This window comes from Dromaius novaehollandiae, chromosome 9 (assembly GCF_036370855.1).
Source record: "Dromaius novaehollandiae isolate bDroNov1 chromosome 9, bDroNov1.hap1, whole genome shotgun sequence".
Classification (NCBI taxonomy): Eukaryota; Metazoa; Chordata; class Aves; order Casuariiformes; family Dromaiidae; genus Dromaius; species Dromaius novaehollandiae.
Genome location: NC_088106.1, coordinates 31968972 through 32029919, shown reverse-complemented (window position 1 = coordinate 32029919; position 60948 = coordinate 31968972). Strand labels below are relative to the sequence as shown.

Genomic DNA, 60948 nt, shown 5'->3' with positions numbered 1-60948 from the left:
CTACATCCACGATTTTAGTCAATTATTTCATTAATCTGTCAGTGAAAAGCAAAAGTAAAGTAAAAGACTTGTGTGAATTTCTACTTCAGGTTGTCTCTGTTGGTAAGAAGAATGAAGCTTAGCCTCCTTTATGCAGCTTCCTTTATTTCAGACTGCTTTTGCAGCAAAGGCCAGTGCTGAATCCCACATGATGTGATTTGTGTTTCAGCCTGGGACTTTTCCTATACAGATTCTACGGTCTGGGCTACTCACAAATACTTTGCTGAAATTTGTATGGTTTCTCTGCAAGTTAAGGATATGCTTCTTTTGCATCTATGAATTTCAGCAGCAGACTATCAGAACACCCAGCAGTGATTCAGACATGTTTTGGAAGTGTATCATATACCACATTAATCTATCATTTCTACTTAACAGGGTAACATTAAACACAGTGGGGGATCATCAGACTAGCAAGCATTTCTGGACTTCATAAACACTCAGAAGGATTCAGCAGTAGGAAACACCCAGATGAAGCTCTCCTAGTTGTACGGCTGGGGCAGTACTGGATCCGACATTTGTAGAAAACATGGCTAAATCCCAGATATACCTTGAAAAGAAATTTTACAAACAGCCGAGGAGCAACACAAGTACACCACCTCTGTTCTTCTAAAAAGAAGAAACCACCTTTTGATTGCAAACATTCTTACCCTTAGGAGAAGCTGTGGTTATTTAGGTCAATGTTCTGCTGTCACCTCTTGCTAACTTAACTGGTAGCCCACACCCCAGGAAAACTGCATGGGGTTTAAGCCATGCCCTGAGAAAACCTGAAGGCTTTTTCTTTAATTTAGCTTCTTACTCTACAGTCATGTTACATAATGAAGACATACTCTGTATGACCTGCATCAACATATTGCAGTTGCCTTCTGTACTCTTTGCTGAAAAAAAACTTCCTTTCACATGTGATACAGTTCCACAGCACTCAGTGAGCCAATTTAACAACCTGGTAAAAACTCTTCTCTTGTCCCACATTCTTCCAGCTTAACTGACATTGGCACTAGCAGTCACTGGACTTCTCTATGACCTGCTTTCATTTGTAGAAGGGCAGAAGGCTAAACCAGCAAGAGAAGCTCATGTGGCTCTTATAGCACATGGATCCATCTTTGCATGGATCTGATAGCTACCACAGCAGGTATAATGGTGTGAGGGCAGGAGCAAGAAGGATGCAAGCCCTCTCTTTTGTCAGCAAAAAGCTGTTAGATGAACTCAGCTGCCAGGAACAGCACCACAGATTGTGAAATACTAATTCTACTAAAACCTAAAGTTGCTCACCAGAGGACACATGTTCTTAAGTCTACATTTGTCAAATCCTCTTTAATGAGTCAAAGGAAGCATAAGATCATGACTAACAAAATGTGGTAAAAGAATCAACAGATTCCCCACCACACACAAAGGGGGAAAGGTCCGTTCTACTCAGTGATTCCAGGCTGCTCAGGGAGAATTTACTTCCACGTTAATAATGCAAAATGCAGCAACACAGCCCTAGAACAGAAAGTTGCAACGAACAGAGAACATGAGTAATGATAGAGCTGCAATGGATAAATGACTTAACATGAACACAGCAAAAGTCCTACAGGCTCCACAGGGTGAGATGAAGTTTAAAGGGGAAGATCGAGTTGGACAGGGAGAGGTTATTACTCCTGACTGCTGTTAAACATACCTACTGCTAAAATTCTGTTGTCAGTTCTTACATCTACAGAGTAAAAGGAAACATTGATGAAAACACAGTAGTCATGATCTGCAAAAACTTCTCTTAGCAAAATTATGGCTTACTGATGATGTTGGTTTTCTCTCTGTGCAGCTACAGCAGGTCCAGAACAAGGTTAAGCTGTGGAAATCCTTGCCACAGGATCCTTTGACTGCTATTAAGCTACAGGGCAACCACATAGATTCAAGGGGCCAGGATGGGGGGGCTTGTATGTGCATGGATAATTACCAGACAAAAAAAAGCCTAAGCTACATCTGTTCAAAAGCCAAGAGAACGGTGATAAAGTTGTAGCCTACAGTCTTACTCTATTCTTGCCTTATTTCCTAGGCTTCCATATTTAGTCAATACTGGAGCTATGATACTAGTCTGACCCAATACTCCCTATCTGATATACAGTTTTCACAGATTATGGATGGATGAAGCCCAAGAGTTCAAGTAGGCAAAACAGCACTTTTGAAACTATTCTAAGTGGGAAATTGGTCTGAAAACATTTAAGGTTTTTATTGCCTCCAGCATTTTACTGACATGCAGAGAAACATGTACTTTTTAAAAAGGATTTGTCCGAGAGGAAATAAGAAAAAAAAGCAAGTAGCCTTAGTGTTATTTTGTTGCCTTCTTTAAGTGCGTGGATATCTAAATGAAGTCCTCTCCCACTTCTAAACTCTCCCCACCTTAGTCAGGTGATAAAACATGTTAGAGCTCATAGATCTCAAATGCCACAAGCCTGCACAGCATCATTAAGAGTTTAGTCTTGCTCCAGTATTGCTGAATGATGTTTCTTGCTCCTGCTACTGTACAAGTTACATATGGATGCCTCCAAACACTGGTTACTATACCTGAAGGCACTACCTTTATAAAACAATTGCCAAAATCACAGCAATACAAAGTTAGTTTGTCTAAATTTTATTTCTGGGCTTCGTGCTATGCCTTCTGGAATACTGTGTAAAAAGGTAGTGTTGTAGAACCTTTACAACCCACATTTATACTTGGCAAAGGTAAGTAGGAAAAAAAAACAAATTTATTTTATTTTTTCAACTTTTTGAAAGTGTTTTACACAGGTTTTGATCATCAGAATACCTTGGAATCAGTAGAAAAAACTAACTGAACAGTTTGTTTTTACAATAGAAACCTTTCAGGAGTCAAAATGGAGACTAAAAAAATACATGCAAAACATACTCTTCAAAACACAAATTGAAACAAAGCACCAAACTACACAAATATGCAGAATGAAACAGCATTTAACATCACGGAAAGAGTAGTCTTCATAAAAGGTGTAAAAGTCACCTATTCACTAGGCACTGTTCACTTGTTTTTAAACAGAAGAGACAATAAAAATATTGTCCACAAACTTGCAATTTCAACTCAAAGGCTGCAGCTAGAAATTCCTCTATGTCATGCTTTAATAGCGACCTGAAAGAAAAAAAAAAATATATACCTATTAGACTTCCAAGTACTGACAGATTTTAAAAGTTGTGTATATGAATTCACCGATATACCTCAAATCTGCAACAATAAATTCAAGGGCCTAATGACTTGTCTAGGACAAAATACAACCACCAAGACATCTCATATGCATAGGGCTGATACACTGAAGTGTATAAAGAATTTACATTCTAACTTTCTGCCAATGGCTGAGGTTGGTTTCTGTGTTTATCAGCAAAAGCAGCTGCACTTGTTTTCATTTGAACACACAGAATAAACATGAGAATACAACCTATTCATTATACAAATAGCTTTAAACCATGTAACCATTACAAAGGGAATACATTATGAATGTTGTACTCTGCACTTTATTAACTTTCTGCTATCAAAATACAACTTTATAGTCTATGCAGATAAGCAATTTGGAGGAAAAAAAAAAAAGTACTGTATGGACCTCAGATTAAGTTCACCTCCTCTTTAGCAAGTTAATATTGGGAAATTTACTTCCAGCACTAGACATGCAGAGATTGGCAATTTGGTATTGCTGTCTGTCTTAGACATAAGCAAACTGTCAACATGCTATAATGAAATGCTGTTGTAAATTAGTTTCCAAGAGAGAGCAAGCTTCAAACTTACTACCTAGCTTAGTTTTTGCAAACTTGTTGCTCTGTCCTTAAGGTAGTTATTATAAGGAATTAAAGGAAACTGTTTTTAAAAACACCCCCGCCCACCAAGTCAGAATAGTTTTTAGTGAAGACAAAAAGCTCAAGGAAGAACTTCAGACAAAGAGAAAGTTTACTTTTGATTTGCTAGCTCTAAGACAAGATTACTTACGAGGTGAATAGGACCGAGATCTGGATCGAGATCTGTAGCCCCCTCGGCTGTAGTATGGGGATGGTGACCTTCTCCTGTGAAAGGGGACAAACAATCATTTTCTTTGTTAATGCCTATGGCAGACAAGTGGCAGCAGCTTTATATGGATATCCCTCTCTATCCCAATCCTAGTGTCAAAGAGTACACCTGGGAAAGCTAGCAGAGCATACAAAGAGCTGATTAATATTTCTACTGGATAACAAGGCAAAAACTCGAATTTTCTTAATATTCTTTTCATGAGCAACGAGTCACAGTAATATTACTTTGGACTAGTAAAAGAAATAAGCTCTCTTGTGTTCACAATTTGACTATATGAAGGTTAAAGTCAACCACATCCCAAACAAGCAGAATAAATGAAATCTTAACTTTGAATTTAAATATTTATTCTCAAATGGACAGTTGACCTGAACAGCATTCTCTGCTACATCCAATCCCATCCCAAGCCCTAGGAATCCCATCCCATCTAGGCACTCCAAGTTTTTTTCTTATTTTTTTTCCCTTGTGTATTTCCACTTAAGTTCCCTTAATAGTAATTCAACCTCCCCCCAACCCACCCCCACACATTCAGCATATTAACTTCCTGAGGGACACCCCCCTCCCCAGGTTTTCCTTGTGCAAAGCTGTATTAATCTGTCCCTATACTAACCTCACACCTTCACACAATGATGAGGGAACCCTGAAGTGAATCACACTACTCACTGAAAAGCTGCATATATTCAGCACCCACCCCATTTCTGCTAGTATCTGAAGACATCCTAGACCTGTTTCATTAAATGCTCACAATCACGTACAGAAATACTTCCACTGCCATCCAGATATTGAAACCTTTCCTATCATACCTGTAAAACTGATCCCTGTCTTGGACAGCTCTCCATCCTCCTCCTCCACCTCCTCCACCCCCTCTGTGAAGACAAAAGAATTGCGACTTTTAAGAATTTTCAAAATAAAGTAACAAAAATAATAAAATCATGCAAAAATAAATGCATCATCAAGCATAAGAAAATGATCCAGAGACAAGAAACCATCTAGTTCCTACACTGGACAATGTTGTTACTTTCTCATTACAGTTAGTTTTATATCTTCTTGGAAGAAGTTGGCTTAAACACAGCGTCAAGGAGCAGTTAACGAGAACTCATATTCCAGCTGACCAGTATTGTATTTTACAATATCATACTCTCCAAAGAGCAGCAATCTGAGATTGATACATAGCCTTCACTTCAAAGACTATTTTTGTTCTCAGATGCTTACCCACTCAAGGCAGGCATTTTTATTATTATTATTTTTAAGTAGCAAGGTAAGTTCACTGTCCTGAAGAAACATGAGCATGTAGATTCTGTGGTCGAGGCAGGAAAAACACCCTTATGTTTTAACACTTAGTGATCATGTTTAAACAAGAGCATCTTTAGAACAAGAGTGGTACAACTTATCCTTATATAAAAGCTGTTTAGAACTGAAACAGTTGATTATAACATTTAGCAGTATCCAGCAGCTAATTTGGCACCTCCACATACTAAATTGTCAAGGTGCAGGTCAAGGACTTTGCTCTAAGTCTAAAGAATAAAGAATGGGAACAGCTAGAAAGTACATAAGAGAGTATAAGAAGAATCCCCTCCCTAGATGTTTCATTATACTGCCTGCCTACAACAGTTCAGTGGGTTCTGCTTAGCCATTTGGTTGCTAGACTGCTGTTTGTCTACTTTCCTCTGTTATTTAAACACAACTTACCACAGCACCTACTTCTGGGACACAGGAGGCCATCTGACCACTAACCTAAAAAGTTTCAAGGCTGGGATTCAGAACCTGCCCAGAGTGCCCAAATACTTAAGAAAGCAAGTTGAAGTGATCACTACCCATTCTTGCAGAATTTATTATTTGTTACTGGGAGCTTTTGCAGCCAGTATTACAGGGAGGAGACTGAATTAAAGTTTGGATTACTGAACACAGGTGACTACTACAGCTCTCTCAGGCTGCAATCATATGAAGGAAAAAGTGGACTTGCTGATCAGAAAGGCACTGTGCGTTTCTTGTTTTAGTCTTCTCCTTTAGGAAGATACCCTGTGTGCAAATTTTTTTTTTAAGAGTATCCTGTTTACTGCCACTCTTTTCCAGAAAAGAGTAAACATTCCACAGCAATATGGAGAAATCAAGTTTTAACCTAACAATTCCCATCTGAACTTTTATTTCCCTTAAGGCTTTACTGCACAGAAGGCAAGAAAGGAAAAAATGCAAGTAATTGCTACTATTTTCTAGAGTGGCGGACTAGGATGCAGTGTTCTACTGCATCTTTGAAGATTCCAAATTAATGCATCCCTGAGTCCCTTTCTCCTCCGCGAGGAAGTACTCATGACACATACGACACTATTCGTCCCTTTCCCTCAAAAGACTGCTATCTGTAGGAAGAGCAAGTAGATATCTAAGCTGCACAGACAGCAATATTCTTCAGCAGCCAGATGCAGACTGTTTGTGGCTTACTTTCAGTATCTGCTGTAAGACATTATATAGGTGTTGCAGAAGCTCTAAAAATGCCACCCCCCCACCCCCCAAACACACACCTTCTAAAGTAAGGGAATGGAAAAAATCCTCACTGGACCGGTCCATACTCTTAGTATTTCTATCCTAAAGCCCTAATTCACATAACAAACATAGGATAGGAGAACGTGCAGGAAAGTCAGAACGCTGCCTAGAACCTGACTGTCTGGAAGAGCTGAACCAAAGCATGGCCCTTAATTCTGACACGATACTACGCAAACTGGTACGCTAACTGAAGTAGTGGTTCATCTGCTCACATCACTTCTTACTAGTCTGTTTTTCCTTTTCTAATCCATGCATTCTTCTTTACATCCAGTCACTATCACAGTCTTTACAACTATTCTCACTAGCACAAACACGGAGCTGAAACAATTTCCAGCTTCTGAGAATGTTTTACAAAGATCTGAGTTACGACTCACCATCAGGAAGGACAAAGGTAACATTTAAGTGAAGACTTATGATCACATCATGACTAAAACAAGGAAATTCCTTATACACAGGAATTTCAAAACATTTTAAAAACACAAAAGCAACAACAGATTTCAAGAAGGACAACCAGTACACCCTGACCTACCCACTAGGAAAGAAGGAAATCTCTTCCATGAAGTAGTAACAGAAAAGTGTCTTACCAAACACTGCATAGCCCCAAATCTTTTGCTGGTCCTTATATGCCCTATGTTACAAGACTTCTCAATTTCTAAAGCTTTGACAAACAACTTTAATTTACCCACTAGATGCGAGTTTGTTATCTTTACAACATGAGGCAAGAAGAGGATATGGTGACCTGGAAATGTTGTACTGTGTGCTCTGAAACAAACTGGAAATTTAGTCAGAGAGGTGCTTTTGTGTCACATCTCCCTCTTACTGTCACTATAAAAGCCAACATACAACTGTGGGCAAAATGAAAACCAACACATCTTGGTTCCTGCATATCCAGTATCAACTTAAGATTTTAGCTGTTAAAACTCTCCCAAAGGCCAAAGGTTCAAAGCCATTGATGCAGCAAGACAGACTGACTGGGTAAGAGTACCTTCTCTAAAAGACTGTGTCCCAGAAATGAGTAGGACATTTTTGTCTCCTGTATTCACTGTAATGTATCAGGAGCACCTTCACTCCCACCCTGCAGCACTGGAAGCTTTGTAGAAGTAAGGCACTTAGTTTAACAGACAATGATAAGGTGGGAAAAGCAGATGGGAAGCAATGGCAAGAGCCTGGGAAAGACAAAGACTATAGGTAGCAAGAAACAGAAAAGACAGCTGACATCACATCCTCATAATGACCATATGAGTATCAATAAAACACACAAAAGATATTTTCCTTTGTATCTAGAAAGTAACAGAAAAGTACCCTGAAAGCTGACTAATATCATGGTATTTAGCGTTGATATCATCTCTGAGCTACAACGTGACAATGGAACGTCAATTCATGTGCTTCCCATATCACATTAGGCAACGGTAAATCCACCCAGTGCAGATGTATTATAGCCAAGCAAACAGCTCAGGAAGTACTATACGATTCTGCAATTATTTACACATTTAGTATTACAAATAGAAAAGATTAACCCTGTTACCCTTACACCTAATTGAGTAGTGTCCCAGACAAATGCTGAGGATTTTACAAGGGGCAAGAGCTGCTGGCAGTCTTAATGCTGAACATTCACAGCTCATTTCTTTTCTAAAGTTAACTACTGTGCTGCTGAACACAAGTGTAAATTGAAGACAGACAGGAATAGGTGTGAATTTCCAACAGCATCATACAGGTCAAACCTGACAGAGGATCAAGCAAAAGTCAATCCACAAGACACAGGAATAAGAGATTCAGTACTGCTTTTGTTATGTCTAAGCAGAAAATAGTTTAAATAGAAATGGCTACAGAAAAGCAGAACAATGATAAAGTTAGGTCCTGCCTACTCCAAATAAGAAAAGTTTGAGTAAAATTAAGACAGAAAGTGTTATTTGACGCATTGAAATCTGTTATACTGTAACAGAAGCAGACTGATACGCACTTTCATCTCAGCATTTTTTTAAGACACACTGAATACATACTGAAAAGGGAAGATGAAACTGCATCAGTTTAAGATAAGCATCTCTGTGCACGAAAAGCATAATTTAAACCACCAGATTATGATAGCTTGCGAACACACAAATCACTTCAGGGAACAGTGATTGCTGAACAGCATCAAGAAGGGCTTCCTCATTATCCTGGTCAAGCAGAAAGCTAGATTTTGTGGTCAGATTCAATCACCCCCTTATCATGCTGATAAACGAGCCAAACTATTTTACTCTTGTAAACCTTCCCTGGAAAAATGCCTGCTCCCATTTTAACATTCATGATCGTCCAATAAAAAGGTAGAAGATGTTTAGAAACAATTAGTTATGACCTTCTAGAATGTAAAATACCATCACTTTCCCCCTCCCCCCACCTTTAAATCCGACAGAAGTTTGGCAGGGTGGTTAAGGTCCATTGAACACTGCAGCTTTGTCCTTGTACACTGAAGAGACCTGGACTCTGCCAGATTCTAGGAAATGCTAGCCACAACTCAGAATTAAACTCCGCACATACCTTACAGCAGAATCTGTTAAATCTACTAAGAAGCATGGCTTCAGTTTCTCCTCTAGTTTTTCCATTTAAACTTGTCATTTCCTGCTACTAGCTTGTGCAGGTCTTGTTCATCAGGCATCACAACAAGGAAATCCCAACTGTGGATGCCAAGGAGTTAACTGACACACTGCCCAGTGGAAGGTAATCCCCTTTCCAGCTCCATGCAACATCTAGCTACTTTTGTTCCTGGCCAATTAAGCTTTGTGTGTGGTTTTGTAACACTGTTTACTTTACATACAATTAAATTACTAGTATGTTAAAAAAAAGCCTTTTCACCTAAGTGCCCAGTACAGACCAGTTTAATCTTCCAATTTCTGATTCCTCATTTCTGGCAACAGTTGAGATGCCACTATTATTAATAAGGGATATTGGCAACTACTGATTATCTCCTACTGTCTGCCATCTGACTCTACTCCAAATACAATTTGGTATTATGATACAAATTCAAGCATTAGGTCTGCACCTCTGTTCCCACTACTTTAATGCTAACAGAGATGAACCAATGAAAGTTTAGTATGACAGTATAAAGAATGTACTTTGGTTTCCAAAACTTAATGCAGACTAAAAAAAGCATTATGAATCAACTCAGGCCAAAATTAAATATCCCATTCAAAGTAATTTCTCAATCTCACCAGCACATGGATTTGTATTGAGCAGTCATCTCAATAAAGATTTTGTAGTAAGATTCCAGAACAAGAGTGAGTAAAAGAACATTCTAAAATATATCTCTAAGATAAACTGATGACACTTAGGTAGAAGTGGAGGTGAAAAAGCACAGTTTAAAAAGCAGTCCAGTATTACAAATGTTAGTTCACCTGTATGATCTGCTGTAATAGTCACGATCATCGTATCCTCTGTCGTACCCTCTGTCATAGTAATCTCGTCGTCGTGAGCTGCCACTACAAGCAGTAAAACAATTACATTTAATAAGATACAAAACACTACATGCTGTTCATAGTGCTTCACAGTAGGCATCAAGTCAGAAAGCACACATTATACCAAATAGTATAATCAGCTAAGTGGGAGTGTTCTACTGACTTGCTTAGTATTACCACCACCACCCATCCTCACAGTTGAAGTGACTGCATGAGCACTGCTACTTCCCCATCAGTGCTTAAATCATTGCTTTTTCAAGTGCTTGAACTTTAAAACAACTATCTGCTTTCCTCCTTGGTCTGAAAGCTCTTAACCTTTTGATATTGCAGACACAAGAGGAATTCCATTCTGTGCCAAGCTTTCATTCACTTTTAACTCTCAGCTCCTTTTGGAAGAATTTCCCCATTAAAAATAACTTACAACCTCAGTATTAAATCAGGTACACCATCACCAGTACCATCAGCTGAAAGCTTTTAAACTTGGGAAGACAATTCACATTCTTGGTAACTTTAAGCTGAATGTATACTCTTTAGATAGGGAAAACAGACACAAAGCTGAACAACCAGTATTTGTTATTGTACTCTGTTCTTCCTAAAAACTACAGCTCACAAAGCCATTAATGTTTGAAGACATATGGGTCACCACCCATTAATTGTAAGCAACTTAGTATCATTTAGAAAACATCAGAAATTCTCACTGTAAACTTATTTAAATGTTTAGACAATTCATGTCTAGGCAGCATAAGTAACAAACACAGGTTTCTGCTCCCTGACCCTAGATCAGTTACTGACAAGTACTATATAAATGAACCTCTCCTATCTAAAGGACTGGAAAGATTAAAAAAACCTACATATGCGGACAACCATCAGTAGTAATGCTTGTTTGTTTTTTAGTTTGCAGAACCTCCTTAATCAGTTGAGTTTGTAACTTTGCTAGATAACCACAACAGTGTTAGCACACCCAAGCATGCCTAAGTGACCTAAAGGTCATCTAAGCTTTTTTTTTTTTTCTTTTTTTTTTTTTTTTAAAAAAAACATAATTAGGCATCAACACTGATTTTTGTATTTTAGTTCCCAGTACTGAAATGTCCATATTGGACATTGCAGCATACAATTCAGAAGCAAGGAAAGATATTCATTTTAGGCCTCAATATCAAACTACACATACAGGCTGGCTTTCAGAACAGTGCATTAAAGTAGAAGCCTGTTAAAAAACGAAAAAACGAAAAGCACACATCCCCACTCTTAGAGGGGATGCTGAACAAAATAAATAAAATACAGGACACAGTATGAATTTTATCCCTTACTGTTACAAAAATCAGGTAACTTACTAAGTGGGTCTTCCCATGTAGATACCAGGGGTAGGCGTGTGAGGTCTTTTTGTTATGGAGAAGTCTACCCGAATCCTTCTTCCATCCAGCTCCATTCCATTGGCACGTTCTTTAGCCTACGCAGAATGATAGAATACAATTAGCTGTAGGTTTAAACTCTAATACCAACAAAAGTTTCTAACTACTGTCTCCAATACTAAGAGAAGTCTTAAAATAGCTCAATTAAGATTCAAGTCTAAATTTCACTTATGCCTGGTACCTAACACTGAACCCACGCTTCAAGGACATCTAGGACAACTGGAAATAAGCTTCAGTAAGTGTTTAAAATATGACTTACATATCATGAAACGCCTGAAAGAAACATAATTTAACAGTAATTTTAGTACCTCTGTATCTTACATGATTAAGAGACACCTGTGTATATGCACATGTGGGAAGGTGCAACTACTCCACCATGGAACATGAAGCACATTAAGTTAACAATAGACTAGCGCTGTATGTCAAGTAAGTTTTTTCCTCAAATATATCCTCAAGTTCTACTGTGACCTTGGCTATGATCATATTCAAGTCATAAATAAAACGCACATGAAGAAAAAAGTCATCATTTTTTCTGTCAGGTAGCAGAACCTGCATACAAAGTTTCAACCTAACATGGAGGCCTTCCAGCCAAGTTTGATAAAAGACACTGCAGTTTGTAACAGACTGAATTCATGCAGAATGTAAGGCTGATTACAACCCATCAGCCCAATGCCTTTCAAGAGCAGGCTCAAGTGCAGAATTCTATAGCTGGCAAGTTCCCTTCCCTGTTCATTCTGTACTACTTGTAAACAAAAAATCCCAAAACTCCCTATGCAGTATTGATACTATTAAAGTTCATCTGATGCTTTAGTGTTTCCAAAGATCACTTGCAGGGACCAGGAAGGCACTGAAGTATTCTGCCTGGCCTTTCAGAAAAGATGCCTCCTCTTCCCCCCTAGACTTCTCTGAAGCATCAGAAGTCAGAATGCACGTTAATGCTCCTACGGTGCACTTGAGCATTGGAGAAACTTACGTGCCAGCGTGGTGCACTTTGAACATGCTCAACATTAAAAAGATCACCAAACTTGAGCTTAGGAAGGAACTTTCATCTCACAGTTAAACTGGAGGGAATTTGTGTCTCTATTTTCTTCTTCCTGTTGACATAGTTTGCACTATGGCTAGGTTGAAGTTTGCTTTGGTGAATTATACAACTACTCAGCCTGCATAGGGACCAGTGTCCATGCCCTTACACTCTTTCCTCTGGTACACAGTAGATTTTGATCACTTAAATGAAGATTTTGAAGTTTATGATAAGGTGCTGAAGACATTTTAAGCCCTGAGAAGGCAGAGAAGAGAAAACAGTGGCCTGGAACATGTGATCTTGAACACAGTTTTCAAGATATCCTCTACCACACATTCTACGTATTTGCTTTCCATCCAGATTTAGGAATCCGGAGAAACTGCTGACAAAGGGCACTTTTTTTAATCTCAAAGAATCCCAATTCACAATTTATCCATGTGCACTACCACCACAGTGAAAGCTACCAGTGAAGAGAGGAGTTTTAAGTAAAAGTTGGAAAATAAAAACAGTTTCTGCAACTAATCCCTTTGCACAAGACTACATCTGTTATCAACACACTACTTGAAATAATGCTTAGACAAGCAGGTCCTTCCTTTTCAGGTGACAGAAGTTTGCTTAGCATTAGTTTGCATTATGACTATGTCAAACATTTAGAAGGCATGAATGCAAAAAGATTCCTGTACTATTTCAAAGGTGGAACAGTGAGCTTCCCAGGCTACATCCTGTTACACCCCAGCAACTGAGAACACAGTAAATATGACATTCTTTCTCTACTCCAACCTACTTCCTTAGCATCCTCGACGTTTTCAAAGTACACAAACGCAAATCCTCTTGAACGCCGAGATTGCTGGTCATACACAATGGAAACATCAGCAATTGGACCATACTTGGAGAAAACTTCTCTCAGATCCCTTTCTGTGGTGTACAGGCTCAACCCAAACACACCAAGACAACAATTTGGGTCAGGATTTGCCTAAAGGAAGAAATATCTATTAGAACAAAATTGCTTAATTTGCAATACAAAATATTTCACAAATTTGAGTCCACCAAAAAAAAAAAAAGCCTACACTGCTGCAATTTGTTAGTTTAACTTGCAAGTAGACACATTTATGAAAAGATATACAGATATACAACCTCCTTTCACAAAAACACCTTTCATTTCTTAGCATACTGTAGCAACTACAGCAATAGCACAAAAATGGTAAAAAATGGTACTTTTAAAATATATCTATATATATATATATGCACACACACACACTCCACACACTTTTCCCATACTAGCTGGTGACTGCTGAATATAATGGATGGGTCTGGATCACCTCTTCATTTGTGTCATTTATCACCCTCCCCAACTTTAGAGTGATCCACACTGCTCTCAGTCACCTGAGGCTGTAAGCAGCTAAAAGTAAGCTGGCTTGCATGCCCTCATTTAGTTAAGAACTGTCTTGGTGGTGCCTTCATTAAATGTTTTAATTTTCTAGTCTTTCTAATCAAGAAGAGATAAACATTTCCCCTTCCTTTCTAAAGGCATTTGAAAAACAAAAACAAAACACACCCACACACAAAACAAACGACAATAACAAAAACCACACACACACACACACACACACACACAAAACCCCCAAACACCAAAATACCCCCTCCTCCCCAATCTTAAACTCCAGACATTGCTAATTTATGGAGATCCAAGGTAAATAAAAGTCAAACTGAAAAATCGATCTCAACCGTATCTTTCAAATAGACCTTAATTTTTCTGCTAGAGCTTTCTTAAAGTTTATTGTAGTAAATCATAAAGTTCCATAATTTTGTTTTTCAAGCTATAAAATTAAATCTGATCAAATCAGTACCTGAAGAGTCAAACTTAATACTTATTCTGCTATACCAACAAAGCAGAGGGGATGAAAAGCAGTCAAACCGCATGCAGGTTCTCAAGTTTACAGAAAGATTTTCAGAATAAGGATACAGCTCTTCTGTAATCGCATTTTACTACCATTCACTAGCTTACCAGGAAAGTGGTTTTACTTTGCAATTGGAAGCTGAGACAAATGACTTAATTTCTTAAGAGCAGAATGTTTTTCTGGAAAGCTCTGATGACTGAATTTACCAATTTTAAGATGCATTCAAGACTAGGGATGAGTCACCTACTTCTGTAACAGACCTACCCTGTTTCCAATATGACGTCTGCGAGTAGACATGGGTGAATGGCTGTGACTGTGTCGTCGCCGATAATCCCGACTGTAAGACCTACTTCTGGATCTCCTATGAGAACGGGAACGAGAGCGTGATCTTGTGTAGTGTCTACGAGAACTCCTCCTCGATCTAGATCTGCAAGAAGGATTTACAATAAATAAAGCTACAGTTTTTCAAACCTTTCAAAAAGCAAAAAATAGTCAGATATTCAAAAACAAAAGCCCAAACCATTTTCTAAGAACTTGCAGTACCACATGATTAAGTTGTATTCCAGAAGACAAAGGTAACCAATTTTTATCAGTCACCTTTACAATTAGATTACTGCAGATGCTCTCAGAGCATTTCTATTAATGAAAAAAAGGGGGGGGGGGGAAGCAACCTCAACTTTCATTACAACTAGCTTTTAGCTTTCAACTCCCTAATAGTTTCTAGTTTTCTCTAATAAGGTTATCTTGGTTTGAAACAGTATATGCTTAGAATAATCACAGCATTTACAGTAGCATTTAATTAAAAACAAAATAGACTGCAGTGGCTGTCTTAAAGCCCTAAGAGAGAAAGGGAAGAGGAATAAACTGTGTCTTCATATAGAAGATCCCCAATTGCAGAGGTGCTTATTCTAGCACTCAGAATAACACAGCTCTTAATGAAACTAAAGGGCAAATATACTTTTTACACAGGACAATCAAAAGCACAGAAGCTTGTGAAATACGTCCAAAACAGAGTTCAACAGGATTCAAGAGATTAAGCCTTTATAACAAAGTGGTAGTAGGTTTATCCACATTCTAGTATTTTAACAGTTACTTAACATCAGCTGCATGTGTAAGCTAGTTTTACACGTTCAAACTTGTAGTGTATTCAGGCAAAGGTGCAACTGCTCACTAATTTCTGCCCACTTCTCTTCTGAAAGGTTCCAGAAATGTTTTCCGACTGCACTAGGTCTGCAGACATGAGGTCATAAAACACTTCAATTAGCTCCACTAAGCCTTCAGCCCTTCAAAATACAGTTGATCCTTAGTTTAGAAGCTGAGCAGGTAGAACACTTAGAATGTAATAACATTCCTGAGCTTTGCCTGCTGCTCACACTCACTGAACAACTTGCATGCTACACAACATTTACAAAGAAAAGTACTGCAAGGCTAGGAAGTGCATTTAACAATGTAATATTTTGGGGGCGGGAACACAGGACGCTCTTAGTCACAAACTGCTAGCCTTCAGACTCACTGGTGCCTCAAAAAGCCTCCACAAAGTAGAAGGATGACAAGGGAAGAAATATTACTGAGATTAGAAGCAGAATCATGTTTCAGAGTAACCAACTGCTACACTGGCATGATGGAAGTCCTTAACCTGGACCAGTTTTTACTCTCCTGAGCATTTAACAGCTCCCATTGCCAGAATTTCTCACTAGGTGTCCACCAGACAGCCAAACTGCATGACATTCTTCAAGTTACGAGCCTCCTTAAAAAAAAAGTATTTCCAACCCTTTCAGGACTGAGCCACCTAGTCCCATATTTTCCTCAACTTGAAACATATACATGTGTTTTAGGGAAACAGACTAACTCCTGTTCAACTCATCCCATTACAACACTTACCTATAACAGTGTATTTAGAAAGAAAAAGCCTTATGTTTTTTTTTGGCAACAGAAAGGAGAAGAAAGTGACTGAACTCCCAAATGAGGCAAGAAAGGCAGTACAGAAAGACAATGAAATGCCAAACAAATACGAAGCTCAGCACCTGTGTACGGCCACATTTTATCCTTTGACATTGAAAAAGCTCATGTGAAGACAAACACAGAACTTATGTTCCAGGTTTTAAAATGTATCCATCACAAAGAACAAGAACTGAACGCTTCTAAGCTAGACAAACTGCTATCTGAAAGAACAACACTTATTTTGAATAGGTATTGCTTACATACAGTGCCTTAAATGCTAAGTGCTACTGCTGTTACTCTCCTTTGCTGCAAAACCACCACAGGTGAAAACCCTATTCCTCTGTTGAGGAGTGTTTAGACTTTAAGAACATACAGAACCAGCCAAAAAAAAATTAATAATAAAAAAATGCTTGCAGAGGGTTTCCCCTATACTACTGAGGAAGCTTCAATAAAAAGCAGCTTTGAATTTCTTAATCAAATATGCCCAAGCTCCAACTGATAAATATAAAAGGATACAGATTTGCTCCCAGATCAAAATTTATAATACCAGTGATTCAGAAAATGCATTTGCAACAGAAACCACCAATAAATATGAAAATTCTCACAAAATTACTTCTCCGGTCAGAACCAAGATTGACACGACCTGCTCACGATCACATCCAAATGCGTGACAGCACTGAAAACAGACCTAAGTATGTTGATTCTAAATGTGTGCCTTGACACAAGACTACAATTCTAACAAATCCATTCCAACTCTGCAATACACTTCTAGTATTTTCAGCCATAGACATTTTCAGGATGGCTGTTAGATGCTCAGGAAACCATGGCAGTCATAAGCTTTTCCTGATGTTCAAGAAAACCACTGAACCTGCAGCTGCAAGGATATTATTGAAAGGGCAATTTCTCGTAAGAGCTACCAGTTTGCCCAGTTTGTTTAAAAAAATACATTACAGTGCCAGGACTTTGGATTTCCAGATCTTGTGTCTGCTTCTTTCAGCATTGTATACAACCTGTGTCTGCATTCTTACATAATATCCTGGGTATTTTGCAAGTGAAATACAAGGCTTTAAAAGAAGAGCAATAAAACTCTACGGATTATGGATTAAGGTGCCTAGAACACGCCGGGCTAGGCCCTGACATGCTTGTGGTTTTAGAAGGTAAAAGGCTGCCCAAAGAGGTCGTGTATGTCTCCATCCTTAGAGATTTTCAGAAGCTGGCTGCATAAAGCAACATGGTCTGAGCCCATAGCTGACTGCTTCAAGCAAGGTTTTGGTCCTCTTGAATTATCCTACGAATCTCTCACTACTAGCAGTTCCCCATGTCACTCTAGTTTCATACTAAGTAAAGCATTATTTATTATAAAATATTTAAGTTATAATCATTCAATATATTATTTTAAATTATAATTTTTAAAATACAAATACCAAGTATTTAGTTTGACATTTTCATTCTTCTACTATAGGAATTGTCAAGTGCATAATTTGACCATTACGACTGGGCCTGAAGTACAGAGAAAAAACATGCCCATTCCTCTGTCAAAATTCCCAAGTATTTACCTTCTCATAAAAAGGCCTTCATACTATACACAATTATGTTTAACTTTATTAGCTCCCCAAACTGCAGCACTGCTGTACTCTGAGCCTGCAATACTGACTGCAGGATCAACTGGAATATCTTGCAGCTGTCTCCCTGCCACTGCACCACCCAGTTTCCACCTAAAGGAAAACCAGGTGTTCAGAGGTGGCCAGCAAAGGTGAGATAATCTGTATCAGCTCTCATCTCAACATGCAGTCAGGCTACACTTGCGATATACTCCTTGGCTCCTGCTAGATCAATTCTGCTCTTATGAGCAGAGCTAAACACAGTACTTGATAGTATTTTCTATCATGGGTTATTGCTAATGGAATGTCTTTCAAAACTGTCATCTTTCCCCCACCCTGACCCTAGCCTTCTTATTTTGGCAAGCCTACTTCAGTGTTTATGCACAAAAACATATTGTGAACAGCTTAACAGGAAAACCCACTACTGAAATCTGATTTTTTTTTCCTCTGAATGCTTACAAATAAGCAAAAGAACACTCATTTCCTTGCTTAGTCAGCACTGAATTATTTAAGCTCTTAATACAAATGACATCATTCACCCACTTACAAGTTTTGTTGCCTTTCCATTCATTCTTTTTAAATAGATATTGAGCATGCACCTTTTAGAGGACATATCTAGTAAATTGAATGTTAAGTGGCTAGCACAATGACATCTGTGGATTATCTTATTTTTAGACTATGAGCATAGTTTATCACTCAGTGAGAAGTTCCTTAACAGTTTCAAGAGGAATTCTGTATGTACAGCTTATTTGGCAGATAAATAAAAGGATTCTTAATACAGTCATAATGCACCTTCACAGTGTCCACTTCTGTTGCCATGCAACAAATGCAAAAAGCTACTTTCTCCACAACTTTTGAGAGCTAGGAAACACACTAAATTTTACAGTTTTTCAGCCTATTAATTTTCAGATGAATATGTATTTTGAAGGTAAGAAAGAGAGCTGTTGCAATTCACATTTATGTCTACTGCTTCTTTTTTTTGGCAGAAACATACCAGCTACTAGTTTGAAAACATTATCGCTTGCAGTAAAAAAACCCGTAACATTACTGTGGCCTGTAAAAGAAAAATCTGTAGATGCATTCATTTCTCTTAAAGCACAAAGATATAGAGCACCTAACACTTCACACCAAAGAAACCAGCCATTATTTTAAGGCTTAAACTTAAAAGGCAGGTCTCCTACAAACTACATCAGTAAAGATGCAAGCCTATGTAGCACACAACTTCTCAAAAAAAGGTCCTCAAAAAGAAGACCTAACTTGATTCGGCTTTTCAAAACGGAAACCACACATGCCCCTTTGTATTCAGTGTTCATAGATCACCAGTTACCTTTGGCAACAGAATGCGCTAAATTAGACTTCAGTTCATCTCTGCCATAACAATCCAAAGACATCTGACTTGCGAAGAGGAGGAAGAGGTAAAAGAAGTAAACTCACCTGGATTCAGACCTGGATCTAGATTTTGACCTGGAACGCCTTGAGTCCTCCTTAGATCGAGATCTTGCAGGAGTGTGCCTCCCCGACTTGCCAGACCCATGAGCACTTCCGCTTCTGGAAGCAGAACGGGATTCCTGCACGCAGATATTGAAAGCCTAATTTGTACACAATTTCTGGTTTACCTAAAGTCTGTAAACAAGCTCCAGTGAAATAAATGGTAAAAATTCATATCTATGTGTCCGGGCAGTTGGAATTAGAACTGCCTAGATTTTTAAGAAGTCTTTCCCTGGTAGACACTTCTTTACCCTGCATATAGTTTTGCTATTAAACAGATAATGCATGCATGTTTAGCAAAATATACAGGGACACATAAACAGACTAGTAATTACTTAGCGTAGTGCTTTCAGATTCCAGATTACTTCTTATCTTAACTTCATTTTTATTCCTTTTCTTCATTCTTCCGTTTCAAATTCTGACTTCTTTCATCTTCCCCACTTCACACAAATTGCTCAATATTCTATAAGTGGGACTTCTGGTCTGATAATTAGCATGCATTCACTTTCTTTTTTTTCAAATTTCAGCTTCACTTATTCCTGAGCTTCAAATAATTCTCATTTATAAAACTTGTCAAATGGCGACTTCCGCATTTTCCTTCTTCAACATTAACCTTAATAGAAAAAGAACAGGATGAAGAATATTTAAAAACTCCAGGATAAAATCTAGTGCCAAAACTGAAACTAGAAAAAAAAAAAGATTTTGTGGACTTTGACTATATATGCAGTTCAAGAATTGAATCTACTGACTTTCCTAATATTTTATAAACAGATTCAGTCAATTCAATTTAACTTAGTACTAAGTAACTGAATTCACTATTTATGCCTACATTTAATATCAAGTGTACAATGGACCAACTAAAGACTTACTCATCAATTCTGGCATTAAGAAATTCAAGTATTTTGCAATTCATCAGCCACATACTTGAGACAAAATCAGCAAGAAATGACTTCAGTAAAAATAAGTCCCTACTATGGTCAGAGGCTAACTGATGTGCTTTTTGAATGCAGAAAGCAGAGTAGCTTTCATTCATTGACTTACGATTGTGTTACTGTTTTGCGACGTTCTCACAGTTTAGAAGGCCTAGTTTTAAAACTCACATCTACTTTGCCCGCACGAGTGTGATTACACATGCAGGGTTCACACTTCCAAGTAAAATATGATTTTCCACAGACTGAAAATACAGTTCTGTGCAAAACCAAAGTAATGCTCTGGAAAAGCATCCCATCTCCTTTATTGTTTCCTTGTAATCTACTTTGGTAATGATATAACCTAATTATCCTTTTCAATTTTTCTATTTTTAATCAACGCAATGCTAAATTCAGTCACAATGGCTTCAACTTTTAGTTTGAACACACCAGAAGGTATTATTTACTTCAAGGTATTAGAGGAAATTTAAAATTCAGCAGAAATCTCATCTATTTGGCCACATCTTTTTAGAAAGAGACTAAGTTCTAAATCATGGGTCAAGTCTTGACAATGACTAAAGAGAGACACAGAATTTGTTCAAAACTATTTGTTTTATCTAGGTAATGTTTCTTAAAATTTGAACACAACTTCTTTTGAAATTCTCAGTAATAGAAATAGTACCAATAGTACCACTAATAGAAAAAAGTACCAAACATTTAAAAATCCATTTGCTAAATCAGATTTTAGTTTTGCTTAAACCACTTCTATACCACTCAGAATGAAGTCTAGCTATGTACAATTGCCCACCATATACCACTGGGGGAGGAGGAGGCACTTGCAGGATGAAGCAGATTTTCAACACTGAGAGCCACAGAAATAAAACGAAGTTGGTCACAGCCATATTCTTTGTCAAAACGTGTGATCAGCTCCATTAAACTATAAACACCTCATTTACTACACCTGCAAAGGTTAGTGCAAGTACTGAGAACTTCTTTGTCACAAATACTAAATTTATCCTAAAGCTCATTACGTCATAAAAATCCTGAGATGAGTTCTGAAGTCTCGTGTATTAATTTAATCACAAGTAGTTTTCAAACTTTTCTTAAACTTTATAAAAAACAAGATCTGAAGGAGTGATAAAACCAAAACTATTTGAGAAAAATACTTAATTTCCAAAACATTACACTCTTGACAAATTCAGTCTAAACAGAAGGGGTAAGGTCCAGAGAGAGAGTATCTAATAGTGAAGAAAACAGAAGAAACGTATGATGCTTTGGGAGCAGGAAGAAAGCAGCAGGGAGAAAGATCTTGCCCAGAAACATACTCCAAAGCTATCCCCCCACCCCGACCCTAGTTTTTAGAGACACTAGGTTTTGAAGAAATCATCATAGAATTGGCACTAGAATAAGCAAATGATAAGTCTTCATCTAACTGACACACTTTTAGGATGATCTTTGCTCTTTTATATTGATGGAAACTTACAAAGAATAAAAACCTGAGGACAACTGCATGATAACTACATCTGAAAATTAGGCGGTTGGCTTATTTTCATATGGCTTCTTTGGATTTCACAATTTTGCTGTTTTTAAACCTGCAACTTTTTTTTTCCTGTATCATCCTCTTCCAAACCTTAAACTTAACTCTACTATACAGTATTATGTCACTTTTCTTGTTCCAAGCCTCAGAGGAATTAATTGCAGCTCATTTGTTCAAGGTATTACTATGACTGGCAATAACCTCTAGAATTGAAAAGCTATTACCCCATCTCACCTAAGGGAATCCTCCCTACCTTAAATTAGAGCTTTTCAAACATTGCTAGCCAGCAGAGCTCCAAATTTAGTTTATGCCCTGTTATACCATCTCCTGTCGATAGCCACTCCCCCCCATAGTTCACTTAAATTTGACGGTTTCTACTACCTGCTTTTGTTGTTCTTAATACAACGTTCTCTTTTTCTACCTTTTACTTCATGAGTTTTAACCTTGTTAAATAAGGTGAAGTAAGCTCCTTGCTCATGACACATGTAAGAAGAGAGAGAGAGAGGAAAAAGCTAGCTTGTTCCCCCTACCTATATGTAAGCATTGCAGGTAAGCAGATCAAGGCTGTGTTCACTGTTAAATTTTAAACACTTCCAGATGCCCAAATAATCATTCTAAAATAACCATTTTTCTAACCCTGAATTTCTGAACCGCAGATTTGAAAAGTCACCAGGCCACTTGATCTGTACCTACAAATCCTACCTACTTCCACTTTAATTCCAATAATACATAATGGAAGGGAAGACCTTAAGTTGTGGTTCCTGAATTATCCCTCAAACATACTTCAAGCATAATGAAACAATATGTAATTTTGTTGGGATATACATATATTTTTAAAACACCTCTAAGCACATTCATAAAGATTGTTTGATTCATCTACTCTAAGAGCACGGAATATGACAAGAGCAGATTTATTCTGGAGACAGTAGGTTAAGAAAATTTCCATTGACGGAAGTAGCTATAATGTATGTAAGCTAGGATCACGTGCTTTTTGTACTTCAGAGATCCAGTTTTTCCTTACAGGAATTAACTGAAATCTACTACTCATTATAATTATTTAACAACTTAAAATACAGTCAAACAAAATTTTAGTAGTATTTGTACTAAATCCCTATAAACTTAATGTATTTCCACTTGTTTTCCCAAAGGTGCAGCCTCACATTGTTTCATCAAATCTGACTGCAAATCTATTAAAGGTGTAATTGTGCTAACTGCATGCTCCTTCAACCCCTCTACTGAGGAATCCAACCCAGAAATAACAGCTTCTGCCTCTCTTCCCACATTTGTTTTCCAGTGGCTCAGTGAACTGATCCTGACTCACCCTGAAGCCACTCCATCACCAGATCACTGCTGGGGGCTGGGAATCCCCTACCAAGAGGGAAAGCAGTCTGCAGCAGCTTGCAGAACACACTCAGTTCTAGCATTTTTCTTCCAAGACCTCGTTAAAGCAAATTTATAGAACAATGAAGGTACTAATACGAGGTACATTCAGAGATGTAACATTTTCTTTCCAAGATTCTAACCAAAGCCTAAATATTTCAGTTTAGTTAACAGCTTCCAAACAGCAACCCCTCTCAAAAAAGACAATATGGTTTGAAAAGCTGAGTTCAACAGCACCAAAACCCAGCTTCCTTCCACTTATGTCCGCCATTCACTCTGACCTCAGTTAGCTGACCTCAGCACACTAAGCTAGGAGGAAACTAATCCAACAACAAAAAGCAAATGATTTTCTGACAGATTAGGGTATTGAATCAGCTCACCAAGAGGTCAGAGCAAGTGCCAGACCATGAAGGAGGAAAGAGGAGAATGATCCATACTTCTGGTAGCAGCAAGCTATTAGATTATTTCTGACAATCTCAAACTGCTTCCTTAGAACTTCTTCCATCATTTATTTCTAAGAGATGATATAATATTCTCAAAAAATGCTGACTTAAAAAGCAAAGTGATCTATAATCATTCAAAGTATTTTGACAGTAAAAAGAGAAATCTGGCTATCAGATAAAACATTTTTCTTTCTGATCAGACACATACCGAGTAATCATTGACAGTATTAGCTAACTCACAGGAGACTCACTATTTGGAGGTTCCAAATATTCAGAGGATAAAGGAAGCAAGACTTTTCCTAACCAGCTTTCTTTCCAAGCCTTCTGTGCACAAACTGCACATGGATCTCAAGAGTGAACAAAATTTCCATGAACAAATACAAAACAGAAATGACTTGGAAGAAAGTGGTAATCTGTCTCACTGCATGCTGTTATAAGTCAAATATCTGAAATACCGGTAAGATCACTTATGATTTCTTCAATTTTAAAAAAGTTTTCAAAGTTTAATATCACTATGAAGTGTAAGCTGTACGAAACAATTTGACAAGGAATCAATACTATTATTATTATTAAAGTCATGACATAAACCCAATTTAAGTTTCAGTTGCCACTGAGATAGCAAGTCCCACTACTTCCACCAGCACTTGAGTATTTCTTCTCCACTCATCCTAAGGCTCATGTGGCTATACAATCAGTCAAGTCTGTGAATCAATGCAGCTGCAAATTGAATTAGAAAATAAATTTCAGCTGATTCGGTTCCCAGATCTGACTTGACTACAGCCACTAGCACTGGCAGAAAGGAAGAAGCAGGAACATGATTTCAGGAGCATAATTCTTGTTGGCAGCGTAGGCTTGGAACGGTTTTACAGCCAGTTGTAAAGCCGTATCCTAGATTATTTATCCAAACAGCGTTCCTATTCTGTGGAGACTTCAGAGCCCAGCTTGAAGAAGCAGAAAGCTGCTGTCTGCTAAAACACAAGCTTCAAGTAAGCAAAGAATATCTGTAAGTAACACTGGTATAGCATTAGAAAAGTCACTGCATGATCTAGTTTACAATAGCAGGCTCATTGTACTTTTTATTTTTACAAGCATTTATATCATGTAGGACTTACCTATAAATGAGTCACAAAAGTTCAGTTATACAGAAATAATGTTATTCTTCTGAACAAGCTCTAATGGGATATAACTCCTCTTAAGCCTTGTTCACAGTAGAGATTGCCTTATTTTTTTTTCCAAGTCCAGAAGAGATACAATAAAAAAATGCGCATGGGGAAAAACCACAACAGCACAGCAACTGCTGCGCTACCACACCCTGCACCAATTGTTTCAAAAAGACTTTACAACAATAGTTTTAACACTTCCATTCATGCTAAATAGAGATAGAAGGTAGGTTACCCTGACAAACTGCACTAAAATTAGGCTATCATCTTAAACTGGTTTTCAATCTGACTTGCACTGTAGCAATTAGATCTCATATTTAACTAACATGCAGTAATCCATCTTGAGCAAGTCAGAAGCAATACTCCATTGCAGAAAATCTACTGTCTGTAATAACATGAAAACATTAATGAAAAACAAAGCTGGGGGGAAGGGGCGGAGAGGTCTATTCTTTAGTCCCTGTCTTTCAGGGTTCAAAGTCACCTACCATTTTTAGCTTCCAGGAGACCAGATTTTTCTAACATAACCTGCTTTGAAGAAGTAACATTCACATACTAATAATGCTTGTTAGAGTGAATCTGAATAAGAAAACCCCGTATTAATCAGAGAGAGGCATTGCAAAAATGCGATTTCCTGCCCAGCATTATCAAGTTCTTCTAAAAAGTTTTTTTTTTGAAACTTCCAGGGAAAGTTTACAATCTAAACTACCAAATCATTTAAACAACTCCCTTTGATGTGGCAATAACTTAAGATAGACTTATGTTGAAAATAGAACAAAATACAATACTGATTCCTGTACTGCATTCATCTGTGGCAGCAAAAGACCTCAAAGGAAAACAACACTGTTGCCCTACTCCCCCTCAAAACCCAGCACCCCCGACCAACTATATGTACTCTTGAAGTACAGATTAAACTCCAATGTGAACTGTCACGAGTGATCAGCAACTTTAGTGAAACTCACCCAGCCAGTAATATTTTGCAGTAGCTTGTTTAAGATATCTTCTACCATACTGCAAGTTTCACAATGCAAGCATAGAGAATACTGCCTTAGCACTACTGAGTTCACTGTTTGAGGTTTACTATCCAACTATTGCAGTCACATTTAAATTAAGTTAGAGACCAAGCCACCTGGATGCAAAGCTGCAACTCCATCAGTAAGCAAAATTAATATTTTACAAGCAAACACAAAGAGCAGTAAGTCAGAGTTCAGCTTATGAAGTAATTCACCAGAAATGAATTACAATGCAGTTTTGGAGAGAGTACAGTGTAGGATACAACTACTACCTTTTCGCGTTGTCCCTTTCTAGTCTGTTGTTAAGCTACAAGGCTAGCGGATACAGGACACTGGCTACAAAGACAGCAGAAGTACGGACCGTCACCGCGCCACCAGCCCAGACAGCCGCAGTGCAGGCTGCTTTCACCCCACAGCGAGCTTGGAGGAGTTCCCGACGCCCCCGATCATATGTCCGGAGCCCGCAGACCTAAACCGGGGTAGCGGGAGCGGACGTGGGCCCGCAGCCTGGTGGGAGGCAATTAGGAGCACACGGGAGAGAAAATGAGGGGGAGCAGGCCTCTTTCTCCCCGCTCGCCTGGCGGAGCCGCCTTAAAAATTGGCAGCGGCCGCCCGGCCCCACGACCACGACACGGGAAGCAGCCAAGCGCTCTGCTCCCTCGTGGGCCTCCCGGAGCCCGACTGCGCCCGTGGCACGGCAAAGCTAAGACCGCGTTGCGGACGGGCCATGCAGCCGCGCTAGGCCGAGAGGCAGCCTGGCCTCCGCGCTGCGGGGGGCACAGCCACGGGTCCCGGGACGCGCAACTCGACCGCTCTCGGCCATTTTGTCCCTCTCCCGGAGCGCCTGGTCACCAGCCCAAGATGGCGTCGGGAAGACTCACCATGGAGCGCGCGGCGGGCGGGCAGCTAGAGCGTCCTCGCCCCGCGCCCCCATTTCCTTTCACGACCGGGCCGGCGGCCATTTTCCCGCGCCAAAACCCAGCCCCGCTGGGCCTCCCCGCACGCTCCGCCGAGATTTCCTCGCGCGCCGCGCCGCGGCGGCCCCTCCCTTAGCAGCTCAACTGCCCTCTCCGCCCAGGGCCGCAGAACGGGGAACGGGGAGCGGCCGCACCGACCGAAGAAGGGCGGCGTGAGGCCCGGCTGGGCTGCGCACTCAGGCTCCGTGTATTACCCGCTCGCCGTAGTTCTGCTCCCCGCTGTCGCTCATCGTCCCTCCTCACTGGCTCCCAGCGACCGCTGCCCCGACCCGACCGTCCCCGGCGCGAGCGCTGTCCGCACAGGAAGTGACGCACGCCGCGCGCGCGCGCCAGGCCCCGCCCCTGGCAGCGCGCTGCGACGCACGCGCCGTCGCCCCGCACTCCGCCCAAGTGCGAGGGGGAGGGAGCGGAGCGCGAGGTGTGCGCGTGCCCCCTCAGCCGGGGTGGGGGGGGGGGAAGCGGAGCGGAGCGGGAAACGGCCGCTCGCGGGAGCCGTGAGGGACTCGGCCTCAGTAACGGGCGAGGGGTGGGAGAGGGCGGGTGCCGGGGGAGGCGTCTGGTCGAATCCGGCCGGTTTCGTTCACCGCTTACACCTTCACCTAAAACACCGAGCAGACTTGTGCGGTCGATCCATGGGAAATGCCTGCCATACACTAGCAGCGGGGGCTAAAGCGGGTAAAGATTGGCTGGCAAAATAATTTTCAGTGAGAGAGCATCGCCAAATGGGGGAAAAGTAACGATTTTCATCAGGAACCAGTGTTAGACCCAGTGTTATTTCATAAATAAGTTGTCAGTAAAGGTAGAACTGTTGCTTATAAAGTTGGGTGGTAAACGACAGATGGTGATGGGGACAGGCATGTAGAGCATTCTGGATCATGAGGTAGAGTACTTTCTTTGAAAAATACATTTTATTACAGACAGAAGTAAAACGGGGGTCTTCAGCTTCTCAGAGAAAAATGCAAGAGGAACCAGCAAGGGAAGTTGATGCAATTCAAAATCAAAAGTAAAGCACGTATTTCAGGTACTCTCTGGGCCTGAGGAACAAACCATTCAAGCAAACCATGACTTTTTTCCTTTGTTTCTGTCTTTAAACTAGGAGTTTTCCTAGACTGTATGCTTTAGTCTCACACAGCTCAGTGGTTTGGATTCTGCTTTTCATCTCTTGATTTTTCGGGCCTAATTTTTCATTTTTTTAATGGTAGCATTGGCAGTACGGAGACTAAAACAAACCTTCTGACCTACTCCTAGGGACTCCACCTAAGCATATTGGGTAATAATTTTCTACAAGTGAGGCTGATGTAACTGATGAGGACAGGGTTCATTTAAGAAATGCTTATGAGACTGTGTAATGTCTGTAACTGGTTTTAATGCGTAGCATATTATATATCCAGTGAGGCTGGTTCATTATACTATATTTGGCTTTTCAAGAAGTCCTTCACTGAAGATTCTTGAAGACAATAAATTTGGCAAAGGATCAGAGAGAGTCACTCATTAATTTTTCTGAGTTAATCTTCTGGTGAAAAGATTGGAGACAAACTATGGGAATAAATTAGTATTTTTCCTTAATGGAGATTTTTTTTTCTCCTGTGACCTGTGCTATTCAACATCTTCATCAATGATATGGAAAAAAGATTACTGTGGGGTGATAAAGTTTGCAGGTGGTGGAATATTATTCAAGTTAGTCGAAACTGAAGCTGAGAAACAACAGCAACCATAACCCTGAGAGACTGTGTGATGCAACAGCACGTGAAATACAGTTGGTAACTGGGATGCACTGCATGTAGGCTTCTTTCTTCCAAGTTACACTTGCACGTCTGAAGGGCTCTTAACTAGCCGCTTCTGGTCAGTAGCAATATCTTGGTTACCAGGAATAGTGTTTTGAAAAAGTTTAAAGCTTGTCAAAAAGGCACAATGACCGATAGGAATTGTAGAAAGGGAATAGGACATGAAGCGGAAACCATCATATTGCCATTGTACCCTTATTACAAACACCAGATGCAGTTGTGGTTGCCCCATTTCAAGCAGAAGGAACAAAATTGCAAAGGTGCAGAAAAGGAGACAAAAATGATGCACAGATGCATTCTAGAAGGAAAAAAAGATCTCTTCATTTGGGAGACAAGTGATGGAGGCATAGACATATGTCATGCCTGGGTTTCCCCAGGTATCATCTTTCACTGGAAATTCTTTCTGAGTGTATGGCTATCTGGCAGGCCACTTTAGGAAAAATACCTCCCGGCTGGGTTTTCTGTGCCTGCTCCCTTCTCCTTCCTCGGTCTGCTCGCTTGAGCCACTGGTTGTGGCTTTAGGCTTAAGGAAGAGGCAATTGTTCACTTTGTGACCGGCCTTTTACATTTTTTCTGTTTTGTACCATCATCCCTGCCATGCTATGGAGAATATCAATACATCTGGGTCTGAAATTCCCTGCCAACTATGCAATGTCAGTAAATAAAATGCTGGCTCAGTTTGACTTGGCTGGTGGTGGGGAGAACAGTCCCTGAGTCCTCTCCACGCAGCAGTCTTTCGGCAACTGGTCTCTGTTGGCTCAGAAGTGTGATTCCCAACAGGGCTGTGTTTACAGCCTGGCTAGCAATAGCTGCCAGGAAGGTATTTAACTGCAGGGAGAACTGGTAGTCACATACTTCTGCCTCCAGAATTGGGGAGAGTGACTTAGGCAAAGGCATTGCTAATCTGGTGAGGTGGTGGGACTGAGGGGGGGAGGCATGGGACAGAGCGATTTCATCCCTCACTGAGCCTTCCCTGTCGTTGGTGGTAGAAGGGGTGGCCTGGGGACTGTAGCTGACACAATTTTGTTCCCGTTTACTCACGAGGGTCTTTTTTCAGTGCAGGCAATATTGTGTCCTTACAATGAGAAGTACCCAGTGAGGAGCACAGTCCTGCCAATACTGGGAGTGTGGGAAGATCCAGGAGTGGGAGGAAGTGTTGGGTAAGTGCCTCAAAGTGGCAAGTGACCAAAGCTAAACGTTGTTAGGTCCTTGTTGATGTGGAATAACTGGTATTTTGCTGCTTGCCCACGCTTCTACCAACTGGTTGGGGCCACCTTTTGAGACTCTAGCTGGACCTGGAAATAGTAAGTGACAAGTGATCTTGGTTTCCAGCAATGCTGTTTGAAGGAGCGGGAACTAGATTTTGCCGTCTTCACTTACCCTCAAGGAACAGCTGCAGAAGTAAGTGGCCTGCCTTTGCTGGCTTGCCCTGCTCCTTGTAGCCCTCGCCGCGGAAAGATCTGAGTAGAAATTGGGAATGGTGGCCCCATGCTGCCTTGGTTTTGCTCCTGGAAATAAAAATTGGAGATTTCCACAACTGGCACAAAGTGACATTTGGTTTATTCAATACCTGATTTATTTAATCCCTGATAAAAGCTTTCAGAAGGATGCCTCACACCTTGCCCTCAGACTTGGCTTGTCCAAATTCAATACCTTACTAACCAGTTCCATTAAAGGGATGGTAGAAGGCATTTACTCAGGGAAGGGCTGAAGAAAGCAGAGCAGCTTGGAAGACAGGGGCAGCCCCAGCTTGACTGAAAGCCCAAGCCCTGGCTGCTCCTCTGTCTGGGTAGGGGGAGGCAATGAAGTAGCGCTACCTCAAGAAACTGTGTCCTGATGAGCTTTTTTGTGTCCACACAACTCAGGCTCTGTGGGGTGATCATGTCCACTTCTGCACTTGAAGCCTTTCACTTAAAAAGTCTTCATGTAACAAGTGTGAGGCTTTAAGTGCAGAAGTGGGTGGTGGGGGCAAGGATCCAACTGGAATGTCTGCCAGAGGGGGTGGTGGGGAAGACAAGGCCCAACCAGAGGTTGTTGGACAGGGCCTGACTGCCCCACGGAGCCTAAGTGAGTTGTGTGGGACAAAAAAGCCCCTCTGGATTTTTGCTGTGTGGCGTGAAGGGACAGTACCCCACGATGGGTGCCAGGTACTCGCTGCTGGTCCAGCTCAGCCCTGGCCATGCTGGAACATCCTCTCCCCGTTGGGGCTGGAGGCAGAGAAAGGCCCCAGTGTTCGAGAGCAGTTCTCTCCATGTGCCAAGGGCAGCACATTTGTAGTGAAAACATTTTTGACTACAGCTTTACTGCCATATGCTTTTGACTAGGCATTTAATGAGGCCAGTACCACCTACCCCACTGCGATGTAAAATCCTCCATGACAGAGCAGCCTCACACATGGTCTCTGGGATGAATTCTGCTCCCTCTCTACCTGCTCACAACCCACCTGGTCAGCAGCAGGCCTATTCCTCCCCTTCTGCTTCAGACCAGTCCTCTAGCAAACGACTTCAAAGGCCTGTTGCCCATTGGGGCAGACTGTGTTCCCTGCTCTGCTACAGGTTGCCTGCAAGGCTTTGGGTCCCTTTCCTTGCCTCTCTGCTTTGGCTCCTCACTCACACAGTGACCCCTGATCACAACTGTTTTGGCTAGGTACTTCTGCTTGCAAATCCTCCCAAGCACTGAGCTCCTCACTGCTATAACCACAGGAAGGGAAAGGATGGAAAAAATGCAAAACAAACCAATAAGTGTTTACAAATCCCATTTCTCAGATGGTGCTGTGGAAAAGCAGGTGTTGATACACAGGAGCCACAGCTGGGCCCTCCTAGCCTTGACGTTCCTTCTATTTAACCCTGACCCTGCTGTTCTATTTCCCCACCTAGCAGCCTTAGGTCTACTTCGTGTTTGGTCATTTTTTTTGGATGAGGTCCTTCCTTTGGGCTGCACTAGCTGGTGACCACCTGAGCTTGGAAGACTCTCTGCCCTGTGGGGTCAAATATCTTTGAGAGAGGGCAAGGCAAAGGTGTAGAGCCTGACAAGTGACCTCTTCAGAGCTCCATAATGCTTGCTGTGACCTCAACTGGAGACACGGCTGAGACAGGCCAATGTGTGTGGGAAGGCTCCACTGGTGCAGGCACACAACATTTCTGTAGGACGCCAGCAACAATTCAAAGAGGAGAGAGAAGTCGCATGAGATGCTGATGTAAGACCTTGTTCTTCTTTTAGGCAGTTTCAACAGAGAGCCTGCTGTCTGTTCACTGTGGTGGCAAGACTAAGGGTCACAGAGAGTTGGGCAGAGGTGTCACAGACCTTCATCCCTCATCTTTGATTCATCATGAGAATATGACAAGAACTATGTTGCCCAGACAAACATTTCAGCACTGTGCCTGCTGACCTGCTCATAAGGAAAGATGCCAGGAGCATCAGGGCCGTCATTAAACTCTTGACCAGAGCACAAAACCTGCAAATTACTTAATGCCTTGATTTGCTTTCATGGCCAGAGCCATGAAAATGGCCACTGTTGCTAGAAACAGTTTCACTTATCACTTATACTGTAAGTGATCACTCATCACTTGTATTCAGAGCAACTGATTTGACATCGTTCGAGGGGGGAAGGAGCTCACACCTCTGTCTTCCTCAGCTGTTTTTGCTCAAATTTTTCAGTATCAATCAATGCCAAGTAGAGCAAACAGCTCCTCTTTCCCCTCACCACAGTGTGTCATTCAGAGAGTGGGTGTGGCATTGATTATCACTACCAACATTGCTTTGGCTTCCCTCCCTTGGTTCCTTTAAGGTTTACATTATACTTGCACTGCTTTCTCCATACACCATTCTGTGCACTGTGAGCACTGGGCAGTTGTACTGGGGAACATACTTACCGTAACTGAACAGGTTAGCAAAACACCAAGCCACCGCGTTTACATTTTGGGAATTAGGCGCCATAGGACCACAACGAAGTCTGTGGATGTGCGATGAATGCAGATTGTAGGTGTTTGGCCAATGGGTTTATACAAGATTCTGGTGTTGGGCTGTCTATGTATGCTTGCCTTCAAAAGCCACTCAAAGATTTAAAGGCTACTGAAATTTTTGCAGTCACAGGTGTGAATTAAAAGGTAGCATACAAGAGCACCAAGTCAGCCCTAGGAACACTTCCTGGCAGGCTGGCTGCCTTTAAATTTCTTTTACACACATAGACAGAAACTGTATTTTGTAATGTTCCCACACCAGGAGGAAGAAATGAAAAGCCTGGCGGAGCCAGTATCAGAAGCACCATGACACTGAATAGCATCCATTGGAGGTCCAAGAGATGTGGCAGTCTAAATATGACTGGCAGCTATGCACAAGTGAGGAGCTGCTATTATCTCTGCTTTGCAAGATGACAAATTTTGCCATGGACTGGAGATGGCACTTACTCAGAGTTTGTGAGGCAACCTGCTGTCTTTTTCAGTCAATTAAAGTAAATCCACCTTTCAAAGTTCTAGTTTTACTATGGAAGAGATTAAAAAAAAGAATCACTGTGATTGGTCTGTCTTGGAGCAAATGCGCAAGAATATGAAAGAATTGACTTCATACATGCTGGCATTGAAAATTAGGACATTTCTAAAAAGTCCTCTTGAGGGCAGCATAGCACCATTATTATGTAGTCATCGTTGATCATGTACTGGAATTGTTTCTTCATGAAACGTACCCATGATGAATCTTGCAAATGCACCTCTACAGAGTAACACATGCACCTTTTGGTATTTGGCAAAGAGCAAGGAATTCTGGATCTTTTCTCTTTTCTTTTTTTCTTTAAAGCAACTTATCTTCCTTACACTGCTGATAAAGAAAACATAGGCATTTTGTATGGCATCACTTAACACTTTTATCAGCTCCAGTTCCCATGGCAAATCGAGTGAACTGAAATTACTTAAAAGTACATCCCTCCAATTTAAGCAAAGCATTGATGGATTCAGTACTCTTGAAATCAGAGGAATTGTGCGAGGGTTTAAGTTTTAAGAAAAAAGGGGTCACACCCAGGTGGAAAATACCAGTGCATACCTCAAACACTTTAAACAATGTGAAGATCTGGGAATCAGTACTTGGACATGACTGAGAGGAGTTAAAAAACTTTATTGCTGAACAGAGCACACCAAGATGAGAAGAGCTGTCAGATCAAGGGGACCAGCTTGCAATAAGTATCATAGAAGGCACTACTGTGCTTACTGAATCACCAGAGAACTCAAGCTCAGAAAAAAAAAAAAACCCTGAAGTACATGTGCATGAATGCACACAACCTGGGACACAAGCATGAGGAACTAGATCTCCATGTGGGGTCACAGAACTATGACATATTTGGAATAACTGAGACATGGTGAGCCAGCTTGCACAACTGGAGTGCTGCAGTGAACAAATACACGTTAGGAGAGACAGACAGGTAAGACAAGGAGTTAGGATTGCCCTCTATGTGCAGCAGCAGCTCCGACAAAGGGAGGTCTTCTATGGGACAGATGGCAGGCTGGCAGAGAGCTTGTGGGTCAGGAAAGGAGAAGCCTCTGTATCACAGACCCTGGTTCTCATGGGAAACTTCAGCCTCCCTGATATCTCCTGGAAGGGCAACATGGTGGGACACAAGCAGTCCTGTTGATACAGGTACTGGAGGGGCCAAGCAGGGGTGATGCACAGCTGGATCTACTGTTCACTAACAAGGAAGAACTGGTTCAGGACAAAATAATCAATGGCAGCCTGGGCTTTAGCAACCATGAAACAGTGGGGCTCAAGATTGTGAGGGGAGTGAGTGTCAGAGTCCAATACTCTCTGACCAGGTTCTTTTAGATATTCTACACATGGAGGGTGTAATGTTTAATATCAAAATTTATTTCTTTGAAGATATTTGATACACAGGATTTTTGATTTAGCAGAGTGATACCACAATATACTGAAATCTAAATACAGGTGTAAGTTACACTTAGCAAAATACAGCAATGGCAATCTACAGTTCAATGACAACACCAATGTGATTCTCATCAGTCTCTATAATATGCTCACCGTCATGACATTGAGTGTCCCCAGTCTCCAGGAAGGAAGGAATACATGGGTTGAAGCCAGCTCAAGCCTGTTGCTCTCTTTGAAATTCTTTTGTCAGTTGTTCAGTTTTTATACTCTGTGTTGGCCTGAGCCACATATACACTTCCCCTCATGCTGGTCTGGCTAACTCAAGGAGACATTCACACTCTTTTGATGAACTCAGGGAGAAACATTTACATCAGCTGATCCATTCAACTGACATAGCTGTTTATCTAAAACTAAGGCCACACTCCAGTCCCCTTTGTCTTGAGATAAAGTCAGTTTACTGTACAACCACTGTGGTCAGTCACACCCTACATTACTCGTGAGCTTTGTGGGTCTGACCCTTACCAGTCTCCTCTGAGCCTTCTTCCACTGTAGGGGTTTATTGGTTAGTCACAGTGAGAAAGGAGAGTAGCAAAGTTCAGACCCTGGTCTTCAGAAAAGCAAATTTTGGCTTATTTGGGGAATTGGTAGTTAGTGTCCCTTGGGAAGCAGCTCTGAAGGTCAAAAGAGTTCAGGAAAGCTAGTAGGCCTTTAAGGACATTGTCTGCTGATACTCAGGAAGCCAAGTACATGCATCAGGAGACTGGCTTGGCTAAGCAGGAAACTCATGGCGGAACTGTAATGCAGAAAAGGCAACATACAGGAGGTGGAGGCAGGGACAGACTGCAAAGCAGGGATTTGGAAGCATTGCCCAGGCACGTAGGCATGGTGCCAGGAAAGCCAAAGCTCACTGGGAGCTGACACTTGCAGGGGAAGTCAAGGGCAAGAAGAAGAGCTTCTATTATAACAGTAGTAATAGTGAAAGGCTGAGCAAGGAAAATGTGAGCCCATTGCTGAGGGGATGGGGGGTAACTGTTTGACAGAGGACACAGATAAGGCTGAGTTACTCAGTGCCTTCTTTGCCTCAGTCTTCCCCAACAGGGTCTTCCAGGCTTCTGTGCTTAGTGAAAGGGTTCAAGGAGAAGATAACTACCAACAGTGGATGAGGAATGAGGCAGGAGTGACTTGCGAGGACTAGACCCATACATGGATCCTGAGGGGCTGTGTCCAGGGGTGCTGAGAAAGCTGGCTGAGGCCCATGCAAGCCCACTGCCTATCATCTTTGAAAGGTTATGGAGATCAAGGAAGGTCCCTGGTGACTGGAGAAAAGTAGACGTCACACGCATCTTCAGTACTGACCAAAAGCACATCCTGGGGAAAAACAGGCTGGTCAGCCTCACTTTGGTCCTTGGGAAAGCCATGGAACAAGTCCTCTTGGAGCACATATCTAGGCGCACAAAGGATAAGGGGTTGATTGGGGACAGTCAATATGGATTGATCAAGGGCAAATCATGCCTGACCAAACTGATTGTCTTCTACAATCAAATGACTGGATTTGTGGGCAAGGGGAGAGCAGTGGGTGTCATTTACCTCAACCTGAGCAAGGCTTTTGACACTGACTCCCACAATATTCAGGTATCCAAGTTAGGTTGTTATGGTCTGGATGGGTGGGCAACCAGATAGTTAAAAACTGGTTGGATGATCAGGTGTTGAGGCTGGTAGTTAATGAGCTGTACTCTACCAGAAGGCAGTGAGAAGGCAAATATGGCAGGGGTCTATCCTGGGATCTGTCCTGTTTAACATCTCTGTCAATGGCCTGGAGAAGACAATGGAGTGCCTTTGTGTCAAGCTTACAGATGAGCCCAAACTAGGGGAGCGGTTGGTACACTTGAGAGCAGGGCTGCCATCCTGAGGGGCCTAGACAAGCTGGTCCCTCAGGGGACCTGGAGGACAGGGGACAGGGACCTGGAGAAATGGGCTGACAGGAACATCATGAAATTCAGCAAGGACAGATACAGGGTCCTGCACTTGGGAAAGAACAACTGCTGTAAACTAACAGACTGGGGATTGCATGGTGCTAGGGAGCAGCCAGAGCAGCGCTGCTCCACAAGGGAGGTGTGGGTGACCGCAGCACAGGCAGTGCCCTCACCAACCTGGGTGCAACCCCACAGGGTCTGAAGAGGGTGGGCAGAGCCTTGTACTGGTAACAGTGTCCATTGACAGCCTCAAATAAAGCAAGGGAATGAATCAGGTCCAGGGAGTCCAGTCAGGAGCAGAAGGAGACAGGGCTGGAGATAAGAGTACAGTGTGGGTCTAAGGTCCTCCCAGGAGATAAGACTGGAGGAAAGACTAAATCAGAGGTCCAAGGTCCGGCCAGGACTGGGTCCAGAGACACAGCTGGAGACAAGGCTACATTGTAGGTCTGAGGTCCTTCTAGGAGACAGGGTTGGGAACAAGGCTACAACATAGGCCTGAGGTCCATCCGGGAGACAGAGTCGCAGACAAACACACGTACAACATAGCTCAGGGAAGGAGGGGGTGCCCAGGTCTAAGATAAAATGGAGTTCTTTGGTCCATGACCAAAGGATGTGTGGGTTGGAGTCTCTGGTGAAGGATGTTCAGGTCAATTGAGGACTATTAGTGCCCTTAGAGCCCTGACAAATGGCTGGGGAGCAGCGCTGTGGAAAAAGCCCAGGGCAGCAAGCTGAACATGAGCCACCAGTGTGCCCTAGCAGCAAAGAAGGCCAACAGCCTTCTGAACTGTATGGGAGTGACTATCCTCCTTTAGCCAGCATTTGTTAGGTCACATTTGGAGTACTGCGTTGAGTTTTGAGCTGCCAATACAGGGAAGATGTCAACAAACTGGAACAAGTTCAATGGAGGGCCTCCTAGATGTGGAAGAAGCTAAGGAATCTGGGATGAAATGTGAGCTGCTTCCAAGGCAAGCATGGCACCATTCCCCCATCTGTCAGTCCTTGCAATGGGAGCCATCTGCCTCAGTGTTGCACATTTCCAATGTTGCCATCTGCATCTCAGGCATTCTGGTCACTCTGCTGTTCAGTGGAGGCTCATGACTCGACATGGCTGCCTACATGCATGTAGGTGTGTGCTACAATTTGAGACAGCCACCTGATTGGGAAGAGGAAGTAGATGTCTTCTACAGACAGCTGGAAGTAGCCTTATGTTTGCAAGCCCTGGTCCTCATGGGATTCTTTAAGCACCCTGATATCCGCTGGAGGGACAATACAGCAGGGCACAAGCAATCCAGGAGGTTTCGGAAGAGCATCAAGGACAACTTCCTGGCAGAGGTGACAGAGGAGCCAACAAGGAGAGGTGCTCTGCTGTACGTCATACTTATGAACAAGGAAGGGTCGGTTGGGGATGTGATGGTTGGAGGCAGCCTTGGCTGCAGTGACCATGAGATGGTGGAGTTCAGGATGCTGTGAGGAGGGAGCAGGGCTAAAAGCAGGATCACGACGCTGGACTTCAGGGGAGCAGGCTTTGGCCTCTTCAGGGACCTGCTTGGATGAATCCCATGAGATAGGGCCCTAGAAGGGAGAGGGGCCCAAGAAAGTTGGTTGATCTCCAAGGATCACCTCCTCCAAGCTCGAGAACAATCCATCTCAAGGAACAAGAAGTCAAACAAAGAGGGCAGCAGACCTGCCCACATGAACAAGGAGCTCCTGGCAAAACTCAGACAGAAGAAGGAAGTCCACAGAAGGTAGAAACAGGGACAAGTAACCTCTGAGGAATATAGGGATGTTGTCTAAGTATGCAGGGATGTGAGTAGGAATGTCAAGATCCATCTAGAGTTGAATCTGTCAAGGGATGTCAAGGACAACAAGAAGGGCTTCTATAAAGACATTGCCAGCAAAAGGAAGACTAGAGGAAATGTAGACCCACTGATGAATGGGGCGGGGGCCCTGGTGACAAAGGATACAGAAGAGGCAGAGATCCTGAATGCTGCCTTTCCCTCAGTCTTTCCTGGTAAGACCGGCCCTCAGCAATCCCAAGCCCTGGAGACTAGACAGAAAGTCTGGAGAAAGGAAGACTTGCTCTTGGTGGAGAAGGATCGGGTTAGGGATCACTTAAGCAAACTGGACATACACAAGTTCATGGGCACTGATGGGATGCACCCATGGGGACTGAGGCAGTGGGAGGATGTCACTGCAAGGCCACTCTCAATCATTGTTGAAAGGTCACAGTGATCAGGAGGGGTGCCTGAGTACAGGAAAAAAGCAAATGTCACTCCAGTCTCCCTGGAAAGGTAATGGAGTGCTAATCCTGGAAACGATCTTCAGGCACATAAAGGACAAGAAGGGGGTGAGGATTAGTCAGCATGGATTCATCAAAGGGAAATCAAGCTTAAACAAGCTGATAACCTTCTATGATGGAATGACTGGCTGGGTAGATGAGTGGTCGCTGTTGTCTCCCTTGACTTCAGGAAGGCTTTTGCCACTCTCTCTCATACCATCTTCACAGGTAAGCTCAGCAAGTGTGGGATAGATGAGTGCACAGTGAGGTGGACTGAAAACTGGCTGAATGGCAGAGCTCAGAGGGATGGGATCAGTGGTGCAAAGTCTACTTGGAGACCAGTAAGTAGCAGTGTATCCCGGGGGTCTAAACTAGCTCCAATCCTGTTCAACTCATTCATAAATGACCTGGATGAAGGGACAGGGTACACCCTCAGCAAGTTTGCTTCTGATATACAACTGGGAGAAGCGGCTGATATAGCAGAGGACTGTGCTGCCATTCAAAGGGACCTCGACAGGCTGGAGAAACGGGCAGAGAGGAACCTGCTGAAGTTCACTCAAGGGAAGTGCAGAAGAGTCCTGCCCCTGGGGAGGACTAACCCCACATACCAGTAGATGGTGTGAGCCGACCTGCTGGAAAGCAGCTCTGCCGAGCAGGACCTGGGAGTCCTGGGGGGCAACAAGTGGACCATGAGCCAGCAATGGGCCCTTGTGGCAAAGGTGGCCAATGGCGTCCTGGGCTGCATGAGGAAGAGCAGAGCCTTGCCAGCAGGTCCAGGGAGGTGATGTGCTCTCCTCAGCTGCCCTGCTGAGGCCAGCCCTGGCGTACTGTGTCCAGTTTGGAGCTCCGCAGTACAAGACATGTATGGAGCTAGTGGAGCGAGTGCAGCGAAGGGCTCCGAAGAGGAGGAAGGGACTGGAGCATCTCTGCTGTGAGGAAAGGCTGGGAGAGCTGGGCCTGTGGAGCCTGGAGGAGCGAAGGCTGATGGGAGGAATCTTATCGATGCCGATAAATATCTGAGGGGAGGGTGTAAAGAGGATGGCACCAGGCCCCCTTCTGTGCTGCCCAGTGATCGGATGAGAGGCAATGGGCACCAACGAAAACAGAGGAAATTGCGTCTGAACAGAAGGAACAACTTTCCTCGTGTGAGGGTGCCAGAGCACTGCAAGAGGTTGCCCAGAGTCGTCGTGGCATCTCAATCCTTGCAGCTATTGCAAAGCTTCCTGGACAGGGTGCTGGGTAAGCTGCTCTAGATGACCCTGCTTGAGCATGTGGTGTCAGCTAGGACTAGAGGCTGGACTAGAGGCTCTGCAGAGGTCCCTTCCAACCCCAACCATTCTGTGATTTGGTGATCCTGTGGTTTGCCAAAGCATCTTGGGGGGAAGCACAGGCCAAGGGATTTCCCTAAGGCTGGCCCACCCTGAAGTTGAGATGTAACTGGAGGTTGGCTAGGTGATCTAGAAAGGTCCCTTCCAACCTCAACCGTTCTGTAACTCTGCTGCCCTGGCAGCCCCGATGGTGATGGTCCCCGGACTCCCCGTGGGCTCTAGCTCTGGGCCGTGGGACCGGGGGGAGCAAGCCCCAGCTACCCCCAGCAAAGCTGATGACTGCGGCCCTGCTTTCTCCAAAGAGCTGCGGCTGGGGGCCACGGGGCAGGTGGGACCGGCTGGGCTGCCCGGGACGGCCGCTCGCCGCGGCCACTCTGGCACAGGGCAGCGGCCGCCGAGCACCGCCGGCGGGGCGCAGGGCGTCTGGAGTGGAGCGAGTGCAGCCAAGAGCCGTGAAGATGATGAAGGGCCTGCAGCACCTCCAGTGTGAGGAGAGGCAGAGAGAGCTGCGATTGCTTAGCGTGCCGGAGGCTCAGCGGGGATCTGCTGCCCGTGTGGAAAGAGCTGATGGGAGGGAGTAAAGAAGACGCAGCCAGATTCCTCTCCGTGGTGCAGAGTGACAGGGCAAGAGGCCAGGGGCACAAACTGCAATACAGGCAATTGCATGTGAAGCTCAGAAGAAGCCTTTTTATTGTGAGGGTGATCCAAGAGGGCCACAGCTTGCCCGGAGAGCTGGTGGAGTCCCCCTGCTTGGAGCTACTCAAGAGCTCCCTGGACACGGCATGCTAGGCCACCTCCAGAGGTCCCTTCCCACCTCCGTGGTTCTGTGATTGCACACAGAGGGAGATGAGAGGATGGCTTTGTGAAAGGACAGCTCCTCCAAGTGAGCTCTCCTTTGGAGAAATTCCACTGCCCTGGAGTGCACTGGCAAGGGGTGAGCTTTGGGCTGGCTCCTTTCACACGGTGTCCTACCAGCCCCTGCGCCTGGGATGGCTGCGGGACCTCCGCCGGGATGAGCGCCTTGCTCCGTGCCTTTCCCTGGAGAAATCCCGGCTCTGCTGGAGTCGACCCCATCGACGGCGCTCGGTGCTGCCCGAGGGGGCCTGCTCGTCGCCTCCCCTGGGGGACCTGCTGCGATGGCTCTCCCGGGCAGGCGAAGGCTCCGCGTGTCTTCCGCGCTGCCTTCTGCTGCTGCGGCCCCTTTGCTGCTCCTGCTGTGCTTGGCCGCGCGCCGGGGACAGGCTGTGCGCTGCGGGGGCAGAGCTGGCCAGCTCCTGGGCAGAGCTCGCTGAGGTTTCCCCGCGAGAAGCTGCTGGCGCAGGAGCCCAAGCAGAGCTGGCGTAGGAGGGCCCGGGAGCATCCTCCTGCCCAGGGGCCTGGTGGCCCCACGACGGGGAGGCATGCTGGTGCCAGCCTGCAGAAGCTGCTTCCTGTCTCCTGCTGCCATCAGTGCTGTGCGACCTGCGCCGCAATCGGCCCCCGGCTCGGGATCTTTCCCAAGGGCTGGCAGGAGCAGTGGCCTGAGCCCTGCTCCGTCGCCGCCTGCTCCTCCTGGGGAAGTCGTAGCCCCTCGCTACGTGCTGAAGCCGGCTGTGGTCATGGTGGTGGCGCCTCGGAGACCTGCTTCGGGCCCTCTCGGGGGACCCAGCGTGGCCACTGTCGCTGCTGGAGGAGGAGCTGCTGTGCCGGGGCGCTGACGAGCGGTGCCGCCTCCTTGCCGCAGAGCGGGAACCCGATCTCCCTCCTCGCCAGCCATGGGACGAGCTGCTGTCGGAGCGCTGCACGCGGTACTCCTGGAAGTCGTCGTCAGCTCGCACGGTGTGGAGGATGGAGCTGAAGGGCCGCTGGCAGAGCGGGCACTGGGCTCTGGTGGCTGACCACTGCCGGATACAGCCAAAGCAGAACCTGTGCATGCAGAAGGCGACGTAGGCGGCGTTGTCCACTGTGTCCAGGCAGATGGTGCACAGCAGGTCTTCAGAGGCATCTCCTGGTGTTGCCTGAGGCAGCCGGCTGGTGCTGGCGCCAGGGGAAGAGCCACCACTGCCGCCTGGAAGTTTTTCTTCTGACGAGGTCATGTTCTACAAAGGAGAGAGACCTGGAGCTCGTGACCTTTCCTGGAGACAAAAGAGAGGAGAAAGCAGGAAAGCTGTGGAGGTGGAGAGCCAAAGAGCTGCCCAGGCTTCTTGAAGGCTGCAAGGAAGCAGCAGAAGCGCCATTTGCGAGGCAGTGTAAAGGCCCCCCTAAAAGACTGCCCTCCAGCTCTGGCTTTGCCCAGCAATGCTTCCCCTGGAGCAGGGGAGGTCCCGGGGGAAGGTCGTCCCCAGCCAGCCAGGGCAAGGCAGGCTGGGGCAAAGGCAGCAGGTGGGCTACGGGGTGAGGGGGCACTTCTTCTCCCCCATCCTCGCCCTGAAGCGTTGCATCGAGGCAGTCCCAAGCAGTGCCCGCACCCGCCACTGCCGCCCACGCTGCCTGCCTGCCTTGCAGCAGCACCGCTCACCTGCACACGTCAGTCCGTGCACAACGGGGAACACCCCGCGCACCTTCAGGGCTCCCCAACGCTCTTGGCACCCTCTGGGCGCCCCCGGCCGCGGGACAGCAGCCGCGCGGGGTCCACAGCCCCCGAGTCAGCCAGGCAGAGCTGCTGCTGGCCGCAGAGCAAAGCCCCAAACGCAAAGCCGTGACCCTGCCGGGCCCTGGACGCCTCGCGTGCCACCCAGCGCGGAGCTTGGGGCTAAGTGCGGGGGTCCCCACTGTGCGGCTGCCTCCAAGCGGTGATGTCACGGGAGTCACAGGAACTCTCTGGTGACGTCACAGGGCTCTCGGGGCCACACCCCAAAGATGCCCAGGCTGCGGGAGCAGCCCTGGGCTTGCACAGTCCCTTGGAGAGCAGGCTTCAGCCCTTGGCGTTTGCTTGGGCTCTTTCCGCGTGGGGCTGTTGCTGCTTGGGGCTGTGCCCGGCTTTGCCTTGGCTGCACCGGCAGTCGTGGGCTGGACATCTGTGCAAAGCTCAGAGTTGCCGAGCTATTTCTCGTCCTCTCCTCTTTCGGCAGAGGTCAAGTCAAACGCTGCCAACCCTCCGGGTGGCCAAATCCAGGCAGAGCTGTGGTGGTGAAGTGGACCCCCTTTTCTTCCAGAGAGCCACCTTTCCCCCCAGCCAGGCACCATGAAAACTCATGTGCTGCATTGCGCAGTTGTGTGTTGGGGGGGTGTTTTGAAAAGAAGTGGAGCTTGGCCAGAGCCTGGGCATGTCAGGAGCTCCTTCTCCTTGGTGCAGGAGGATCATGTTAGGGAAGGTTTCACCAGACTGCGCATACACAAATGCACGGGGCTTGACGAGATGCTGAGCCACGAGTGCTGGGCGAGCTGGCCGGTATCACTGCGAGGCCACTGCCGATCATCTCCGAGAGGTCCTGGCGATGCGGGGAGGCTGCTGGGGAGTGGCAGAAAGCTGTCTTGAAGAAGGGAAGAAAGGGGGTGCAGGGAAGTACATGTGAGGGCCTTGTGTGCACTCCTTGGCCTCCATGGCCTCGCAGCAGCCTCCCCTGGGGCCTCCCCCACACGCTGCCCGTGGGCCCCGAAGCCCATTTCAGCTCAGCCCGTGGCCTTCAGTGCCTGCCTGAGCTGTGCGGGAGGAGGGCTGGTCTCCAGCTCAGCCACCGGCATGCCCATGCCCGGCTGCGGGCCCCGTCGATCCCAGCCCGCACCTGCAGACTCACTTCCCGGCTTGACCTTGGTCCAGCCTCGTCTCCGCAAACACACCTGATGCTCTGCACTCTCGGTCGATGCTGGCATGATGCCTGGCTCTGCCCTGCTCGCCTCGCTGGGGCGCTACGGTGGGACGGGGCCTGGCTGGCGAGGCCCCTGCCCTGCCGGGAGGTGTTATTGCCCTCGGCTCCCAGCTCCCCATCCCCAGGCAACGGCCGGCCCTGGCTGCGCCCCAACGCTACGCACCAGTCAGGCTCCCCTCGATGACTGGGAAGGCCGTGGAGCAAATCATCATGGACACAGCTGCAAACACGTGAAGGCCCAGGTGGCGTTTGGGAGTGGTCAGCACGGCTTGAGGAGGGGGAAATGAGGCCTGAGCATCCTGACAGCCTTCTGTGAGGGGATGCCTGGCTTGGTGGGCGAGCGGAGAGCAGTGGGTGTTGTTTGCCCTGACTTCTGTAAGGCTTTTGGGGCTTGCCGCCCATCACATCCCCCCAGACAACGGGATGAAGCCTGGGTTTGGGAAACGGACGGGGAGGTGGACTGCAACCCAGCTGAACTGTGGCGCGCAGAGGCTTGTGAGCAGCGGCACCGAGGCCAGCTGGGGGCCAGCCGCTAGTGGAGGACGCCGGGGTGGGTCCTGGGGCCACCGCTGATGAACACCTGCATCAAAGACCTGGAGGATGGGACAGAGTGCAAGTCTGCGGCAAGCCTGGAGGAGGTCGGTCGCAAGCGGGCAGGAGGGCTCGAGGCCCCCGCTGGCTGTGCCGCCATTCGACGGGCCCTCGACAGGCTGGAGAAATGGGCTGCCGGGAACCTCCGGAAGCTGAGCTCAGGGAAATGCCAAGTGCTGCCGCCGGGGAGGAATCAGCCCGTACAGCAGCAGAGGCTGTGGGCCACCGGGCTGGCAAGCAGCTTTGCAGGGAAGCAGCTGGGGCTGCTGGTGCCCCCAAGGTGAAGGTGAGCCCACGCTGTGCCCTGGCAGCAGGGAAGGGCAGCAGCGTGCTGGGCAGCGTTGGCAGGAGCCTTGCCAGCAGGGGCAGGGAAGGGATCCTTGCCCTCCACTTGGTCCTGGGGAGCCCCGTCTGGAGGGCTGTGTCCCATGCTGGGCTCCCCAGGCCAGAGAGACGGGGCTGGAGTGGAGCGAGTGCAGCCAAGAGCCGTGAAGATGATGAAGGGCCTGCAGCACCTCCAGTGTGAGGAGAGGCAGAGAGAGCTGCGATTGCTTAGCGTGCCGGAGGCTCAGCGGGGATCTGCTGCCCGTGTGGAAAGAGCTGATGGGAGGGAGTAAAGAAGACGCAGCCAGATTCCTCTCCGTGGTGCAGAGTGACAGGGCAAGAGGCCAGGGGCACAAACTGCAATACAGGCAATTGCAAACATATGAAGGCCCAGAAGGCGTTTGGGAGTGGTCAGCATGGTTTGAGGATGGGGAAATGAGGTCTGAGCACCCTGGCAGCACTCTGCACTCTTGGTACATCCTGGCATGACCGCCTCTTGCCGCCTCCTTGCCGCACAGTGTGAACGGTATCTCCCTCCTTCATGGCCATCGGAGGAGCTGCTATCGGAGTGCCCCACGCGGTACTCCTGGAAGTCGTTGTCAGCTCGCACCGTGTGGAGGATGGAGTTGAAAGGCCGCTGGCAGAGCGGGCACTTGGCCAGATACAGCCAAAGCAGAACCTGTGCATGCAGAAGGCGACGTAGGTGGCATTGTTGAATTCAAGTCGAATTCTTGCAACCATCAGTGGGGCCAAATCCAGCCAGAGTTGTGTTTTTGAACTGGACAGCTTTTTCCACTCAAGAGAGCAGCGTCACTTTCCCTCTCTTTCCTCCACCCCCTAACCCAGCACCGTAAGAATGCCTCTTCTGCATTGAGGAGTTCAAGGAGGGTTTTTTTTCCAAAAATCAAAGTTTTCAAGAGTCTGGGGGTGTATTTGACATAAGAGGGAAAAAGCAAAGCCCTGCCTAGGCGTCATCAATAGTGCGCAGACTGGGAGGACTGGCCATATCTCAAGTGGTCTCCAGCGGCACTGCCTGGTGCAGCCTGCTCATGCCTGTGCCTGGCCCATCTCCTGGGAACAATGGGGCAGGGCGCAAAGAAGCAGGCAGGGTCCTGGGGGCTCCGACCTTCCCAGTGGGGCTTGGCCTCATCTCCAGGAGCTCACGGCTTCCTGGGCTGCTCCAGCAGTGTCTGCAGGATGGTGACCTCAGGCAGCACCTTTGTGGTTTGCTCCTGGCGTGCCGAGTCCCTGGGGGACAGCATGTCCCTTTGTCCCCCTCCAAGGCTGACACCAACCTCGGCCTCCTGGGTGTAGGAAGAGGACTGGGGAAGAGGCAGAGGACTCTCCAGGTCCTGCCAAGGATTTCTTGTCCACGCTGCATTTTCTCCTTCCTTCCAAGCATGCTTGGCCCAAGGCCTTTGCGGTGCCCTGCCCCAAGCGCCCTGGCACCGTCCCGCCTGATGGCCTTCTGGGGTGAAATGACTCCAGGCGTGTAAAGGACAAGAAGGGGGTGAGGAGTAGTCAGCATGGATTCACCAAGGGAAAATCAAGCTTAAGCCAGCTGATGCCTCCTATGATGGAATGACTGGCTGGGTAGATGAAGGGAGAGCGGTGGTGTCTGCTGTTCATGCCAACTTCAGGAAAGCTTTTGACACTTCTCCTGTTCAACTGTCTGTTCCAGTCCTGTTCAACTCATTCATAAATGACCTGGATGAAGGGACAGAGTGTACCCTCAGCAAGTTTCCTGGTCAGACACAGGGAGGAGTGGCTCATGCAGCAGAGGCCTGTGCTGCCATTGAGAGGGACCTCGCCCGTGCGGAGAAATGGGCAGAGAGGAACCTGCTGAAGTTCACTCAAGGGAAGTGCAGAAGAGTCCTGCCCCTGGGGAGGACTAACCCCACATACCAGTAGATGGTGTGAGCCGACCTGCTGGAAAGCAGCTCTGCCGAGCAGGACCTGGGAGTCCTGGGGGGCAACAAGTGGACCATGAGCCAGCAATGGGCCCTTGTGGCAAAGGTGGCCAATGGCGTCCTGGGCTGCATGAGGAAGAGCAGAGCCTTGCCAGCAGGTCCAGGGAGGTGATGTGCTCTCCTCAGCTGCCCTGCTGAGGCCAGCCCTGGCGTACTGTGTCCAGTTTGGAGCTCCGCAGTACAAGACATGTATGGAGCTAGTGGAGCGAGTGCAGCGAAGGGCTCCGAAGAGGAGGAAGGGACTGGAGCATCTCTGCTGTGAGGAAAGGCTGGGAGAGCTGGGCCTGTGGAGCCTGGAGGAGCGAAGGCTGATGGGAGGAATCTTATCGATGCCGATAAATATCTGAGGGGAGGGTGTAAAGAGGATGGCACCAGGCCCCCTTCTGTGCTGCCCAGTGATCGGATGAGAGGCAATGGGCACCAACGAAAACAGAGGAAATTGCGTCTGAACAGAAGGAACAACTTTCCTCGTGTGAGGGTGCCAGAGCACTGCAAGAGGTTGCCCAGAGTCGTCGTGGCATCTCAATCCTTGCAGCTATTGCAAAGCTTCCTGGACAGGGTGCTGGGTAAGCTGCTCTAGATGACCCTGCTTGAGCATGTGGTGTCAGCTAGGACTAGAGGCTGCACTAGAGGCTCTGCAGAGGTCCCTTCCAACCCCAACCATTCTGTGATTTGGTGATCCTGTGGTTTGCCAAAGCATCTTGGGGGGAAGCACAGGCCAAGGGATTTCCCTAAGGCTGGCCCACCCTGAAGTTGAGATGTAACTGGAGGTTGGCTAGGTGATCTAGAAAGGTCCCTTCCAACCTCAACCGTTCTGTAACTCTGCTGCCCTGGCAGCCCCGATGGTGATGGTCCCCGGACTCCCCGTGGGCTCTAGCTCTGGGCCGTGGGACCGGGGGGAGCAAGCCCCAGCTACCCCCAGCAAAGCTGATGACTGCGGCCCTGCTTTCTCCAAAGAGCTGCGGCTGGGGGCCACGGGGCAGGTGGGACCGGCTGGGCTGCCCGGGACGGCCGCTCGCCGCGGCCACTCTGGCACAGGGCAGCGGCCGCCGAGCACCGCCGGCGGGGCGCAGGGCGTCTGGAGTGGAGCGAGTGCAGCCAAGAGCCGTGAAGATGATGAAGGGCCTGCAGCACCTCCAGTGTGAGGAGAGGCAGAGAGAGCTGCGATTGCTTAGCGTGCCGGAGGCTCAGCGGGGATCTGCTGCCCGTGTAGAAAGAGCTGATGGGAGGGAGTAAAGAAGACGCAGCCAGATTCCTCTCCGTGGTGCAGAGTGACAGGGCAAGAGGCCAGGGGCACAAACTGCAATACAGGCAATTGCATGTGAAGCTCAGAAGAAGCCTTTTTATTGTGAGGGTGATCCAAGAGGGCCACAGCTTGCCCGGAGAGCTGGTGGAGTCCCCCTGCTTGGAGCTACTCAAGAGCTCCCTGGACACGGCATGCTAGGCCACCTCCAGAGGTCCCTTCCCACCTCCGTGGTTCTGTGATTGCACACAGAGGGAGATGAGAGGATGGCTTTGTGAAAGGACAGCTCCTCCAAGTGAGCTCTCCTTTGGAGAAATTCCACTGCCCTGGAGTGCACTGGCAAGGGGTGAGCTTTGGGCTGGCTCCTTTCACACGGTGTCCTACCAGCCCCTGCGCCTGGGTTGGCTGCGGGACCTCCGCCGGGATGAGCGCCTTGCTCCGTGCCTTTCCCTGGAGAAATCCCGGCTGTGCTGGAGTCGACCCCATCGACGGCGCTCGGTGCTGCCCGAGGGGGCCTGCTCGTCGCCTCCCCTGGGGGACCTGCTGCGATGGCTCTCCCGGGCAGGCGAAGGCTCCGCGTGTCTTCCGCGCTGCCTTCTGCTGCTGCGGCCCCTTTGCTGCTCCTGCTGTGCTTGGCCCCGCGCCGGGGGCAGGCTGTGCGCTGCAGGGGCAGAGCTGGCCAGCTCCTGGGCAGAGCTCGCTGAGGTTTCCCCGCGAGAAGCTGCTGGCGCAGGAGCCCAAGCAGAGCTGGCGTAGGAGGGCCCGGGAGCATCCTCCTGCCCAGGGGCCTGGTGGCCCCACGACGGGGAGGCATGCTGGTGCCAGCCTGCAGAAGCTGCTTCCTGTCTCCTGCTGCCATCAGTGCTGTGCGACCTGCGCCGCAATCGGCCCCCGGCTCGGGATCTTTCCCAAGGGCTGGCAGGAGCAGTGGCCTGAGCCCTGCTCCGTCGCCGCCTGCTCCTCCTGGGGAAGTCGTAGCCCCTCGCTACGTGCTGAAGCCGGCTGTGGTCATGGTGGTGGCGCCTCGGAGACCTGCTTCGGGCCCTCTCGGGGGACCCAGCGTGGCCACTGTCGCTGCTGGAGGAGGAGCTGCTGTGCCGGGGCGCTGACGAGCGGTGCCGCCTCCTTGCCGCAGAGCGGGAACCCGATCTCCCTCCTCGCCAGCCATGGGACGAGCTGCTGTCGGAGCGCTGCACGCGGTACTCCTGGAAGTCGTCGTCAGCTCGCACGGTGTGGAGGATGGAGCTGAAGGGCCGCTGGCAGAGCGGGCACTGGGCTCTGGTGGCTGACCACTGCCGGATACAGCCAAAGCAGAACCTGTGCATGCAGAAGGCGACGTAGGCGGCGTTGTCCACTGTGTCCAGGCAGATGGTGCACAGCAGGTCTTCAGAGGCATCTCCTGGTGTTGCCTGAGGCAGCCGGCTGGTGCTGGCGCCAGGGGAAGAGCCACCACTGCCGCCTGGAAGTTTTTCTTCTGACGAGGTCATGTTCTACAAAGGAGAGAGACCTGGAGCTCGTGACCTTTCCTGGAGACAAAAGAGAGGAGAAAGCAGGAAAGCTGTGGAGGTGGAGAGCCAAAGAGCTGCCCAGGCTTCTTGAAGGCTGCAAGGAAGCAGCAGAAGCGCCATTTGCGAGGCAGTGTAAAGGCCCCCCTAAAAGACTGCCCTCCAGCTCTGGCTTTGCCCAGCAATGCTTCCCCTGGAGCAGGGGAGGTCCCGGGGGAAGGTCGTCCCCAGCCAGCCAGGGCAAGGCAGGCTGGGGCAAAGGCAGCAGGTGGGCTACGGGGTGAGGGGGCACTTCTTCTCCCCCATCCTCGCCCTGAAGCGTTGCATCGAGGCAGTCCCAAGCAGTGCCCGCACCCGCCACTGCCGCCCACGCTGCCTGCCTGCCTTGCAGCAGCACCGCTCACCTGCACACGTCAGTCCGTGCACAACGGGGAACACCCCGCGCACCTTCAGGGCTCCCCAACGCTCTTGGCACCCTCTGGGCGCCCCCGGCCGCGGGACAGCAGCCGCGCGGGGTCCACAGCCCCCGAGTCAGCCAGGCAGAGCTGCTGCTGGCCGCAGAGCAAAGCCCCAAACGCAAAGCCGTGACCCTGCCGGGCCCTGGACGCCTCGCGTGCCACCCAGCGCGGAGCTTGGGGCTAAGTGCGGGGGTCCCCACTGTGCGGCTGCCTCCAAGCGGTGATGTCACGGGAGTCACAGGAACTCTCTGGTGACGTCACAGGGCTGTCGGGGCCACACCCCAAAGACGCCCAGGCTGCGGGAGCAGCCCTGGGCTTGCACAGTCCCTTGGAGAGCAGGCTTCAGCCCTTGGTGTTTGCTTGGGCTCTTTCCGCGTGGGGCTGTTGCTGCTTGGGCCTGTGCCCGGCTTTGCCTTGGCTGCACCGGCAGTCGTGGGCTGGACATCTGTGCAAAGCTCAGAGTTGCCGAGCTATTTCTCGTCCTCTCCTCTTTCGGCAGAGGTCAAGTCAAACGCTGCCAACCCTCCGGGTGGCCAAATCCAGGCAGAGCTGTGGTGGTGAAGTGGACCCCCTTTTCTTCCAGAGAGCCACCTTTCCCCCCAGCCAGGCACCATGAAAACTCATGTGCTGCATTGCGCAGTTGTGTGTTGGGGGGGTGTTTTGAAAAGAAGTGGAGCTTGGCCAGAGCCTGGGCATGTCAGGAGCTCCTTCTCCTTGGTGCAGGAGGATCATGTTAGGGAAGGTTTCACCAGACTGCGCATACACAAATGCACGGGGCTTGACGAGATGCTGAGCCACGAGTGCTGGGAGAGCTGGCCGGTATCACTGTGATGCCACTGCCGATCATCTCCGAGAGGTCCTGGCGATGCGGGGAGGCTGCTGGGGAGTGGCAGAAAGCTGTCTTGAAGAAGGGAAGAAAGGGGGTGCAGGGAAGTACATGTGAGGGCCTTGTGTGCACTCCTTGGCCTCCATGGCCTCGCAGCAGCCTCCCCTGGGGCCTCCCCCACACGCTGCCCGTGGGCCCCGAAGCCCATTTCAGCTCAGCCCGTGGCCTTCAGTGCCTGCCTGAGCTGTGCGGGAGGAGGGCTGGTCTCCAGCTCAGCCACCGGCATGCCCATGCCCGGCTGTGGGCCCCGTCGATCCCAGCCCGCACCTGCAGACTCACTTCCCGGCTTGACCTTGGTCCAGCCTCGTCTCCGCAAACACACCTGATGCTCTGCACTCTCGGTCGATGCTGGCATGATGCCTGGCTCTGCCCTGCTCGCCTCGCTGGGGCGCTGCGGTGGGACGGGGCCTGGCTGGCGAGGCCCCTGCCCTGCCGGGAGGTGTTATTGCCCTCGGCTCCCAGCTCCCCATCCCCAGGCGACGGCCGGCCCTGGCTGCGCCCCAACGCTACGCACCAGTCAGGCTCCCCTCGATGACTGGGAAGGCCGTGGAGCAAATCATCATGGACACAGCTGCAAACACGTGAAGGCCCAGGCGGCGTTTGGGAGTGGTCAGCACGGCTTGAGGAGGGGGAAATGAGGCCTGAGCATCCTGACAGCCTTCTGTGAGGGGATGCCTGGCTTGGTGGGCGAGCGGAGAGCAGTGGGTGTTGTTTGCCCTGACTTCCGTAAGGCTTTTGGGGCCTGCCGCCCATCACATCCCCCCAGACAACGGGATGAAGCCTGGGTTTGGGAAACGGATGGGGAGGTGGACTGCAACCCAGCTGAACTGTGGCGCGCAGAGGCTTGTGAGCAGCGGCACCGAGGCCAGCTGGGGGCCAGCCGCTAGTGGAGGACCCCGGGGTGGGTCCTGGGGCCACCGCTGATGAACACCTGCATCAAAGACCTGGAGGATGGGACAGAGTGCAAGTCTGCGGCAAGCCTGGAGGAGGTCGGTCGCAAGCGGGCAGGAGGGCTCGAGGCCCCTGTTGGCTGTGCCGCCATTCGACGGGCCCTCGACAGGCTGGAGAAACGGGCTGCCGGGAACCTCCGGAAGCTGAGCTCAGGGAAATGCCAAGTGCTGCCACCGGGGAGGAATCAGCCCGTACAGCAGCAGAGGCTGTGGGCCACCGGGCTGGCAAGCAGCTTTGCAGGGAAGCAGCTGGGGCTGCTGGTGCCCCCCAAGGTGAAGGTGAGCCCACGCTGTGCCCTGGCAGCAGGGAAGGGCAGCAGCGTGCTGGGCAGCGTTGGCAGGAGCCTTGCCAGCAGGGGCAGGGAAGGGATCCTTGCCCTCCACTTGGCCCTGGGGAGCCCCGTCTGGAGGGCTGTGTCCCATGCTGGGCTCCCCAGGCCAGAGAGACGGGGCTGGAGTGGAGCGAGTGCAGCCAAGAGCCGTGAAGATGATGAAGGGCCTGCAGCACCTCCAGTGTGAGGAGAGGCAGAGAGAGCTGCGATTGCTTAGCGTGCCGGAGGCTCAGCGGGGATCTGCTGCCCGTGTGGAAAGAGCTGATGGGAGGGAGTAAAGAAGACGCAGCCAGATTCCTCTCCATGGTGCAGAGTGACAGGGCAAGAGGCCAGGGGCACAAACTGCAATACAGGCAATTGCAAACATATGAAGGCCCAGAAGGCGTTTGGGAGTGGTCAGCATGGTTTGAGGATGGGGAAATGAGGTCTGAGCACCCTGGCAGCACTCTGCACTCTTGGTACATCCTGGCATGACCGCCTCTTGCCGCCTCCTTGCCGCACAGTGTGAACGGTATCTCCCTCCTTCATGGCCATCGGAGGAGCTGCTATCGGAGTGCCCCACGCGGTACTCCTGGAAGTCGTTGTCAGCTCGCACCGTGTGGAGGATGGAGTTGAAAGGCCGCTGGCAGAGCGGGCACTTGGCCAGATACAGCCAAAGCAGAACCTGTGCATGCAGAAGGCGACGTAGGTGGCATTGTTGAATTCAAGTCGAATTCTTGCAACCATCAGTGGGGCCAAATCCAGCCAGAGTTGTGTTTTTGAACTGGACAGCTTTTTCCACTCAAGAGAGCAGCGTCACTTTCCCTCTCTTTCCTCCACCCCCTAACCCAGCACCGTAAGAATGCCTCTTCTGCATTGAGGAGTTCAAGGAGGGTTTTTTTTCCAAAAATCAAAGTTTTCAAGAGTCTGGGGGTGTATTTGACATAAGAGGGAAAAAGCAAAGCCCTGCCTAGGCGTCATCAATAGTGCGCAGACTGGGAGGACTGGCCATATCTCAAGTGGTCTCCAGCGGCACTGCCTGGTGCAGCCTGCTCATGCCTGTGCCTGGCCCATCTCCTGGGAACAATGGGGCAGGGTGCAAAGAAGCAGGCAGGGTCCTGGGGGCTCCGACCTTCCCAGTGGGGCTTGGCCTCATCTCCAGGAGCTCACGGCTTCCTGGGCTGCTCCAGCAGTGTCTGCAGGATGGTGACCTCAGGCAGCACCTTTGTGGTTTGCTCCTGGCGTGCCGAGTCCCTGGGGGACAGCATGTCCCTTTGTCCCCCTCCAAGGCTGACACCAACCTCGGCCTCCTGGGTGTAGGAAGAGGACTGGGGAAGAGGCAGAGGGCTCTCCAGGTCCTGCCAAGGATTTCTTGTCCACGCTGCATTTTCTCCTTCCTTCCAAGCATGCTTGGCCCAAGGCCTTTGCGGTGCCCTGCCCCAAGCGCCCTGGCACCGTCCCGCCTGATGGCCTTCTGGGGTGAAATGACTCCAGGCGTGTAAAGGACAAGAAGGGGGTGAGGAGTAGTCAGCATGGATTCACCAAGGGAAAATCAAGCTTAAGCAAGCTGATGCCTCCTATGATGGAATGACTGGCTGGGTAGATGAAGGGAGAGCGGTGGTGTCTGTAGTTCATGCCAACTTCAGGAAAGCTTTTGACACTTCTCCTGTTCAACTGTCTGTTCCAGTCCTGTTCAACTCATTCATAAATGACCTGGATGAAGGGACAGAGTGTACCCTCAGCAAGTTTCCTGGTCAGACACAGGGAGGAGTGGCTCATGCAGCAGAGGCCTGTGCTGCCATTGAGAGGGACCTCGCCCGTGCGGAGAAATGGGCAGAGAGGAACCTGCTGAAGTTCACTCAAGGGAAGTGCAGAAGAGTCCTGCCCCTGGGGAGGACTAACCCCACATACCAGTAGATGGTGTGAGCCGACCTGCTGGAAAGCAGCTCTGCCGAGCAGGACCTGGGAGTCCTGGGGGGCAACAAGTGGACCATGAGCCAGCAATGGGCCCTTGTGGCAAAGGTGGCCAATGGCGTCCTGGGCTGCATGAGGAAGAGCAGAGCCTTGCCAGCAGGTCCAGGGAGGTGATGTGCTCTCCTCAGCTGCCCTGCTGAGGCCAGCCCTGGCGTACTGTGTCCAGTTTGGAGCTCCGCAGTACAAGACATGTATGGAGCTAGTGGAGCGAGTGCAGCGAAGGGCTCCGAAGAGGAGGAAGGGACTGGAGCATCTCTGCTGTGAGGAAAGGCTGGGAGAGCTGGGCCTGTGGAGCCTGGAGGAGCGAAGGCTGATGGGAGGAATCTTATCGATGCCGATAAATATCTGAGGGGAGGGTGTAAAGAGGATGGCACCAGGCCCCCTTCTGTGCTGCCCGGTGATCGGATGAGAGGCAATGGGCACCAACGAAAACAGAGGAAATTGCGTCTGAACAGAAGGAACAACTTTCCTCGTGTGAGGGTGCCAGAGCACTGCAAGAGGTTGCCCAGAGTCGTCGTGGCATCTCAATCCTTGCAGCTATTGCAAAGCTTCCTGGACAGGGTGCTGGGTAAGCTGCTCTAGATGACCCTGCTTGAGCATGTGGTGTCAGCTAGGACTAGAGGCTGGACTAGAGGCTCTGCAGAGGTCCCTTCCAACCCCAACCATTCTGTGATTTGGTGATCCTGTGGTTTGCCAAAGCATCTTGGGGGGAAGCACAGGCCAAGGGATTTCCCTAAGGCTGGCCCACCCTGAAGTTGAGATGTAACTGGAGGTTGGCTAGGTGATCTAGAAAGGTCCCTTCCAACCTCAACCGTTCTGTAACTCTGCTGCCCTGGCAGCCCCGACGGTGATGGTCCCCGGACTCCCCGTGGGCTCTAGCTCTGGGCCGTGGGACCGGGGGGAGCAAGCCCCAGCTACCCCCAGCAAAGCTGATGACTGCGGCCCTGCTTTCTCCAAAGAGCTGCGGCTGGGGGCCACGGGGCAGGTGGGACCGGCTGGGCTGCCCGGGGCGGCCGCTCGCCGCGGCCACTCTGGCACAGGGCAGCGGCCGCCGAGCACCGCCGGCGGGGCGCAGGGCGTCTGGAGTGGAGCGAGTGCAGCCAAGAGCCGTGAAGATGATGAAGGGCCTGCAGCACCTCCAGTGTGAGGAGAGGCAGAGAGAGCTGCGATTGCTTAGCGTGCCGGAGGCTCAGCAGGGATCTGCTGCCCGTGTGGAAAGAGCTGATGGGAGGGAGTAAAGAAGACGCAGCCAGATTCCTCTCCGTGGTGCAGAGTGACAGGGCAAGAGGCCAGGGGCACAAACTGCAATACAGGCAATTGCATGTGAAGCTCAGAAGAAGCCTTTTTATTGTGAGGGTGATCCAAGAGGGCCACAGCTTGCCCGGAGAGCTGGTGGAGTCCCCCTGCTTGGAGCTACTCAAGAGCTCCCTGGACACGGCGTGCTAGGCCACCTCCAGAGGTCCCTTCCCACCTCTGTGGTTCTGTGATTGCACACAGAGGGAGATGAGAGGATGGCTTTGTGAAAGGACAGCTCCTCCAAGTGAGCTCTCCTTTGGAGAAATTCCACTGCCCTGGAGTGCACTGGCAAGGGGTGAGCTTTGGGCTGGCTCCTTTCACACGGTGTCCTACCAGCCCCTGCGCCTGGGATGGCTGCGGGACCTCCGCCGGGATGAGCGCCTTGCTCCGTGCCTTTCCCTGGAGAAATCCCGGCTGTGCTGGAGTCGACCCCATCGACGGCGCTCGGTGCTGCCCGAGGGGGCCTGCTCGTCGCCTCACCTGGGGGACCTGCTGCGATGGCTCTCCCGGGCAGGCGAAGGCTCCGCGTGTCTTCCGCGCTGCCTTCTGCTGCTGCGGCCCCTTTGCTGCTCCTGCTGTGCTTGGCCCCGCGCCGGGGACAGGCTGTGCGCTGCGGGGGCAGAGCTGGCCAGCTCCTGGGCAGAGCTCGCTGAGGTTTCCCCGCGAGAAGCTGCTGGCGCAGGAGCCCAAGCAGAGCTGGCGTAGGAGGGCCCGGGAGCATCCTCCTGCCCAGGGGCCTGGTGGCCCCACGACGGGGAGGCATGCTGGTGCCAGCCTGCAGAAGCTGCTTCCTGTCTCCTGCTGCCATCAGTGCTGTGCGACCTGCGCCGCAATCGGCCCCCGGCTCGGGATCTTTCCCAAGGGCTGGCAGGAGCAGTGGCCTGAGCCCTGCTCCGTCGCCGCCTGCTCCTCCTGGGGAAGTCGTAGCCCCTCGCTACGTGCTGAAGCCGGCTGTGGTCATGGTGGTGGCGCCTCGGAGACCTGCTTCGGGCCCTCTCGGGGGACCCAGCGTGGCCACTGTCGCTGCTGGAGGAGGAGCTGCTGTGCCGGGGCGCTGACGAGCGGTGCCGCCTCCTTGCCGCAGAGCGGGAACCCGATCTCCCTCCTCGCCAGCCATGGGACGAGCTGCTGTCGGAGCGCTGCACGCGGTACTCCTGGAAGTCGTCGTCAGCTCGCACGGTGTGGAGGATGGAGCTGAAGGGCCGCTGGCAGAGCGGGCACTGGGCTCTGGTGGCTGACCACTGCCGGATACAGCCAAAGCAGAACCTGTGCATGCAGAAGGCGACGTAGGCGGCGTTGTCCACTGTGTCCAGGCAGATGGTGCACAGCAGGTCTTCAGAGGCATCTCCTGGTGTTGCCTGAGGCAGCCGGCTGGTGCTGGCGCCAGGGGAAGAGCCACCACTGCCGCCTGGAAGTTTTTCTTCTGACGAGGTCATGTTCTACAAAGGAGAGAGACCTGGAGCTCGTGACCTTTCCTGGAGACAAAAGAGAGGAGAAAGCAGGAAAGCTGTGGAGGTGGAGAGCCAAAGAGCTGCCCAGGCTTCTTGAAGGCTGCAAGGAAGCAGCAGAAGCGCCATTTGCGAGGCAGTGTAAAGGCCCCCCTAAAAGACTGCCCTCCGGCTCTGGCTTTGCCCAGCAATGCTTCCCCTGGAGCAGGGGAGGTCCCGGGGGAAGGTCGTCCCCAGCCAGCCAGGGCAAGGCAGGCTGGGGCAAAGGCAGCAGGTGGGCTACGGGGTGAGGGGGCACTTCTTCTCCCCCATCCTCGCCCTGAAGCGTTGCATCGAGGCAGTCCCAAGCAGTGCCCGCACCCGCCACTGCCGCCCACGCTGCCTGCCTGCCTTGCAGCAGCACCGCTCACCTGCACACGTCAGTCCGTGCACAACGGGGAACACCCCACGCACCTTCAGGGCTCCCCAACGCTCTTGGCACCCTCTGGGCGCCCCCGGCCGCGGGACAGCAGCCGCGCGGGGTCCACAGCCCCCGAGTCAGCCAGGCAGAGCTGCTGCTGGCCGCAGAGCAAAGCCCCAAACGCAAAGCCGTGACCCTGCCGGGCCCTGGACGCCTCGCGTGCCACCCAGCGCGGAGCTTGGGGCTAAGTGCGGGGGTCCCCACTGTGCGGCTGCCTCCAAGCGGTGATGTCACGGGAGTCACAGGAACTCTCTGGTGACGTCACAGGGCTCTCGGGGCCACACCCCAAAGACGCCCAGGCTGCGGGAGCAGCCCTGGGCTTGCACAGTCCCTTGGAGAGCAGGCTTCAGCCCTCGGCGTTTGCTTGGGCTCTTTCCGCGTGGGGCTGTTGCTGCTTGGGGCTGTGCCCGGCTTTGCCTTGGCTGCACCGGCAGTTGTGGGCTGGACGTCTGTGCAAAGCTCAGAGTTGCCGAGCTATTTCTCGTCCTCTCCTCTTTCGGCAGAGGTCAAGTCAAACGCTGCCAACCCTCCGGGTGGCCAAATCCAGGCAGAGCTGTGGTGGTGAAGTGGACCCCCTTTTCTTCCAGAGAGCCACCTTTCCCCCCAGCCAGGCACCATGAAAACTCATGTGCTGCATTGCGCAGTTGTGTGTTGGGGGGGGTGTTTTGAAAAGAAGTGGAGCTTGGCCAGAGCCTGGGCATGTCAGGAGCTCCTTCTCCTTGGTGCAGGAGGATCATGTTAGGGAAGGTTTCACCAGACTGCGCATACACAAATGCACGGGGCTTGACGAGATGCTGAGCCACGAGTGGTGGGCGAGCTGGCCGATATCACTGCGAGGCCACTGCGGATCATCTCTGAGAGGTCCTGGCGATGCGGGGAGGCTGCTGGGGAGTGGCAGAAAGCTGTCTTGAAGAAGGGAAGAAAGGGGGTGCAGGGAAGTACATGTGAGGGCCTTGTGTGCACTCCTTGGCCTCCATGGCCTCGCAGCAGCCTCCCCTGGGGCCTCCCCCACACGCTGCCCGTGGGCCCCAAAGCCCATTTCAGCTCAGCCCGTGGCCTTCAGTGCCTGCCTGAGCTGTGCGGGAGGAGGGCTGGTCTCCAGCTCAGCCACCGGCATGCCCATGCCCGGCTGCGGGCCCCGTCGATCCCAGCCCGCACCTGCAGACTCACTTCCCGGCTTGACCTTGGTCCAGCCTCGTCTCCGCAAACACACCTGATGCTCTGCACTCTCGGTCGATGCTGGCATGATGCCTGGCTCTGCCCTGCTCGCCTCGCTGGGGCGCTACGGTGGGACGGGGCCTGGCTGGCGAGGCCCCTGCCCTGCCGGGAGGTGTTACTGCCCTCGGCTCCCAGCTCCCCATCCCCAGGCAACGGCCGGCCCTGGCTGCGCCCCAACGCTACGCACCAGTCAGGCTCCCCTCGATGACTGGGAAGGCCGTGGAGCAAATCATCATGGACACAGCTGCAAACACGTGAAGGCCCAGGCGGCGTTTGGGAGTGGTCAGCACGGCTTGAGGAGGGGGAAATGAGGCCTGAGCATCCTGACAGCCTTCTGTGAGGGGATGCCTGGCTTGGTGGGCGAGCGGAGAGCAGTGGGTGTTGTTTGCCCTGACTTCTGTAAGGCTTTTGGGGCCTGCCGCCTATCACATCCCCCCAGACAACGGGATGAAGCCTGGGTTTGGGAAACGGACGGGGAGGTGGACTGCAACCCAGCTGAACTGTGGCGCGCAGAGGCTTGTGAGCAGCGGCACCGAGGCCAGCTGGGGGCCAGCCGCTAGTGGAGGACCCCGGGGTGGGTCCTGGGGCCACCGCTGATGAACACCTGCATCAAAGACCTGGAGGATGGGACAGAGTGCAAGTCTGCGGCAAGCCTGGAGGAGGTCGGTCGCAAGCGGGCAGGAGGGCTCGAGGCCCCTGTTGGCTGTGCCGCCATTCGGCGGGCCCTCGACAGGCTGGAGAAATGGGCTGCCGGGAACCTCCGGAAGCTGAGCTCGGGGAAATGCCAAGTGCTGCTGCCGGGGAGGAATCAGCCCGTACAGCAGCAGAGGCTGTGGGCCACCGGGCTGGCAAGCAGCTTTGCAGGGAAGCAGCTGGGGCTGCTGGTGCCCCCCAAGGTGAAGGTGAGCCCACGCTGTGCCCTGGCAGCAGGGAAGGGCAGCAGCGTGCTGGGCAGCGTTGGCAGGAGCCTTGCCAGCAGGGGCAGGGAAGGGATCCTTGCCCTCCACTTGGCCCTGGGGAGCCCCGTCTGGAGGGCTGTGTCCCATGCTGGGCTCCCCAGGCCGGAGAGACGGGGCTGGAGTGGAGCGAGTGCAGCCAAGAGCCGTGAAGATGATGAAGGGCCTGCAGCACCTCCAGTGTGAGGAGAGGCAGAGAGAGCTGCGATTGCTTAGCGTGCCGGAGGCTCAGCGGGGATCTGCTGCCCGTGTGGAAAGAGCTGATGGGAGGGAGTAAAGAAGACGCAGCCAGATTCCTCTCCGTGGTGCAGAGTGACAGGGCAAGAGGCCAGGGGCACAAACTGCAATACAGGCAATTGCAAACATATGAAGGCCCAGAAGGCGTTTGGGAGTGGTCAGCATGGTTTGAGGATGGGGAAATGAGGTCTGAGCACCCTGGCAGCACTCTGCACTCTTGGTACATCCTGGCATGACCGCCTCTTGCCGCCTCCTTGCCGCACAGTGTGAACGGTATCTCCCTCCTTCATGGCCATCGGAGGAGCTGCTATCGGAGTGCCCCACGCGGTACTCCTGGAAGTCGTTGTCAGCTCGCACCATGTGGAGGATGGAGTTGAAAGGCCGCTGGCAGAGCGGGCACTTGGCCAGATACAGCCAAAGCAGAACCTGTGCATGCAGAAGGCGACGTAGGTGGCATTGTTGAATTCAAGTCGAATTCTTGCAACCATCAGTGGGGCCAAATCCAGCCAGAGTTGTGTTTTTGAACTGGACAGCTTTTTCCACTCAAGAGAGCAGCGTCACTTTCCCTCTCTTTCCTCCACCCCCTAACCCAGCACCGTAAGAATGCCTCTTCTGCATTGAGGAGTTCAAGGAGGGTTTTTTTTCCAAAAATCAAAGTTTTCAAGAGTCTGGGGGTGTATTTGACATAAGAGGGAAAAAGCAAAGCCCTGCCTAGGCGTCATCAATAGTGCGCAGACTGGGAGGACTGGCCATATCTCAAGTGGTCTCCAGCGGCACTGCCTGGTGCAGCCTGCTCATGCCTGTGCCTGGCCCATCTCCTGGGAACAATGGGGCAGGGCGCAAAGAAGCAGGCAGGGTCCTGGGGGCTCCGACCTTCCCAGTGGGGCTTGGCCTCATCTCCAGGAGCTCACGGCTTCCTGGGCTGCTCCAGCAGTGTCTGCAGGATGGTGACCTCAGGCAGCACCTTTGTGGTTTGCTCCTGGCGTGCCGAGTCCCTGGGGGACAGCATGTCCCTTTGTCCCCCTCCAAGGCTGACACCAACCTCGGCCTCCTGGGTGTAGGAAGAGGACTGGGGAAGAGGCAGAGGACTCTCCAGGTCCTGCCAAGGATTTCTTGTCCACGCTGCATTTTCTCCTTCCTTCCAAGCATGCTTGGCCCAAGGCCTTTGCGGTGCCCTGCCCCAAGCGCCCTGGCACTGTCCCGCCTGATGGCCTGCTGGGGTGAAATGACTCCAGGCGTGTAAAGGACAAGAAGGGGGTGAGGAGTAGTCAGCATGGATTCACCA

General features: G+C 49.1%; 1 protein-coding gene and 1 long non-coding RNA gene across 4 annotated transcripts; one reads left to right on the top strand and one right to left on the bottom strand.

The window, feature by feature from the left end:
* Positions 1 to 2744: 2744 nt before the first annotated feature.
* Positions 2745 to 27167, bottom strand: TRA2B (transformer 2 beta homolog). Of its 2 annotated transcripts, XM_026116304.2 has the most exons (9): positions 27012 to 27167; positions 19349 to 19482; positions 14637 to 14799; positions 13259 to 13447; positions 11376 to 11491; positions 9985 to 10068; positions 4879 to 4941; positions 4001 to 4074; positions 2745 to 3154 (listed from the first exon to the last, which is right to left on the bottom strand). In XM_026116304.2, exons 1-9 carry the CDS (start codon positions 27045 to 27047, stop codon positions 3144 to 3146), a joined length of 870 nt encoding a protein of 289 aa, XP_025972089.1. In that variant the 5' UTR covers positions 27048 to 27167; the 3' UTR covers positions 2745 to 3143. The 2 variants fall into 2 exon arrangements, with proteins under 2 accessions (XP_025972089.1, XP_025972090.1); XM_026116305.2 differs by lacking the exon at positions 2745 to 3154 and having other exon boundaries at positions 3993 to 4074.
* A 4-nt stretch (positions 27168 to 27171) lies between these two features.
* Positions 27172 to 30115, top strand: LOC112993012 (uncharacterized). Of its 2 annotated transcripts, none has more exons than XR_010390563.1 (4): positions 27172 to 27235; positions 27735 to 27838; positions 29659 to 29761; positions 29934 to 30115. It is a non-coding gene; the product is annotated as an uncharacterized LOC112993012 (long non-coding RNA). The 2 variants fall into 2 exon arrangements; XR_003261637.2 differs by lacking the exon at positions 27172 to 27235 and adding an exon at positions 27401 to 27492.
* The last annotated feature ends 30833 nt before the right edge of the window (positions 30116 to 60948 follow it).

Excerpts from the sequence above, each read along its gene's own strand:
- TRA2B (XM_026116304.2), bottom strand. The coding sequence starts at position 27,047 with ATGAGCGACAGCGGGGAGCAGAACTACGGCGAGCGG. Across the intron at positions 10,069-11,375 it reads TACATGGGAAGACCCACTTA|TGGCAGCTCACGACGACGAG; the intron begins GTAAGTTACCTG and ends TACTGCTTGTAG. Across the intron at positions 4,075-4,878 it reads GACAGGGATCAGTTTTACAG|GAGAAGGTCACCATCCCCAT; the intron begins GTATGATAGGAA and ends CCCCTTTCACAG.